The sequence below is a fragment of the Pelobates fuscus genome, chromosome 3 (assembly GCF_036172605.1).
Source record: "Pelobates fuscus isolate aPelFus1 chromosome 3, aPelFus1.pri, whole genome shotgun sequence".
NCBI lineage: Eukaryota > Metazoa > Chordata > Amphibia > Anura > Pelobatidae > Pelobates > Pelobates fuscus.
The window spans coordinates 70,006,499-70,078,587 of record NC_086319.1 but is presented as its reverse complement, the minus strand read 5'-3'; the positions used below and the strand labels follow the sequence as shown (position 1 = coordinate 70,078,587).

General features: G+C 40.9%; 1 protein-coding gene across 2 annotated transcripts; it reads left to right on the top strand.

Moving 5' to 3' along the window:
• The first annotated feature begins 17,340 nt into the window (after positions 1-17,340).
• NEDD1 (NEDD1 gamma-tubulin ring complex targeting factor) lies at positions 17,341-64,200 on the top strand. 2 transcript variants are annotated; one of them, XM_063447166.1, is made up of 15 exons: positions 17,341-17,466; positions 22,461-22,595; positions 38,937-39,031; positions 41,286-41,402; positions 41,547-41,687; positions 42,685-42,914; positions 44,536-44,734; positions 45,025-45,220; positions 49,679-49,810; positions 51,881-51,928; positions 54,122-54,321; positions 55,040-55,187; positions 57,291-57,450; positions 60,308-60,374; positions 63,188-64,200. In XM_063447166.1, the coding sequence occupies exons 1-15, from the start codon at positions 17,436-17,438 to the stop codon at positions 63,290-63,292; spliced, it is 2,004 nt and encodes a 667-aa protein (XP_063303236.1). In that variant the 5' UTR covers positions 17,341-17,435; the 3' UTR covers positions 63,293-64,200. The 2 variants fall into 2 exon arrangements, with proteins under 2 accessions (XP_063303236.1, XP_063303235.1); XM_063447165.1 differs by having other exon boundaries at positions 22,455-22,595.
• Positions 64,201-72,089: the final 7,889 nt, after the last annotated feature.

Genomic DNA, 72,089 nt, shown 5'->3' with positions numbered 1-72,089 from the left:
CTAATGATAAATTGTTCGTTGACATTCCCGAGAGACGGGATATTCTGTCACTTTATCACGATACTAAGACTGCTGGACATCCTGGTATTTCCAAAACAGTGTCAGCCGTTTCTCGGTATTTCTGGTGGGATACCTTACGTAAGGATGTTACTGACTATATAAGTGCTTGTACTACTTGTGCATGTATGAAAACCTCTCGTAGAGTTCCTTGTGGGCTGTTGCATCCGTTGCCCGTTCCCGAGAGACCTTGGTCTAATCTATCAATGGATTTTATTGTTGAATTACCCCCTTCGAATGGTAACACAGTCATCCTAATGATAGTAGATCGGTTTTCCAAAATGGCTCACTTTGTGTCTCTTCGCAAGTTGCCCACTTCCAAGGATTTGGCTCTTATCTTCGCTAGAGAAGTGTTTCGGTTACATGGTATTCCCTTATCTATTGTATCCGATAGGGGTAGCCAATTTATTTCCAGGTTCTGGAAAGCCTTTTGTTCGGAGATGGGTATTTCCCTCTCATTTTCTTCCGCTTACCATCCCCAGTCTAATGGAGCTGCTGAACGTGCCAACCAGTCTCTAGAGCAGTACCTCCGTTGTTTTGTGTCTCACCATCAGGACAATTGGTCTGACCTGCTTCCTTGGGCTGAATTTGCTCGGAATAATGCCACTCATGATTCTTCCGGCAAAAGCCCTTTTTACGTTGTCTATGGCCAGCATCCCGTTGTTCTTCCGGCTGCATTCTCCTCTCAGGGCATGCCAGTTCTGGATGAGCATTTGGCTGGTTTGCGTAATACTTGGGAGCAGGTTCACCGTTCTTTGGTGGACTCTGCTGCCCGCCAGAAGGCTCAGGCTGACAAGCATCGCAGAGCGGCTCCTTCCTATGTTGTGGGGGACAGGGTTTTGCTTTCCACACGGAATATTCGCCTCCGGGTGCCTTCTATGAAATTGGCTCCCCGCTTCATTGGTCCTTATCGCATTATACATAAGGTTAATCCCGTTTCTTATGCCTTGGGTCTGCCTAAGAATCTGCGTATACCCAATGTATTTCACACCTCTTTGTTGAAGCCTTACGTACACAACCGCTATACCCGGCATACTCCCCCTCCCCCTCCTGTCTCTGTGGAGGGTCATGAGGAGTTCGAAGTATCTGCTGTTATTGACTCTCGTTTTCTTAGGGGTCGGCTTCAGTACTTGGTACATTGGAAGGGTTATGGGCCTGAGGAGCGCAGTTGGATTTCTGCGGATGCTGTTCATGCTCCCCGCCTTGTACGTTCTTTCCATTCGCGTTTTCCTGCCAGGCCTGGTCCTGCCCGCCCGGAGGGCGTGTCCTCAGGGGGGGGTACTGTAGCGGTACTTACCTTATCCGGGGGCCGGACGCGGTCCTCTCTTCAAGCCGCGCGCGGTCCTGCGGCTGCACGAGCCGCGCGCGGCTCGTCCGACTGTTCTGACAGAAAGGCGGGCAGTGACCGCGAGAAGCGGTCACGTGTCCCGCCTGCAGCTAAGAGCGCGCCGCGAATCTCGGGCGCGCTCTTAAAGAGACAGTGGGAGCCTAAATTGCAAAAAGGCTCCCATTGGCTCCTGTCATGCCAATCACCCCATACACTTACCTGTTGGGGGAGTGGAAGTGACAGGAGCCAATCACATTAGTTTGAAGGCTACTTATACTTACCCTTTTCCCTTAGTTCCTTGCCCTATCGTGGTTTCTGCTACAGTTCCCTTTAGTGCTTGTTGTGTTCAGTTGTGTTTCTCCGTATTTGACCTTGGCTTTGTATTCTGACTTCGTTTTCGCTTTATCCTATTCTGTACTGTTTGCCGGCTTGCTGATTCCTGTGTACCAGTCCCCGGCTAGTTTTCGTTTACGCTGTCTCTTTGTGCCCTTGACCTCGGATCGTTCCTGACTCTGTCTTATCCTATTACGTCGAGTCCGGCCACTCTAAGGTCCGGTAGACGTATCTCTCCTCTGTACTGTCATCTGTTAGGGCTGGATCCTGCGTGTAGGGGTATATACTCGTTACACACAGCAGGCAAGTGCAGGGGCCCTTCTGGGGGTCCCCTTGGCGTGGGGGTCAGAGGGGGAGCGCGGTCCAGGTCGAAGGAGCGGGTGGAGAAGGGGGAGGGTAGGCGAGCTGCCCATGGGGAGCAGGTGTCGGGTGTAGGGGTCCCTGGAGGGGTACAGGATGCTGCGCAAGGGTCTCTTGGGGTGCAGAGGGGTCAGGCTTCAGGGGGAGAGGGTCTGGGGTTGCCTGGTAATTCCCAAAGGGTGCTGGGGGGGGGCCCTCTGGTCTGGTAGGTGCCGGGGGGGCATTGGGTGGTAAGGGTAAGGGGAAGGCCCCGAGGTCCGGTCGGTCGGGGGTAGCTGCCTCTGGGAGCGGTGTCCCACAGTCCGGGTCTGTAGGGGGCCCGGGGGCCGCTTCCCTAGTCTGGGTGGCGTGGGGGCGGGGGTAGGTCAGCTGATGTAGAGGAGGGGAGCACGGGAGGGGGGGTGGGCCCAGTTCGGAGTCTGGTAGTGTTAGCCCCTCGCCAGTTAGGGTCCAGAGGGCACGCAGAATCCATAAGAGATCCCGGCGCATGCGCTCAACTTCAGGCAGTTCAGCGGGGTCAGGGTCCCCTAGGCTGCATCGACGGGGGATGGCATCTAGGGGTGACGGTAGGAGCCGTAGTCCGCGGGGCAGGGCTCTCCGGGCCTTTGGGGCGCGACAGCGGGGTGACACCCGGCGGGAGGCTTTGGCAGTTGGCAGGCGCTCCCCAGTTCGGGACGGGAAGGTGGTGGGGGAACAGTACGCCTTGCCCAGGACTTCTTCTCCTCTTTCCAGGTCCCGGAGCCGTTCTTCGTCAGTGAATTCCAGGCACCAGGTGGGCTCCCTGGTTGGCGGGACGTCGGCGGATGTCGCTCATCCTGGACGGGCAGTGATGGACAGCGCAGCCCCGGGTATCCCCGGCTCAAGGGGCTTGGCTGGTGAGTCTACTGAATCGCTACAGTCCAGTGCTTTGGTGCAAACACTGCAATCACTACTCCACTCACTGGGAGCGGGGGGTGGTACACAAGGTAGCGTAGGGCAGGTGTGGGCACAAGGGCCGGTGGAAGCGGGGTCCGGTCTAGGGACCCCAGCGGCGGTTGCGGGCGGAGATGCCATGGTGGCGTCCAGCGTGGGGAGGCGGGGAGCGAACGGGCGGAGTTGATGGGTGGGGTGCCGGACGCGGCGAGGCAGCATGCGTATTTGTCATTCGCGGGCCCGCTGGGGGTGCACCTCAAGCAGGAGGTGAAAGACAAAATCTGGAAAGGGGAATTTTGCGAGATTTTCTCCCTTCTTCCCTTGGAGGACTTTCTTGACCTCAAGGATGAGGACAAGAAGGACGAGAAAAAGGATGAGGAGGAAAATGGCGGCGGTATCGCAAGATACCGAAGTCTTTTGGTAACTGGCTGAGGGCATTCTGTATCCTGGCCAGCGTGATCGGGGAGAAATCGCCGGGCTCCTGCTCGTCCCTGTTTTGCTACTTGGACGGCATATGGGAGGCATACCGCACCTATGGCAGATTGGCATGGTGGCGGTATGATGAGCAGTTCCGGCAGCGATTGGCGGCTAATCCGGGTATGAGGTGGGACCAAATGGACCTGCCTCTCTGGATGAAGCTCATGATGGCGCAGAAGGCGCAGCCCTTTCAGCACGCGGCTGGCGCTAAGGGTCAGTCCTCCTCGTCGGCCGCCTCGCAGAAGGGCTTATGCTGGCTCTTTAATGAGGGTCAGTGCAAGTGGGGCACAGCCTGCCGCTTTAAGCATGAGTGCTCGGGCTGCGGAGGGGCACACAGGCTCCAACGATGTTTCAAGAAGGGAAAGTCTGGGGGGGCAAGAGCCTCTGCCGCGGTTGGCGGTGGGGGGTCCCCCGCTACCCCGGGGGCTAACTCTGGTGAAGCTAGACGCGATGGAGCCCTGGCTAAGCCGTTACGGTAACAGGGCGGACGCGGAGCTGCTTCGGGCGGGGTTTGGGCAAGGGTTCGTTATTCCTTTTCGGGAGAGGGGCGGTACGGCTGTCAGGATCGGGACAGGGATCCAACACGCAGAGTACAAACAGTAGCCAGATACGTATACCGGACCTTAGAATGGCCGGACTAACGTAAGTAGTACAGTATAGAATGGTCAAAGACAAGCCGAGGGTAACAGAAGACAGGTAAGCGAGAGACAAGCCGAATCAAGGGTAACAGAGATAAGCAGAGTAAGGTAAACAAGCCGGGTCAAAACCAAAAGGGATAATAGAATACACAAGCACTGAGTGACTAGAACAAAATAGAACCACGACAGGGCAATGAGCTAATGAAAGAAGCTCTGTTAAATACCCTGTTCAGAGCAGTAACCACGCCTCCGAGGCGTCCTGATTGGTCCTGCAGCAATTGAGTGACAGGTCGTTCCGGAGGAGTGTCCTGATGACAACTTCCTGCCTAGATGCTGTAAAAGGCAGTCACTCCCTCGCGGCTGGCCTTGCATGACCGGATAGACCGTGGAGAAGGGAGCCATCAGGCCGTCTGGATGGAGGAACAGCTAAGTCTCTACCTCTTTCAGAGGTAGAGACCACAGGTACCCTGACAGTACCCCCCCTCTCAGATACGCCCACCGGGCGGAATACACCAGGGCGAGAAGGGAATCGAGAGTGAAACGCCCTGCGGAGACGGGGAGCATGCACCACCTCCTGAGGTACCCAACTTCTCTCCTCAGGACCATAACCCTTCCAATCGACCAGATATTGCAGTTTCCCCTGGGAGATTCGAGAATCAACGATGGAATTGACCTCATACTCCTCCTGACCCTCCACCTGAACTGAGCGGGGAGGGGCGATCGTGGAGGAGAACCTGTTACATATTAATGGTTTTAGCAAGGAAACATGAAATGAATTAGGAATGCGTAAGGCATTAGGCAACGCTAAACGATACGCAACTGGGTTAATTTGAGACAGTACCCTGTACGGTCCAATATATCGAGGAGCAAATTTCATGGACGGCACTTTTAACCGAATGTTTCTAGTACTTAACCATACTCTATCGCCTGGAACAAACACTGGTGCTGCCCTTCTACGTTTGTCAGCGTGTTTTTTAACCAGCGTAGAATTGTGCAGAAGGATTTGTCGAGTTCGATCCCACAACTTTCTTAACCCCTTAAGGACACATGACATGTCTGACACGTCATGATTCCATTTTATTCCAGAAGTTTGGTCCTTAAGGGGTTAAATTGGCAACATGAACATCCACCGACGGTATCCCTTGAGAAGAAGACTCCGAAGGAAGGATGGAAGGATGAAAGCCATAATTCAAGAAAAAAGGGCTAGAATGCGTAGAATCACAAATGAGATTGTTATGTGCAAACTCCGCCCAAGGAATCAAACCGACCCAATCGTCCTGGTGTTCTGAAACGAAACAACGTAAATATTGTTCAACTTTTTGGTTGGTGCGTTCAGCAGCTCCATTGGACTGAGGATGATAGGCAGAGGAGAAATTCAATTTGATGCCTAGTTGGAAGCAGAATGATCTCCAAAAACGGGAAACAAATTGGGAGCCTCTGTCAGAGACAATTTGGGAAGGTATCCCATGCAAACGGAAAATCTCCCTGGCGAATATCTCCGCTAACTCGGGCGAAGATGGGAGTTTAGGTAAGGGAATGAAGTGAGCCATTTTAGTAAATCTGTCTACCACAGTGAGGATGACAGTCTGCTTTTTAGAGATAGGCAAATCAACAATGAAGTCCATTGCCAGGCAGGACCAAGGCTTTTCAGGAACCTCTAAAGGGTGCAGAAATCCGCATGGAAGCGAATGGGGTAGCTTGGTCTTGGTACAAACTTCACATGCCCCGATTAATTCTTTAATATCCTTGCGTAAGTCAGGCCACCAAAAATCTTTAGAGACCAGCGCATAAGTCTTGCGGATGCCAGGATGCCCAGCCACCTTGCTGTTATGGAGACAGCGTAGCACCTCCAGTTGGAGAGCGGCAGGAACGAAGTGTCGATCCCCAGGGGTCTGTTTGGGTGCCAAATGCTGAAACTTCATGATCTCAGAAAGCAATGGAGAGTGAATCCTGAGATTCGTGTTCGCGATGATAACTTCTCCACTTGTAGGATACCAACATTTAAATCAATGGGTATGGTCTCACGAAAGATAACAGGGTCTAGTAGTGGTCTACCATCTATGGCCTCAATGGCCAAGGGTGTCTCCCTTAGCTGGGATGGGAAATTGTTTTTACTAGCAAAGGCTTGGTCGATAAAATTCTCAGCAGCACCGGAATCTATCAAAGCCATAGCCCTTACTACTTCCCTCCCGCAAGTTAAGGAAACTGGTAGCAGAAGCCTGTGATCTTTATAATTAGGAGTAGAGGACAATATAGAAACACCCAAGGCCTGTCCTCTAGAGAGACTTAGGTGCGAGCATTTCCCGGGCGGTTAGAACAGTTCGAGAGTAAATGACCCTTAGCTCCACAATACATACACAAACCCTCTCTTCTCCTGTACTGTCTTTCCTCCTCAGAGAGGCGGGTATACCCTATCTGCATAGGTTCAGGAAGCAAAGATACCGTGGAGTCAGGACTTGGAAAAGCGGGGGCTAACCTAAAAGAAGGTCTCCGGTTCCTCTCTCGAGTGTTCTGTCTCTCTCTTAAACGTTCATCTATACGAGAGATGAACGAAATTAAATCCTCTAAATTCTCGGGGAGTTCTCTGGTAGCAACCTCATCAAAGATTACTTCAGATAAGCCATTCAAAAATACATCCATATACGCCTGCTCATTCCACTTGACCTCTGACGCCAGAGACCTGAACTCTAGTGCATAATCCACCAGTGTTCGGTTCTCCTGTTTCAGACGCAACAGTAATCTGGCTGCATTAACCTTTCTACCTGGAGGGTCAAATGTTCTTCTAAAAGCAGCTACAAAGGCGTTATAGTTATAAACTAATGGGTTATCGTTCTCCCATAATGGGTTGGCCCATCTCAGAGCTTTCTCAATAAGTAGGGTGATAATAAATCCTACCTTTGCCCTATCTGTAGGATAAGAGCGAGGTTGCAATTCAAAGTGGATACTAATTTGGTTTAAGAAACCACGACACTTCTCAGGAGCCCCACCATAGCGTACTGGGGGGGTAATGCGAGAAGAAGCACCCACTGTGGCTACCTCTAGACCTGAACCGACAGGAGAAACAGGGATATTACGTATCTCCTCTGGTGGGTTATTGGCACGAGATAATAGAGCCTGTAGCGCAAGCGCCATCTGATCCATTCTGTGATCCATGGCCTCAAACCTAGGATCAGGAGAAGCCAGCTGACTGTTTGTACTTGCAGGATCCATTGGCCCTGTCATAATGTCAGGATCGGGACAGGGATCCAACACGCAGAGTACAAACAGTAGCCAGATACGTATACCGGACCTTAGAATGGCCGGACTAACGTAAGTAGTACAGTATAGAATGGTCAAAGACAAGCCGAGGTCGAGGGTAACAGAAGACAGGTAAGCGAGAGACAAGCCGAATCAAGGGTAACAGAGATAAGCAGAGTAAGGTAAACAAGCCGGGTCAAAACCAAAAGGGATAATAGAATACACAAGCACTGAGTGACTAGAACAAGCTAGAACCACGACAGGGCAATGAGCTAATGAAAGAAGCTCTGTTAAATACCCTGTTCAGAGCAGTAACCACACCTCCGAGGCGTCCTGATTGGTCCTGCAGCAATTGAGTGACAGGTCATTCCGGAGGAGTGTCCTGATGACAACTTCCTGCCTAGATGCTGTAAAAGGCAGTCACTCCCTCGCGGCCGGCCTTGCATGACCGGATAGACCGTGGAGAAGGGAGCCATTTCAGAGGTAGAGACCACAGGTACCCTGACAACGGCGTGCTTTCGTAATCTCAAGTCCGTGGCAGAGATTCCGGGGGTGGTTCGGGAGAAGCTGGGCAAGGAGGTGCGGTTAGGTAGGATGGCGGGACCGTTCTCGGCCCCGCCGCTGGAGGGCCTCAGGGTTTCCCCTCTCGGGGTGGTCCCCAAGAAGGAGGCAGGGAAGTTTCGGCTCATTCACCATCTTTCCTATCCCAAAGGGGAGTCGGTGAACGCAGACATCGATAGGGACTTGTGCTCGGTCTCTTATGCATCATTTGACCAGGCGTTCGAGCTGGTGAAGAGGGACGGGCGTGGTGCCTTGATGGCCAAGGTAGATGTCGAAGCCGCTTTTCGGTTGCTCCCGGTACACCCGGCATGTCACCACCTGTTGAAGGGGGCTACTTCGTGGATTTGTGCCTCCCCATGGGGTGTTCCATTTCGTGCTCTTACTTTGAGAAGTTTAGTTCATTTCTCGAATGGGTGTTACGGGTGGAGGCGGGAAATAGAGCGGTGGTGCACTACCTGGATGATTTTCTGTGTGTGGGGCCTGCCGGCTCTCCCGCGTGCCAGCACCTGTTGAGGACCATTCAATGGGTGGCGGGCCGATTTGGGGTGCCGCTGGCAGCGGACAAAACGGAAGGCCCGACCGAGTGCCTCAGTTTCTTGGGTCTGGAGATCGATTCAGTGCAGGGGGAATGTCGGCTGCCGCTGGCAAAACTGGAAGGGTTGTGCTGCGTGGTGGCCGAGGTGCGGCGGGCGCGGAAAGTAACCCTGCGCCGCCTGCAGTCGCTGATTGGCATGCTCAATTTCGCTTGTAGGGTGATACCCATGGGTAGGGTGTTTAGCGTCAGCTACCTCGTTCAAATACCCTGGCACATGGCGCGCGCGAAAGACCACATTCAGGGACATGCACAACAAAACAAAGCGACGCAGCAGTGTCACCACCGGCTTAGATGCCGCTGATTGGTTATTGACCGCATGCACCACGGACATGTTGTCCGAGAAGAAAACTACCTTCCGGTCCCTCAACCGGTCCCCCCACAGAGCCAATGCCACCACCAGCGGGAACAACTCTAGAAAAGCCAGGTTACGCATGAGGGGGCTCTGCCCCCATGCCTCCGGCCACTTCTCAGCACACCAGTTCCCGCTGAAGTAGGCCCCGAAGCCCACACTACCTGACGCGTCGGTGTACAGCTCCAGCTCAGCCGTCGACACGCCCCCTTGCCGAAAGAACACTGTCCCATTAAAGTCCCGTAAGAAGGTATCCCATACCCCCAAGTCCGCCCGTACGAAATGGTGAGGGGAACGAATCCCCGCGGTAGCCGCCGACAGGCTGCGGCTAAACTATTTCACTCTTTTCGGCAGCAGAGAGATCCTTTATCTTCCCCATATTGCATGAAAATGGTGCTCTGCTTAATAATGTGGAACACCCTCCTTTAGTAGTTTTTCCTTAAATTGGGCTCACCTGGCAATCTAATTATCGCAGGTGTCCGAGATTGTTTTCAGTGATCAAAAGAGCCCTGAGACACAATGCCATCCATCAGTTAAACTGAAAAACAAAATATTTAATCTTTGTAACACTTAAATAGAATTTGCATAATAATTTGGAATAGGGTGTAGGTAATGCATCTCATGAATAAGTAAAATAATAAGTAGTTGACTAATAAGTAAACCAGAAGAAAATTAAAATAAAACCAAACTTTTTAGCTGACATCAAACTAGTGTGCTAAAGCTGCCCATAATTGGCTTCAGGAAAGTCAGTGTCCTTATCTCAGCCAATTCCACAAGCATGCTTCAACCGAGGTCTGGATCGGCTTCCAGTTATAGATTGCTACATGGTTCTTCCCGTACCTCTCTTCTTCACTTAAAGGTCGCTCAGATCCCCATAGGTGATACTTACATATTTCAGCTTCTCTGCCTGAACCCAGGCCAGCACATGAGCCGGTGCCTTTTCACCACTTAGCCCCCCCCATCTTCAGAGGACGGGTTGATGTTGTGTGAGACCCCTACTCTGCAAGCAGTCCCACAGGGTACTGGATGGCTGATGGACATGACGACCATCTTGGCTCTCGGCACAGGAGGAGAGCAGTGTGCTGGGACATCGCTGGGGACACACTCTGTCACAGGCTGGGTAAGGTATGGGGTCCAGAATGCTGTGCATATAGCGTCAAAAGCTGCATTGCATCTTAATTCCCATTGAGACAGTGGATGCTCAGGTGGTGTGGTAGCCATCTTAGGTATGTCACCAGGCCTCTTCATGTCAGAGTAGCGAGGCGCTCAGGGTTTCAGCTGTATGCTTCGTACATGCTGGTAGCTCCAACCCGGGAGATTGGTAGTTTCTTTCTTTCACAGATTGCCCAGTTGCATAGGCCTCAAAATCTATTCCGGGCTGCATGTGGTTCGGAAGTGCTTTAAACTCTCAGAAAAGAACTGAGTGAACAAGGAGAGGTAAGTGTTCGCTGGAGTCCATTTTGAGGTTACAATCCAAGCAGAATGTTGAAATTTTAAGCTGTATGTGAGGAGCTTACTAAGAACACAGCCCCACCCCCTATTTTTATTTAGATTTTCTATATTTTTATTGTTATTTCAGAGAAAGGTTCTTTCTTTTACTTTTGCATTTTTATAGACATTTTTTCTTTCTGATAAATGTAGTTTATTTTTGTTACTAGTATTGTTTTCATTTTTGTGTTAACTTTGTTTTATTTTTTTATGTTGTTTTTATTTTTCGTTTTCTGTTTTATTTATTCAGCCCTTGATTTTTTTTATAGACTCATAGATTCAGAAAGACAAGCAGACAGATCGAATACGTTTGTGAGAGGTAGATGACAGAAATAAAACTGTCAAGCCGAGAGAGAAACAGGAAGACAGACAGTTGGCAAGAGATAGAAGTTAATTCTGATAGAGGTTGGTAGTCAGTTTGACAAAGATAGGAAAGTTCGCTTGAGAGAGAGAGAGTGCCAGACAAGCATTCATGAAATAAGAGAAAGCTATAAAGAGACACTGAGAAAAGCACACAAAATAGTGTTTAAAGAAATAAGAGAAGAGATCCAAAGAAATGACAATGAGACATTCAAGCTAACAGAAAAAGCAAGAGAGAGAATTACCCCTGATTTGTGAAGGATGCAGTCTCATGTTCACTTTCTTTCCCATAGAGGCAAAGCAAGGTTAAATAATATAATGTACATATAATATACAAGGGGGATGGACAGCACCTAAATGTTTGGGAACTTTAAACCAACTCCCCTCCTCCCCATGGCTAGGGGTCCCTAGCCACTCTCCTTCCAATAGAACATATCTGCCTACCCCCTAATAATAATGAGGGGGAGAAATGAACTCAGTTCCTGTTAAGAAAAAAAATTATTCTTCCCATTATGACTATTAAAATACATTTTTAAAATTAAATCTAAAAAAAAATGCAAAAGAAACGAAAAACATAGATCCATCTTTACCAACCGAGGGTTCTGCACAGACTGGGCCTGCAAGGTGGGGAAAGCCAAATAATGTATTTCCCACCCTATGCAATATCAGTCCCAACACACTGTTTGATTGGCTTACGAGCCAACCAATCGGAGTGCTCTGACTGAAATCACATAGCGTCAAAAACTTAACATGTTAAAGGGAAAATATAGTACCAGGAAAACAAATTCATTTTCCTGGCACTATAGCTTCCCCCTCTGTCAAGGTCCTCCCTCTCATGGTGCAGAAGGGGTTAATAACCCCTTCCCTCACTTACCTGGTTCCAGCGCCGATGCCCCTCTGCACTGGTTCAGCTCCGCCCATCAGAAATTCTGGGGCCCCTAACACAGCTCAAGGTCTGGGGCCCCGGGTGCCCGCCTCCAAGCCCCACCCACAGGAATACACACACAGACACACACACAGAAGGATACACAAATACTGAAACAGACATACACACATACAGGCATACTGACACACATATACTGAAACAGACACACATATACAGACACACACATGCCTAAGGAGATACAGATACACACACACACACACACACACACACACTGATGTACATACATACTTGCATACTGACACACACACATACATACTGACAAACATACATACACACATACATACTGATATATACATACATACAGGCCTACACACACACACACACATACATAGATATATACACGCATACATACTGACAGACATACATACATAGATAGATACACACATATATGCTGACAGATATATACATATACATACATACTGCAGGGCCAGATTAAGAGCCCAGTGGGCCTGGTTCTGACAATTATGATGGGGCCTAATAACAGAATCTTATCGACCAAAAACATTAAAAAAGTCATACCTCCCAAGCGTTGTGTATCTGATGGAGATGGTATTGGAGGGAAACTCATAGGATGCAGCTATGAGAAAACACACACTATATGCTAATCTCTTTCTAATATGCTTTCATCTTTCAAGTGAATCCATACCCCCTAACAGCAGTGTCCAGTGAAGCAGGAAGTCAATGGGCAGGGTAAAAGGGTAGGCAATATGCCACCAAACAGGATACTTGCCACAGAACAGGTTACTTGAAAATAATAACGAATGTCTGTAATTTCCAGGTAACAAAGGCAGGCTGGTAACAGTGGAAGGCTGGTTACAGAGGCAGGCTGGTTTGAAGTATAGGTAAGGGTGGAGCAGGTTATTGTTAGGAGCAGGTTTGCAGGTAAGTCTTAAGCAGGTTAACAGGAGCCAGGATATGAAGTCTTTCAATAAGAACATTAACTTCAATGTAAAGGCCTTAAACCAGAGACTACAGGGTTAACCAACGTTCTAACAATCATTGCTGAAAGTCTCTTGGAACTATGCAAAACTGTTTGTTTGTTTCTTTTTTAATTCTTTATTTTTGTAGTGCATATGAGGGTAACATACAGGCACATGGTACCCCAAAGGCAATCCACATGCATATTGCAAAACAAGAGTACATATCATAGAGAGCATTAGGGTATAATAGTACGGTGCACTTTTTTTTTTATATATATGGTCATGCTTAGATCATGCTGAGTAGGTATTGTTTAGATTGAGATTCTACGATACAACAAGAAGATATATAGGAAGATAGCTTTGCGTTAGAATCATATGGTTACATGCAGGTAATATGCTTAGTTTAGGTAAGTACATGCTTAGGTATGAACAACGTAATTAGGTATCAACGAAGTAATTTCACCTCTTACTCCCCTTAGCCACTCATGGATGCAGTAGGTAAGGGTCGAGAGATATACTGTTAACCCCTAGCCGCTGATAGTTATACAGAAATACACACAATACAGTAAGGCAGACATCATATCGTTATATTTACACTAGGGAGGGTAAGGGCTATTCAGGTCATGCTTAGAAGGTCCCTTTGTGTCTGGAAAATCCTGCCTTCTGTGGATTCATTTTGGTCTCCCTGTGGTCTGTTTTTTTGCTCGCGTTGCGGCTGCTGTGGGCTGGCTAGTCGTTGCTGCATGGGGTGCTGTGCGACATCCGATGTTCTGGGCTTGGACCCCGGGATTTCCAAGGGGTGATGTGGTGCAGAGTGAGGGCTGATATGTTCTGCCGGTCTGATGGTTGCAGGCTTGATGCGTTGTGCCCTGTTTCCCGCCGCTGGTTGCGGATCCCTCTCCTTACCGGAGCTGAGAGCCTGAGGAGGGTTCCATGCGGTAAGTGTCCCAGTAGGGCGCCCTTTTGCAGGTATGCGGTTGCAGTCCATGGGTGGTTGATCCTGCAGCGCTATGGGGCCATGTTGGCTGCGGCGGTTGTGGGGTGAGTCTCTCCCGCCAAGATCTTGAGGTTAATTGCGTGTTCTCCGCCATTTTAAGATCTGGCGGTACTGCAAGGCCACCAGTCCCATTCGTGGCGGTCCGGGTGGCAGGGTTTCAGGGTGAGGACCGGGATCACCCCCCCGGTCCAGGGGGGGGGGAACGGAGCCAGTTCCTCGAGGGCCCAGGTCCCCGGCTGGGTACCGTTCGGCGGGATAGCGGGGCAGCAGCCGTCCGCTCCGCTCACCGCTGGAGTAGGCCTCAAGTTCAGCCTCAAAGATTTCCCTCCCAGGGGACTACAACTCTGCAAGCTAGCCTCTCCCTGGGTCCCGGGCTCTGTGCCCATCGAGGGCCGCCGTTGCCGGTCGGTATATTTGGCCAAAACTGCATATTTATCGTTGAAAAGTTTAAGTTTTGCTGGAGCTGGTCTGTCTTGCGACCATCCAGCTCGGCGGTCCGGCCCCGCCCCCCAAACTTTCTTACTGCAATCAAGCTCCTGCATATCACCTGAGAAAAAGACTGAGACTGTCTTACCTTTCAGGAAAAGCAGGAAACAAGAGCCGTTAACAAAGGAAGAAATACAAAAGAGACTTCAGTTCCTGGCTCTAGATTTACCTTCAAACCTGCTCCTAACAATAACACAGACACTGGGAGACTAGGGGACACTGGGAGACATGGGGATACTGACACTCTAGGGACACTGGCAGGGAGGCATGGGGACACAGACATTTAGGGACACTGGGAGACATGGGGACACTAGAGACACTGAGAGATATGGGGACACAGACACTGGCAGAAATGGGGACACAGACATTTAGGGACACTGGGAGACATGGGGACACTGAGACACTAGGGACACAGACACTGGGGGACACTGGGAGCCATGGGGACAAAGAGACACTAGATTGTGGATTAGTGAGTAGAAAGAGGAAGGGAGGGATATGCTGTAACTTCCTATTCCTGCCTCTCTCCACACACAGTGACCCCTACTGGCTGCTGCTGGTATCGCAGAGTAATCTCTGTTTATACTGATAAAAATATCTGCATTTGTATGGCCGGTATTACTGCAATACAGGCACGGCCAGGCAGCCTCAAATACTGTCTGTGCTGGTAAAATACCAGTCAGATGGCAGACCTAAGAGTAGTGTGTAAAAAAAAAAAAAAAGTTTTTAAAAAAAAAAAAGTAAAAAAAAATGTTTTGTATTTTTTTTTTTTTAAATGGGCCTATTCCATGGGCCTGGGCCTGGAGCTGTAGCTCCATCAGCCCCTATGTTAATCCAGCCCTGACATACTGACATATACACACAGACATACATACATACGTACATACTGACATACACACATACTGACAAACTATTTTGTTTTGTTTTCTTTCGTGAGAAAGGAAGGAGATGTGATGTATGGGCAGTTGGGCTGTGTGTGAGTGTGTGAGTATGTGAGTGTATGTTTTGTGATGGGCATTGGGCAGTTGGGCTGTTGTTGGCTGTGAATGATGCACTTCCTTTCTTTTGGTTCTTTACTTCCTGTTCCTGTTGGCAGTTGGTGGAATGTTCGAGGGATTTGAAACCCTGTGTAACATGGCAGCAATATGAAGATGCTGTTATATATGTATTAATAAAGTGAGTACTTCGTTATACAGGAATTATTGGCTTATTTGTACAAAACATCACAGGCACAGTATCAATTATACAGTTCCATACATTTCTAACAAGTGGTTCTATATAAGCACTGTAACAGTTCTACATAAATGTTATGCAGTTGTTATGGAGTTGCTGTATGGTTCAGGTGTGTCAAGGGTCAAGTGTGACACGCCCTGTCTGCTTTCAGACCTTTCCAGATTGCTCCATCTCTTGTCATGTCACACAATGTGCCGTATTGGTGGATGTATTCCCAGTGGCGGTCCCTGCATCTAAGGTATGGTTCGGGATGTTATCATGTCTAGTGATATGGCAGAGACAGATAGACATATACAGGCAACAATGGTGTACAAAGCTACAGATGTACCCCAAAGTAATCCTATGCTCTCCCATTAAATTTTTTTTTTGTTTACATGTCATATAGGACTTTTATATGGTAATCCAACTGTACCTGGTGTGTGTCTATTGATGGCCGCTGTGGGTGGAAAGGGGGGGATAGGAAGAGCTGGGGTGAGAAGGCAAAGGGGGGTAGGGGATAATAGCGGTCATGTGCCCTCTGCCGGTGTGAGGCCTGGATCATCATTACATTGTTTTACATTGCCTGCATTAGTATAATGGTTGTTATGGTCTGGTTAATCTGAGTATCCCTATGCCTAGACTAGGAGCACCTTATAACTTCTCCAGGCTATATGCAGGTCTCTCCCGCCCTGGGTTTGCCTTTGGTAACACCCATAACCTGTGCTATGTTACGCCAAGCTCTCTATATCTCTATGGTAACTGAGGAAACTAGATTACTGTCTCTCCATGTTCTTATAACATGTGCCAAACATAAACAGTGAACATTAAACAGTGTTCCATAAACCTGCGGTGTTCCTACAGCCGTCAGGCTCTCTTCCATTCTGGGGAGAATCTGTGTGCTTGCCGACCTTCCTCTGGGCTCTCGTGGTTCCATGCCCCAGCTGCGTAGCAATTTAGCTCCTTCTTCAGGTGGGGCAATCACAGTCATATTGCCGTTTCTGTGGATCAGCAGCTTCACAGGGAATCCCCAGCGGTAGGGCAGGTGGTGTGATTGTAGTAGCGTCTTTTATCTGATAGTAAATCAACTGTACCAGTGTATCTCTGGGGGCCTCCGCCGGTAAGGACTTTGGCTTTTGGACCCGATGCACTCTGTCTATGAGGAGCATGTCTAGATCTGGTTGGAGGGCCCTGAGTAGGCCTGTGACATACGCCCGAAGGTCATCCGGCCCAATTTCTTCTGCGATGCCCCACAACTGGAGATTGTTTCTTCGCCCTCTATCCTCCATATCAGCGAGCGTCGAGTCATAGGATTCGAGTTGCGCCTTGAGGCTTTCCAACTGGAAGGCTAGGTCGTTGTGGGCCTCGGCATGATCGGCCATCTTTTCCTCCATAAAGGCTGTTCTGGCGCCCAGCTCGTGGATTTCGGATCTTATCTCCCGCAAGGTGGACTGCAGGGTTGACTGGATCTTCTCCAATAGGGCATCCATAATGGACTGTATCACCCCCTGAGTGATCGGCATGTCTGCTTCAATGGAGTATGGAGTTTTGGCTAGGTCGGAGTTGGCGCCATTTTGGCTTTCCTCCCGCTGAAGGGCCTGTTTGGATGTGCCCATTCGAACTTTTCGGTTTTGTTTGTTTGGCGGCGGTTCTTGTGTTGCGACATGGCTTTATCTCCATCTTTTATCTAAGTCGAGCATTTTCTTTGCTTATTTCAGCCGGCCATGAACGGAGTTAGTACCACATGTGTCTGCTCCCTTCAAGGTCCAGGACGCCCCCATTCTAATCTTTCTTAAGGAGTAAAATGTAAGATTTTAAAAGCTGCACCATCATGACAGATAGGCCTTTAATCATCCACTACCCCAATGCCTATCATGCAGTTGTGTTTTTTTATTTAATGTATTTATTGCATACATTAAATTAAGCGCTGTTTCTGATTGCTCTTCTATCATTTCTGTGTTCAGCATCCTATTAAAGTAAATGGACCAGTCATGTACAAAGCAGCAGTATTTATCAACCATGCGCTATTTCCACTGGTTTGGTCCGCCCGCTGACCCGTACTGAGTCCGCTGCTCGTGCCCGCCTCTTTTACCGTGAACGCGCACGCGCCTTTGCGTGCTGTTTCGGCAACTGTTAGAGAGGGAGTTGTATGACGTCACCCGTGTTCCCCGGGCTAGAAGAAGTACATGGGGGAAGGGCAGAGAGTGCGGCTGCAAGGTGAGAGTTTACTCCGCACCGCTCTATGTGACGGAGAGCACCCCCGAGCTGGGGGAGAACTGTGTGTGCGCAATATGGCGGGAGGTTCAAATAGTTCGATAAACATTCCAGGAGACACTGTCACTATATACCGGATCCATCCAACCAGGGCACCTTATAGGGGGGAGAAGGGATAGAGGGATAGCCATTACACTGTATGGGGGGGAATAGCCATTACACTGTATGGGGGGGGAATAGCCATTACACTGTATTGGGGGGGAATAGCCATTACACTGTATGGGGGGGAATAGCCATTACACTGTATGGGGGGGAATAGCCATTACACTGTATGGGGGGGAATAGCCATTACACTGTATGGGGGAGAATAGCCATTACACTGTATGGGGGGGAATAGCCATTACACTGTATGGGGGGGAATAGCCATTACACTGTATGGGGGGGAATAGCCATTACACTGTATGGGGGGGAATAGCCATTACACTGTATGGGGGGGAATAGCCATTACACTGTATGGGGGGGAATAGCCATTACACTGTATGGGGGGGAATAGCCATTACACTGTATGGGGGGGAATAGCCATTACACTGTATGGGGGGGGAATAGCCATTACACTGTATGGGGGGGAATAGCCATTACACTGTATGGGGGGGAATAGCCATTACACTGTATGGGGGGGGGGGGGGGGGAATAGCCATTACACTGTATGGGGGGGGGGGGGAATAGCCATTACACTGTATGGGGGGGGAATAGCCATTACACTGTATGGGGGGGGAATAGCCATTACACTGTATGGGGGGGGAATAGCCATTACACTGTATGGGGGGGAATAGCCATTACACTGTATGGGGGGGGGGGGGGAATAGCCATTACACTGTATGGGGGGGGGAATAGCCATTACACTGTATGGGGGGGGGGGGGGAATAGCCATTACACTGTATGGGGGGGGGGGGGAATAGCCATTACACTGTATGGGGGGGGGGGGAATAGCCATTACACTGTATGGGGGGGGGAATAGCCATTACACTGTATGGGGGGGGGGGATAGCCATTACACTGTATGGGGGGGGGGGGGATAGCCATTACACTGTATGGGGGGGGGGGGGTTGGGGGTAGCTATTACACTGTATGGAGGGATAGCCATTACACTGTGCGGAGGGATAGCCATTACACTGTGCATGGAGGGAGCAAGGGATAGATAGCAATTACACCAAGCATGTCAAAGTCTAGCATGGGTCACATAAACAAGTTTCATAGAAACATAGGTTTATTTTGAAAAGTACAGTGTATATAAAACAAAAAAAACAGCACCCTCTCTACTAAATCCCAGTCTCCCCCTCGTATACTAAATCCCAGTACCCCCTCTAGCCAACAAGCGGACTCCATTCACATTGCCGCTGCCAGTATGAGACTCCAGAGCCTGGGCTCTGGTATACCCCAAATGGCGCCTTGTGCCAAATCTGATCCTACCACTACTTCTTAAAACCCTGTGAAAGGTCGAGCATGTCGGAATGTGACGTGGCTTTGTGTGCCTCCATGCACCTCCAGGTATTCCACTGTCCAGTTGCAGCCAATGCAACACTGACCGACACTCTCATAGATGCACCATCTGTTGATTGGCAGGTTGTCTCTGCATGTTTACGTTAAAAATTGAGGCAGTGGTAATTACATTTTGGGTTCTAGTGGAAATTTAGAGCCCTAAATGAAAACTGTGTAGTTAAAATAAGCTTTAGTATTTATTATTATTATTACTACCATTATTACAAGTAATTCATGGGGGAAAAAATTCTAAACAATAAATATTTTAAAGTTTCCTTCAGAAGCTATAGGTAGATCTCCACCAAACTTGTATAGAGCACTAGGAGAAAAAGTATCGCTTTTGAGGCTGCAGTAGGGCTTAAAAACAAACAAACAAAAAAAGCCTGGCACCCAAAAATATGTCCTGGGCGTTAGGTGATGGGATTCCACTTCTCTGTGCTTAAAATAACACTTTGGTGAACTGTAGTGGTTATGTTGTCAGAGGTGTAAGTAGTCAGACCGCTTTCTAACCACTCTATGCTGATAATGCCAGCAGGGGGACTAACTGTAATGATAGGTAGTCCCCCTGCTGGCTGGAAATCAAATTAAAATAAGTTAAACAAGTGTAAAAAAAAAAAAAATCTCTCTCTCTCTCTCTCTCTCTCTCTCTCTCTCTCTCTCTCTCTCTCTCTCTCTCTCTCTCTCTCTCTCTCTCTCTCTCTCTCTCTCTCTCTCTCTCTCTCTATATATATATATATATATATATATATATATATATATATAATCTAAGTATATATATATATATACACATATACACACACACATACACTGTCTAGGTGTATTTTAATATTAATATATATATATATATTAATATCAAATTATACGTAGACTGATACTGATTAAATATATATATAATTATTGATATATATATATATATATATATATATAAAATATGTAAATACGTAAAAAAATAAAATTAAAAAATTAAAAATAAAATATAAAAAAATATATAGATCTAACTGTATTGTGATATTAATATATATATATATATATATATATTTTTATATCAAAATACACGTAGAACGAAATATATATCTATATACATAAATATACACGTATATATCACTATATATATATATATATATATATATATATATATATATATACACACATATATTAATTCTACACATATATTTATGTAATATTTTTACATAATTAGGTATCCTAATTAATTACAATTAGCGGACCTGCCTGACCACCCATGCCGAAAGCATAGGGAATTTAATTTGCTAGCACTATATTTAACCCTATAACTTTCCAAGAAACCATAAAACCTGTTCATGGGGGGTACTGTTTTACTCGGGAGACTTCGCTGAACACAAATATTAGTGTTTCAAAACAGTAAAATGTATTACAACGATGATATCACCAGTAAAAGTGTTTTTTTGCATTTTTCACGGACGATATTATTGCTGCAATACTTTTTACTGTTTTGAAACACAAATATTTGTGTTCAGCGAAGTCTCCCGAGTACAACAGTACCCCTCATGTACAGGTTTTATGGTGTTTTCAAAAATTACAGCGTCAAATATAAGGCTTGTGTTTCATTTTTTTCACATTAAAATTCGCCAGATTGCTTACGTTGCCTTTATGACCCTATGGTAGCCCAAGAATGAAAATTACCCCTATGATGGCATACTATTTGCAATAGTAGACAACCCAAGGTATTGCAAATGGGGTATGTCCAGTCTTTTTTAGTAGCCACTTAGTCACAAACACTGGCCAAAATTGGCGTTTTTTTGCATTTTTCACACACAAACAAATACTAATGCTAACTTTGGCCAGTGTTTGTGACCAAATGGCTACTAAAAAAGACTGGACATACCCCATTTGCAATACCTTGGGTTGTCTACTATTGCAAATGGTATGCCATTATGGGTGTAAATTTATTTCCTGGGCTACTATACAGTCTCAAAGGCAACGTAACCAATCTGGCGAATTTCAATTTCAAATGTAACACGCTATATTTGACCCTGTAACTTCCCAAAACACCATAAAACCTGTACATAGGGGTTACTGTTTTACACCTGAGACTTTGCTGATTACAAATATGTGTATTTTATTGCAGTAAAAGCAAACAGTATTATGACATTGACAGTTAAAATGTCATGTAGAACTAAAAAAATTAAAATAAATCTTATTTTCTCCCATTTTATTAATATTAAATTATGTTTCATAGCTAAATATTTGATATTAAATGAAAGCCCTGTTTCCCCTGAATAAAATGATATATAATAAGGGGGGGTGCATTTAATATGAAAGAGCTGAATTACGGTTGGACAGACATATAGCGCAAATGCCAGGTTTTGTTTACATTTTGTTTCGTTCACAACGTGTACATTTGGCTCCGTCCTTAAGGGGTTAATGTAGTGGTTTTGATGCAGGAGCAGGCTATTTGTAAACACTGCCATTCCCCATAGATTTATTCTAATAACGCATCATTATCTTTGAGAAGATGCTTATAGGTGCAAATTGCTAATGCATCTCAATAGGCTTTTATTTACATTGGATAGAAGACTAACATTAGAAATATGGTTTGTGTTATTAACGTTGGCATTTCCCTTTAACATTTAATAAAAACCCTGTCGGTGTGTATCTGAATTTACACCCCACAATTGCTCTTTATAAATAACATTCCCATATGCTCCTCCTTGTACAAAGAATTGTCATTGCCTGTTAAAGGACCACTCTAGGCACCCAGACCACTTCAGCTTAATGAAGTGGTCTGGGTGCCAGGTCCAGCTAGGGTTAACTAATTGTTTTATAAACATAGCAGTTTCAGAGAAACTGCTATGTTTATCAATTAGTTAAGCCTTCCCCTATTTCCTCTAGTGGCTGTCTCACTGACAGCCGCTAGAGGCGCTTGCGTGATTCTCACTGTGAAAATCACAGTGAGAGCACGCAAGCGTCCATAGGAAAGCATTATGAATGCTTTCCTATGTGACCGGCTGAATGCGCGCGCAGCTCTTGCCTCGCGTGCGCATTCAGCCGACGGGGAGGAACGGAGGCGGAGAGGAGGAGGAGAGCTCCCCGCCCAGCGCTGGAAAAAGGTAAGTTTTAACCCTTTTCCCCTTTCCAGAGCCGGGCGGGAGGGGGTCCCTGAGGGTGGGGGCACTCTAGTGCCAGGAAAACGAGTATACTTTCCTGGCACTAGAGTGGTCCTTTAATTCCAATTCCATGGGATTAAAAATGGAAAGGCATAAGGGGTATTCACAATATGGATATTTCTTTGTTTACAGATATATTTTTTCATATGGACATTTAAAGTTTTTTACGCAGATATATCTGGAAGAGATGTTCTTTATTTACTGAATGTCTAAACAGTCTAACCCCAATAGGTATCTCAAAAGTCATGTTAATGTGGCTCATTGTGTTTTTTTTTTACTTTTTTTTTTTTCTTCCCTTTGTTTCTAGGTGTAGCCATGGACAGTATCAGATTTGCTTCAGCTGGAGATGATGTTAAAATATGGGACTCCTCATCCCTGACTGTTGTAGAACAGTTCAATCCACACAGTGCATCACATCCTGTATCATCTTTGTGCTGGAGCAGTAAGAGTATCCTTCAATGTGTGCATAATTCAGATTTCCTTTCAAGACTGCTTTTGTGGACTTGATGAATAGGTCTTACTCTCCATTCAAGGTTCAGTTTTACATACCAGCCAAGTTTTACATACCAGCCAACATAATATTGTTATTTCTCATCAAAGATAGAGGATGTTTTATTTGTTTTCCATTCAGGAAAGATCTTTATATTTTTACATTAGGCAACCTTGCAAGGCAGAAATGAAAGGGATTGGTAAAAAGCATACTTTCAGTCTACATTTTTTTTTTTTCTATTTTTGTGAGCAATGTGAACAAAGTAGAAAAAAATACACTTGTCTTTTAACCCCTTAAGGACACATGACATGTGTGACATGTCATGATTCCCTTTTATTCCAGAAGTTTGGTCCTTAAGGGGTTAAAGAGATATTCTACCCACTCTGATAGTGTAAACCTTTTACAGATTGCATTCAAAGGAATTCTGTGTCCCTGGACACATTTGCCTATTAGCACAGTAACTTCTGAAAATCTTTAGATTCAACTCTACTTGGAGATGTCACAAGGAGTAGTTTGAGAGTCTCCCTGCCTGTTTGGGTAATTGCATGGTATAGCCAACCTTCTCCTAATAGACGTCTTGATAGCTTTCTCTGAAGAAGCTGTGGTCACGTGCATGTTTGCTTCTTGCAATCACTTTTTATGTCAATGGAGCTATATGTAAACTAATAGCATCTGCAATCCAATCTCAGCAGCACTGTCCTTTGTTTTTGTTTTTTTCATGAATGGAACTGCAGTCAACTGATGAACTTCATTCTATACCAACCCCTGCTGAGCAGGTACATGGTACTTTATACAGCCAGTCAGACTATAAGCACAGCAAGTGCAATAAGTCCCAGTTGCCATGAAAACAACCTTTTAGGCTACAACTGTTTTTCAGTTGTGCTGTGGTAGTCCCAGGCTCACATTATTGATTACCTATACAAATGTGTGACGGTCAGCAACTGTGCTTCATTTTAAAGTAAGGTATAAAATGGCATTTATAGTTTATATGTAAATTATGTTAAAACCATTTAACATGCGCTTTATTTTCTCTTCCCTACGACAAAAGATACTGGCTGTTTTTTAAAGGGTTACTCTAAGCACCATGACCAGTGATCTGTAGCAGTCATAATGCTTAGTATCTGTATGTGCAATGTTTTACTATGAAACTCTGCACATACAAATTTAACCTATTTGCTGCTGGAGGTGTGACATTACCTCCGTCACGGTCATTGGGATGTCATTAGCTACCTCGGAACAAGATGACATCATTCCTCTACTGCTGTAGGGGGTGGCATCTCCCAGAGGCTTGACTCGGTGAGGACTTAATGATTGCTATGATGCCATTTGTTATGTTGCCAGTATGCTATTCATGTTGACTACAGACTTGTTTAGGGCTGCAAATTACAAAGTTTTGTATCTTTGTATGTGCAGCATTTGCACCGTCCATTCAAAGTGTTGAAGTGGTCATGGTACTTGTAGTGACCCTTTAAGGTCAGATCGCACTGCCCAACATAGGTTCATGCAATAATATTACAATTAGTTTTAATAGTTGGAAGTAAAATAGATGGGAATTTACATCAGACTTTGTTGCGATATCTGGTAGATTATACAAATTCACAAGCTTTTACTACATTGGGCCTAGGGTGCTTTTAGCACCTTTCACTTGTCTTAATTTCACTCAAAAACTCCTTGCTGGAACATGTCAGAATAACTGGATATGCAGAAAATTGGTTTCAGGACACGCATCTAGCACCAAAACCCATACACTTTCAAACTAAGACTAAAGAAAGAAAAATTGGCTAATGGATAGGACTCACATTATGTGCAGTGAGATTCCTGCATTAATGAGTCATTGATGGAAAGAGAGTCAATTTATATTAGGGCAATGGAACATTTCTGCTCAGTGAACAAATTTGTTTCCTTTTAGCTGGTCTCTCGTGCAGACTAAGAAAACAATTACAAATCAGAAAGTGATGCTTTATTCACCCTGTGCAATAAACGTTGCAAGCCAGCTCTGGTCAGTCCATCAAGATAGGAAAGTAATTGGTGTATTTGGCAGGGTGATGCTTGATTTATTTTATCAGCCTTTCAGTTCAATTACTACATCTTCCCACTTGCAATAAAGAAAATGACTAATGGCAATCACCCTCTCTGAGAGAAAGTAGCCAGACCTTGTTACCAGGGTCAGAATGGTTTGGAATTACCTTGCAAGCTGGGTAGGGGTTCTAAGGATACTAGATAAGATAGATCGTCATCACCTGTGCTTAAAAATATGCTTATAACATTTGTAGATGTTCAAATGTAGGTTTACCTTTCAGATGATTGTGATTAAAAATAACTGCTGAAGTTTGTATGGTTTTTTTTATCATTGAGGAAATTAAATATGTAGAATTACGGTAGGTGGGGTATCAGAACGGATCTGTCATCTCATATTTACCTTTCTAAAATCTATTCCTCTTCTCTTCCTCTATCTTAATTTTTCCTTTCTTATCTTCTTCTCAATAAATACATAAGACAAAGTAGGTCCCCACGTTGTCTCATGTATTTGTCCTATGCTTCATAATACTTGAAAAAGGGTGGAGCTTAACCCCTTAAGGACACATGACATGCCTGACATGTCATGATTCCCTTTTATTCCAAAAGTTTGGTCCTTAAGGGGTTAAAGTGGCATTGTCACTCCATACTGAACTTTGACTGTGTTTCATCTTATCTTCCTCTTTCTCAATCGAATCTTTTTTTTTTTTTTAACACACAAGACAAAGTATGGTTAGTTTCTTTTCTTCTTGACGTATTTAAAAACATGACAAATCTTCGATTTTCTTGATGGCAGTATAAGCATATTAGATAGAGACACACATTATACTTATTTATTTCTTTTATTTCCTCAGCAGCAAAGAAAGAATTGTATTTAATAATAAATTAAAAACAATAACCCTAGCAAAAGGGTTAATGATCATATCGCAGTAGGCAATAAGGACATCCCGCAGTACATATCCACCCATGTAACCCATAGCTACTCCTCTTTCTGTCCAGTTTGTGCTGTATTTTACATGTGTTATTGCCAACAACTGCTTTATATTGCTGTTTTTGCATAGTCTGTATTTCCCTTTTATCTTGATAGTTACATTAAAATTTCTTTGTGTTCTGCACATTGTCATTCTTATTTGTCCTTGCCTTTGTAAAATTAATGGGTTGGTTGTAACCCAATTTTGTGTTGATTTTTATTGTGCTTTTCTCGCATGGCCTTATTTTGAGCCATTTTGCCAGACCTGCAGGAACAATCACATTGACTAGCGTATGTGTGTTCCGCGGTAGCCATTTTTTGGGTGGTCAATTTTGATGTTCTTCTAGCTTTGCTTGTGACACGTGGGCATCCTGATTGGCTGCTCTTGTTGCTGGTCAGCTTGCCTGTGTTTCCCTCCAGACATTCCAGAGGGATCACTTGGTAAGCTAGCCCATGCTTCATACCATCTGTGCTATTTGGTTAACTGTAGTGAGTGCCTTGAGTACTACCTTTTTTTTTTTTCTTAAGTCTATTCACTTGTGGACTAGTTAAAGGAACATTCCACTACCCACATGAGCAAAAAAATAGATTTCAGTGTTCATTTGGGATATATCTTAAAACCGTTTGCAAAAGGACTGATATGAGGGGAGTAGAGCTTGCCTGACACATCCTTTAGCTCGGGGGAGCTAGCAGAAGCAAGAAGAAACCTCCCTGGCTAGTTGATGGTGTTTCATTAATTATTTAAAATAGTGCTGATTTCTAATAGTAAACAGCACTTTTACAAACTGGTTTTATTGTGGTACACTCCTCACCCATAAAGCTTTGAGTGTGGAGTGGTCCTTTAAAATTGTTTACTTCTGCTTTCTGCCCATTACCTGATATTGCTCTTTCTACTGGGGCTGTACTTGGGCTATATATTTATAATATTGACTGTTTTTTTTTGCATGCTATATTATGCAATCATTTTCTGGGGTCCCTTTCCTCTCTGAGTATGATATTGAAAAGGCCATATAGGAGCAAATTAATTCTGAAGAATTCCATTCACTCCTTGACACCACAATGACCAAATCGGTCACACGTGCCATGGGAGGGACATCAAATAATCTCACTCAATTAATCATGCAGTTTTCAGATAGATGCCGGGCACGTACTTTTAAAAAAAAAAATAAAAAAATTATTATAACTTTTTTTTTTTTTACTTTTTAAATAAATTCTTTATTTCGAAGATCTTGTTTTACGGGGAAGGGGTACAGAAAGCAGAATCTGGGGGTAAAAGTATATAGCGCATACATCACGTACGTAGTGTCATTGTGACATTTATACAGATTGTACAAGTATACGGGTATTTCATCAGTGGTTTCAACATATTTTAACCTATGTACATGTTGGTAAAATTACTACATTATTGAGGTTGTCTTCCTTTTTTTATGGTATTATAATAGGTGGGGAGGGAATACAGAAAGAAGGCACAATGGGGAATCCTGTATACCACTTTGACTTTTGTTGGCAATTCTTGTACAGGGGTTAATCAATACCGGTAAGTTACAGGCTTCATAACCCTTTGTGACCCTGGTGTTAAGATCTGTAGCTATTGTGATGGCATCACTGTAGGCTGTGGTGCCTCAGTGTGTACATTGTCATTCGTTGCTGTGTTGTGAGAGGGGGTTAGGAGGAGGGTGTTTGTCTCGTTCTGATTCCGCCTGGTAGGCCTCTCTGTGCAAGCCAGGGGGTAGCAAGGTGCCCCCTCCTGCATGTGCAGCGTACGAGATGCGTACTGGGCCTTCAACTATGTCATGGAGTTTACGGCCATAAGGTGTGATGGGTGCTTCCCTTGAAACATTGGGGGAGTAGATGGGGAGGGTGACGGGGGGGACGTTCTCTTTTCAGATTAGTGTTCTGGCTGGCCATTTGCCCCAATGTTCATTGGGAATCTAAGTTCCACTTTGACTAGGATTGCATTACAGGATGTAAAATGTTCACCTCTCTTCTTTCCCATCCATAGCAGACTTTGGCAATCGTGTGGAGCCAGAGTTTGCTCCCTTATGGTAAATATTCGTTCAACTCACATTTCTTCCCTATCAAAAGTGGGTGGGAGATATTGACTTCATATGCCCGGATCCTGCAAAGTATTCAAGACTATCGGTTACATTTTTTACGCTCCTCAGTTCAGACCACCTTTCCGCACAGGATCGCCTTCTTGGCAAAAGAAGAGTCTTTAGTGTCTGCAGAGATTCTAGCCTTAAAGGAAAAAGGCCCCATCATACTGGTGTCACCTTCTACTCAGTTGCTTGAGCAACTACTTCTTGGTCACCAAGAAGGGAGGAGGAATATATCCAGTGATAAATCTACGTTCTCTGAATGCATTTGGGAAATACCATTTCAAAATGGAGGGTATTCATTATGGTTCAGGACACAGAGTTTCTTCTTCATCATAATCTATCATATCCATCCATCATCTCTCCTCCACATTTAATTTTTGGGTTTCAATATCCGTTCCATCCAAGGGATAAAGAGCATTAGGAAGGATATCCATCATGTTATCTCTTTCCCCATAATCACTCTTCAGCTTGCCAGAACAATAAGACGCTTGTGGTAAATGGTCTCCATTAGAGAAGTTCCTTCATATCAATTGTCTCAAACTCCTAGTGGGTTCATTTGTACAGCAAAGTTTCCTGGGAGCTACAACCAATTGCTCTAGCCTGTTACTACTGGACAACATGTCTGTGGTCTGATATATATAAATAACCTGGGAGGTACAAAATCACTGGTTCTGGTGGACATTGCTAAGAAATTCTGGCAGATCTGTGTGTATCTCAATATATCTGTTCAAGCAGAGTAAATCCCTGGTCTGACCAATACCGAGGCGGATTGGAACTCCAGGCACCTGGGGTATGCCATCGATTTGCGCCTGTACTGCATCATCGTCCTTTGATTGCAGTTACTTTAGGGATTTCTAGACAAAGACCTTTTTCCATCTCGCTTGAACTAGCAATATTCAACCTTCTACACCTGTATACCGGACCCAGAGGCCCTGACATCAGATGCTTTCATACAACCACGGCCAGTCGCCCGCCATTATGTCTTTCCACCTTTTTTCCCCTCATAGCTTGCACTCTACTTCATCTGAGACTCTATCGAACCTCTCTGATCATCGTATCTCTAATATGGACTGCTCAACCATGGTTTCCGACACTCATGGAGTTGTCATTTGACATTCCAAGATTACTGTCTTTCTTTTGACCATTTCTTGGACTCCGGCGGGTACTCAAATCCCCTTCTAGTTTAGGGACATCTCCGACTTCTAGGTTGGCTCCTCTCCGGTTTGCTTCGGATGTTCCACAGTCAACTATTGTCAGAAACTTGGGCTCTGGGAACAAGACAATCCTACCACCATGCCTGAAATTTGTGTCTCTGCATGGAACAACACATGGATTCTGCTCCTGTGAAATAGTTTCTTACAAATCTTTTTGACCATGGTCTGGCTTAATGTGTGATCAATCTGTATCAGTCTGCAATTTTGTCGTTTTCTCAGAGGCATCCGGTATGCTTGACCACCTCAACCAAGATACTGGCCACTTAGGGAAGTGTTTCTACTTCATCTTTTTAAATCTTGTCCAGGTAATATGACCACTCGACTAGTCATGCTCTTCTGCCTGATAACCTGCAAGCGTGTTTTAGACGTCTGAGCTTTGGATATTGATGCACGTTCTTATCCACGCAAAGTTTATTTTAATATCATTAGATGGGCTAAGACTGCAATTAAATCTATATTCTTTCCTTGTTTTCCTGTCAAATTGAAGTTATGCCCTGTCTTATGGCGTAGGGATCTCAGACTGATGAATTTTGAAATCCTGCTCACCCAGTTGTTCCTGGCTTTACGGAGTCCTCATCGCCACTACAGTCATCATCAAGGGTCACCTTGGCATGTTGGGTGTGATGGAAATATGACATCCCCTGGGGTTGATACTTCAGTGTTTGGAGCACACCCAATGGGTTGCCGACTGGAAGTACCTTTGAAAGCTGCTGACTGATCTTATGAATCTACCTTTAGGGAGTACTATTTTCATTAATTTCTGCATTTTACTTCTTTTGTTTCACAGCTTTGAACTAGCCTATATGAGACTCTGTGTCTTCTATTATAATAATTAGACTTTACTACTAACATCATGCAAAATTATGATTTTATTAAAGGACCACTCTAGTGCCAGGAAAACATACTCGTTTTCCTGGCACTAGAGTGCCCTGAGGGTGCCCCCACCCTCAGGGACCCCCTCCCGCCCGGCTCTGGAAAGGGGTAAGGGGTTAAAACTTACCCTTTTCCAGCGGTGGGCGGGGAGCTCTCCTCCTCCGATCCTCCTCTTCTCCTCCCCGTCGGCTGAATGCGCACACGCGGCAAGAGCTGCGCGCGCATTCAGCCGGTCACGTAGGAAAGCATTCATAATGCTTTCCTATGGACGCTTGCGTGCTCTCACTGTGATTTTCACAGTGAGAATCACGCAAGCGCCTCTAGCGGCTGTCAGTGAGACAGCCACTAGAGGAATAGGGGGAAGGCTTAACCCATTCACAAACATAGCAGTTTCTCTGAAACTGCTATGTTTATGAAAAAAATGGGTTAACCCTAGAAGGACCTGGCACCCAGACCACTTCATTAAGCTGAAGTGGTCTGGGTGCCTAGAGTGGTCCTTTAAAGACACAGAGGCAAGTATTACTGCAGCCTGATTTTATTTTATGCCCCATTGGTTGTTACACTTTTTGTTTTACAATGTGTTTATGTATTTCGACTTGTACATGAGTCAAAGTAATTCTAAAATAGCTTTGCTATACTTATGATTACTTTAGGCGTTGTCAAATATTTTATGTCATTGATGCTTATGATTAATGTGATTTGTGGTCTTATTTCTACATCTCTGTTCCTATTTCACTACATATTTTTTTTCTTTTGTTTCAGCTTGTGGTCCCATTTCTGATATGCATAGTCCTGTTTTCTCCAACTGAATAAATTACTTTGATCTCCAGATTTTCTTCGTAGGACTTCATCCTTGGTCTTTACTGGCGATTGTTATTGATAGTAAAGGGATCCTATAGTGCCAGGAAAACAAAGCCAGGGCGCAGGGTCAGTTCACGCCTGCGCTCCTCCCCCCCCCCCCCCCCGGCAGGGGAGACCTAATGCACATACGCAGCAATGGAAAATCTGACGCTGTTCACATGCAGAGCGTGAGGACGTCTAGTGTCAGATAACAGATAAAAAGATAAGTCCATTTGGATTCAGGAAAGCGCCCCCCCAGTGACTGTCTGGTAGATTTGCAGAATTGCAAATTGCAGCTCTAAGTGCAATAGTGACACAGCACCCAGACAACTTCAATGAGCTGAAGTGGTCTGGGTGCCTACAGTGTCCCTTTAATGTTTGCATGGTTATTTTGTTGTGTTTTTTTGGTAGCATTATCAAGAATGAGATGTGGCTTAGGTTAGCATGGGTGGATATGCCTACTGTGGTATTATGGTTAACCCTTGCTAGGGTTATTGATTTAAAAAAAAAAAAAAAAAATTTCTTATTACTTATATACAATTCTTTGCTGCTGAGGAAATAAAAGAGAAATAAGCATAATATTTGGTTCTGTATCTTTAGTAAAATCCTGTGTTTGTCACTTGAATAGTAAAATCTTGTAATTCTATCATCTAGGACCGCAACATCAACTGAATGTAAACTTGACAGAAAAAAATAGATGGATGCATGTTCAGTCACCTTTTTCAAATAACTAAAAGAACCTTTTAGTCAAAAACCTCTTCTTAATGGTGTTTTATTAATTACACACTAAATAGCTGCCCTCCATTTAAAGCTGGATTAATAACACCCTGAAGAAAAGCCAGCTCCAACATCTCAGATTATTCAGGCAACCTGGAAAAGTGGCCCTTTCTAACCACTTGGACAACCCTGGAAAGTGGCTCCTGCTTGACAAACTCCACCTTGGAACCCCTCCAAGGAAAGTGAAGAGTATTTTCAAACACTTTACTATGGCACCTGGATGTGTATTGATGAGCATGGGTAATTTTTATGTAGAGCATGGGCATCTATTGGCATGCAGGGGTCACTTCCCCCACCTATTAGTGAACAGGGGCCAAGGGCTCCAGGAAGGGCTACCTTCCTGGGATTCCTGATCGTTTCTTTGCCAGCAGGAAACACATCCCTTCGGGGGTTCCCAGGTGGTTATCGGCAAGTAAGCAGACACTTTCTGAGGATGCCTGTGTGAAGGACTTTTATGCAATTGCCTATATGCTTCAGTTTTAATTATCTCCCTGCTATTTTAAGGTCTATATTGTTCGATTCCAAATGTCAAGAATGAATGTATTTTAAAGTGTTTTATGTCTTTTTGTAACCATGTGGTTAATGGAGTCTGCCTCTAGCCCTGGATAATTGAATTACTTTCCCCTTTGTCTCCAGGATAGAGGCCTCTATAAAATCTGCTTAAGCCAGATTTAGCCATGCTTACAGGGGTTTTAAAAGATACTTTACTAACTTTTGAACCCCTGGTCTGATTCATGCCATTTTTTATATGTTGTTCCCCTGAATGGATTGATTGTGAATATGTAATTTTTATGTGAATGTGATGTATGGTTTTATAGTTATGAATGTTAGGTAAAAAGTATGTTAAACTGTAAATGTTCTGGCCAGCAGATAATTGAGCTATGTATATTGCTAAAACTCAATTATCTAGCCTGGCCCAGAGGAGGAGTTTTGTGTTGCATAAATTGTGAGTTCTGTGTGCCAGTAAATCAGTCTTGTTCCAGCATTAAGTTTTGGCTCATGTGTGGATTATTCGGCGATTCCAGGGATATTTCTACTTGTGGAATATTGGGTGATTTTACTTTTATGGGAAGAAGGGAATGCTTGACGGGGATATTTTCTACTACCGTCACAGCCTGTATGTATAGCAAAGCAGGGGACACTTTCTGGGCATTCTGCAGTGGCTAATGTTGAGAAGGGGCCACTGACCCAGGTTGTCTGTGTGCCTGTTTCTCAGGCAAATGGTTTTTTTTTTTTTTTTTTTTAATTCTTTATTTTAGTTGTGCAGAAGGTCACAAGATATAAACAGACGCCACAATAGCGTGTTGCAAGCGTCACGAATAATAGACAGTGGCATAGAAGTTCGCACATTTTTTAAAGTTAAGTAAAATAGCAGGGTCACATGCTTATCAAACATATCCAAAATATGTGTAGTGTGTCTGCATCGCTTAATAATGATAATTTGCTTAACAAGATTAAGTAACAGGCTTATAGGATTAAAATGATATGTCTAGAACAGGAAAACAGGATTACAAATCGCTCAAGTTATATCGCTGGTTGCCACAGTGAGACATTTGCTATATAACACTAGTTGTCAACCTAACACTTATAAAGGGTGTCACCAGAACCTGTTGTATATATATATGAGATCTTAAGATGGTTGCCAATATAAAACACCTTAGGAGATGTCCTGAGAGAGGGGGGGGGGCACCAAAACAAGTGAGAATAAACGAAGATCTTTCGCTAAAGTATCATACAATCATTGCAGTAGGGCATAATAAAAACATTTGCACATTTTTGATTTTATAAAACGATAATAAGCGGTGATAAGGCAATAGCATGGATTAAGCATGTGAACATCCCACGTAGTGGGTTAATCGCTGCTGCAGGTGCCATCTCTGTCTGGAGCTGTAATGTATATGTCCCATAGAGGTGCCTAGTCGCGGAGAGCAGGTGCTAAGAGATTGTGTGTAATAGTTAGCGTGTGCAGCATAAGACAAGTGTGACTATTCGGTAGGGCAATATATGTTGTGAGCGTATAAATTGTAGAATGTATTCTGGCATATTTAGGTGCGTGTCTGACTGCAGTGTTTGGGTATGTTGTTCCTGGTTGCTGCTTCGTCGCCCACCCCCCCATGGCTACCCAAGGCCAGGGTGGGGGGGGGGGGGGGAAGGAGCCCTATGTATTCCCAAGCGTGTTTGAGCGTGCGTTGGGGCAGGGGAGGTGCCGGTGTGTGCGCTCGTGTTAGTAAGTTGGAGAGCAGCAATAAAAACGATATTGGAAACAACTATAAAACAATAATAAAACATTAATCAGATCATCTGTGAGGCAGTAGATCATATTGCCACGGTGCCTTGGTTGAGTGTCATACAGTCCCGTTCAGTGCGGACTACATTTGGAGGGTCCCCAGGGCCTTCTCAAGTGCCCGTTTCTCCAGAGGGGACCTGTCTAGGTCGTCGTGGTACAAATGTTTTGGTGCGCTCTGGGTCCCATCTGTGTTGCTGGGTTGGGTTCTCATGGGGTGCCGGTCCAGGTATGGCATCTTGGGGTATTCCTAGGGCGTGCTGCAGGTCTCTTGCACTTTGAAGCGAGTGGACCACATATTTATTCTCGCCCTTCAGGACCAGGAGCGATCGATCAAGGCGCCATCTGTACTTAATGTCCCTTTGCCTGAGGAGGGCAGTGAAGGGTTTTAGCGACCCCCGCCATGCTAGCGTGCCGCCCGTTAAGTCAGCGAAGAAAGTTAAGGAGTGTCCTTCGAATGTGACCTGGGTTCTATTTTTAAGTGCTGCCTGGAGTGTGGCCTTGTCTTTGCGTTGTTGGAAGCGGACTATAAGGTCACGGGTTGCGGCGGTCGGGGCTCTAGCTGCTTTCGGAACCCTGAATATGGATTCGATGAGGATGGCTTTGGATTGTTTCGGCGTGAGAATCTCCGACAGGAGTCTGCGGACATAATGCGGCAGCTCCTCAGCCGGTATATCTTCCGGCAGCCCCCGTACCTTTATGTTGTTAGCTCTGCGCTCTTCTTCCACGGCGGCGAACCGTCGGTCGTAGTCCTCGTTTTTGCGCTGGAGGTTGGTGATCTCCGCCTGCATTGCGGTGATGTGCGCATCTCGCGCCGCAGAGGCGTCTTCCAGGGTTCCCAGCCTTCCAGTTATGCCCTGTAGCTCAGTGCGTAGGGCCGCCATGTCCGCCTGTAGCGTGGTCTGGAGGCCTGCCAGCAGGGTTTTTAGCACTGATGTGGTCACCGGAGCATTGTCCGGGTCTGGAAGTGCAGTCCCCGATTTAGGTAGGCGTGTGGTAATTGGCAGGTCGTCTTCCTGGTAGAAGTCGTCCGAGTAGTCAGAGTATGTGTCAGCGTGGTCGGCCATTTTGGGCCCTGCTGCCTCTCGGGCCTGTCTCCACATGGCCCCAATGTCTTGGCTCTGTCTCGGCTGGTCGGGTTTCGCTTTTTTTGTTTTACGCCCCATGTCGGTTCTGCCGTCTCCTGCTGTCACTTGGGGTAAGTTAGGGGTGATTTTGTGGGCTGTAGTTGCCAACGATTTGCTATTTTCGTGGGAGCTTCAGCCCCATGCGACTTCTCCGCTTCGTGGCTCGGCTCCGCCCCCAGTATTTAAAACCCGGCAAATGGCTTTTAAGTCTGAAAAAGAAGAGAACCTGTGAGAAGCGTGCACAAACAACTATTTGCCTGTATACCAGTTCAGCAAAAGGTTTTTGCATAGGCGTGTTTTAAAGTTAAAATAACTACTTTCCTTAGTAAAAGCTTTTTGCCTGAAATTACTATTTACTTACACACATTTCTATAATCCTGAGGGAATGCAGTGACTGGTTCTTGCTAAATTGTGCTTAAGTATTCTTATTCAAAATAATCAACGTTTCACTCCACCAAAATGTACACTCGTCAGGATAGCACACAATATACAAGCATCCGTTTAAATATCCTGGTCAACCAAAGCCATGAGACCGTCTCTCCACCATAATTACCATAGATACGACAACAGAATGCCATGAAGCACAAGTGGAACGCATTCAGGCAATATATAGAAAAAGAAGCAGAGGGCTTGCTTATATGTGCTTTATCGACAGGGGGATGAGCATGAATTGAAATGTATGTTGTCAGACTTAAAGGGATTCTCCAGTGCCAGGAAAACAAACCTGTTTTTCTGGCACTAGAGGATCCTGGAGTGCCCTATCCCATGTCGCTGAAGGGGTTAAAACCTCTTTAAGACACTTACCTGAATCCAGTACCGATGTCCCTCTGTGCTGGGTCAGGCTCTGTCGACGGAAACTAATGCTCATCAAGAGCAGTGTTACCACATTACACCTCCCTATAGGAAAGCATTATTCAATGCTTTACTATGGGGATTCTGGCGACGCTGGAGGTCCTCATGCCTAGTGTGAGGACGTCCAGCGTCGTTTAGACTACCAAAAGTTGTCTAAGAAGCCGGTAGTCCCTCTAGTGGCTCTCTGGTAGACAGCCACTAGAGGAGTAATTAACCCTGCAATGTAAATATGCAGTTTATAAAAACTGCAATAATTACACTTGCAGGGTTAAAGGACCACTCTAGTGCCAGGAAAGCATACTCGTTTTCCTGGCACTAGAGTGCCCTGAGGGTGCCCCCACCCTCAGGGACCCCCTCCCGCCCGGCTCTGGAAAGGGGTTAAATCTTACCTTTTTCCAGCGCTGGGCGGAGAGATCTCCTCCTGCTCTCCTCCTCCGATCCTCCTATTCTCCTCCCCGTCGGCTGAATGCGCACGCGCGGCAAGAGCTGCGCGCGCATTCAGCCGGTCACATAGGAAAGCATTCATAATGCTTTCCTATGGACGCTGGCGTGCTCTCACTGTGAAAATCACAGTGAGAAGCACGCAAGCGCCTCTAGTGGCTGTCAATGAGACAGCCACTAGAGGACATAGGGGGAAGGCTTAACCCATTCATAAACATAGCAGTTTCTCTGAAACTGCTATGTTTATGAAAAAATGGGTTAACCCTAGAAGGACCTGGCACCCAGACCACCTCATTAAGCTGAAGTGGTCCGGGTGCCTAGAGTGGTCCTTTAAGGGTGATGGGAGTTGGGACCTAAAACACTTCAATGAGCTGAAGTGGTCTGGTTGCCTGCAGTGTCCCTTTTAAATGCTTTAAATACCACAGTTCGGTTTACTTATAAAATTAGCATAGACTACATTGATTTCTTGGATCTGCACATTACCCAAATTGATGGGCACTTTGCATTCAGCTTATAATCAAACCTAATTGGCTGTAAGGAAGGAAGCTTACTGGTTCTTTAAGTTACACTGTGGCTCCAAAAGGCCTTAATGAGAGACATTCCCTTTATTGTTCCTTACCCCAAAGATGAAATATCTATTTATTTGTTAACATCCTTGAATATGTATAGTATACCTTATATTAGCGATTGTGCTTGATTAAATTAACATGTATAGACTTTGAAATGGTGTATCTCTTGTGGTACTAACCAGCCTTTGCAACAATGTTATATGTTTTGTTGGCACTTATTGCTACATGGTGCTTTTGGATCTCACTTGTGCTTACTTGAGTTCACAGTTTAGTATGGGTGGTTAATACATAGATCTGTTATGCATACTTGTTTTTCTGTTTCACATTCTGTATATTACCTGCGTTCCACTTGCACTTCATGGTATTTGGTAGTGGTTTCTATAGCAATAGGGGTGGAGTGCCTTTTTCACTTTAGCTTTGTTTGCCCGGGATATTTAAATGGATGTTTTTGTATATTGTTTGTTATCCTGATGAAAGTTCAGTTTACTGGACTGAAAGTTGATTTTCTGAATAAAGAATACATACACAATATATAATATAATTAATATATTTCACAGTGGCCATCAGAAGTTAGGGCTGGCTTATCAGGGTGTTAATGCAGTTTTAAATGAAGGGTGGCCATTTAGTAAGTACTTTATAAAGTTAAAACCATTAATTAGAGGCTTTTGACTAAACATGTATTTATTTTTTGTTATTTGGAAAAAGGGTGATTTGAATATGCATCGACCTATTTTCTTCTGTCTAGTCTACATCCCGTTAATTGAATGCCTTATTCCATCTAAATATGTCTCTAGCATGTAAACTCATTGAGCAGGGCCCTCAACCCTTCTGTTCCTGTGCGTCCATTTGTCTGGTTACAATTACGTGTCTGTTATTCCACCCATTGTACAGCGCTACGGAATTTGCTGGCACTATATAAATAATAAAATATGTGGTAGACACAGTAATTTCAAGCAAAAAGCTTTTACCTGGACAAATGGTTGACCTTTTTAAAACACAATTTGCCTAGGCAAAAGACTTACTAAATTTCTGGTTCTTTTATATTTGGAGTAGGAAAACCCCTCCCTAGTTGTCACTCACCCAGGGTGGTTTTCTTTCTATTCCATTCAGTCAACAGAGCTAACCGAAGCACAGGTGATCTAAGCTAGACTACATCTGCCTTTCCCCCTTTGCAATGAGCTGTACTACAGCTCATTGAAAATCATAGGAACGCCATGATCCACGTATATGTGCTTCTTGGTTAGAAGTCTCTGGTGTTTTCCATTGCACAGACAGTCTGTCAGGGAAAGAATGGAGGGCTTGTAAAGACTGCAGACAGGAAGAGTACAGCTTTTTCAAGTTGTATTTTCATATACATAAAAAAAAAATGCATGTTTTGTTCGAGGGTATATCTAAAAAAAATAAAAAATCAGTGCGGTGTTCCTTTTAAGAACCAATGCACACTGTTTACAAAGAAAGAATTGAGTACAATGGTGAGAATCTATGAAGCAGTAAACAGGTTATCACTGCCCATAAGATAAGCTACTGTGGATATGTGGCTATGAAACTTGTAATTCCTTCCTTTAACAGAAGTCATGATAAATACATTCTTGTCTTATGACATGCTGTACGCATTGTTTCATGCGCCTCCATTTTTTTAAAGTATATTTTACATCAAACCGCTTTCAGTTATTAAGTCTCTTCTGATCACATGGATAGATGGGGGGGAGGTGGGAGGGTGCTGCATTTAGTGGGATTTTATTCTCGTGTGGACAAAGATTGAGTTCATGGCAATTATAGGCGTTCCCAAAGTATGGCTGGAGTTTTCTTTTGTTAACTGATGTCACTCACATTACCTTTTACAATTATAATGAACATAAGCAGTGTGGTGGTTAGATTAAACACGGATTCTCCAAATTCTTTGAATATCCTTTGTAGTAGTATTCAGAGAGAGGACAGGCTGAATTCTGATGATGCAACACTATTGAAGCCTTTTGCTTTGAACTCCAATCAAAGTGAAATGTTAACATCAGAAGTACTGAGGCAAACTCAAGTTTAGCAAATTTGATTTTATTTTTAGTTAAATCCATTTTAGAGATTCGCTAACCTGCTGCTAGCTATCTACTTTTTATTTTTTGCCATGAACCTGATGCTGACCTTTGTTGATAGAAATCTTGGGTAATGCTAACATTCACACTTGGCACTCTCTGTAGAATATTTCACAAATTATATTGCATGGTCCGTAACTACAAGTTCAGATCATTTTCTGGTCACGGCTTCGGGCAGTGGTGATAAAATAGTTATTTCAAGCTGCAAGTCAAAACCTGTTCCCCTTTTGGAGCTCACAGAAGGGGTAAGTAGTGTTTTTTTTCTTCATGGTCATTAAAAATGTACCACTGTTCTTTATATGGCAAATAACCTAATTCCCTAACCTGCCTTGTCTAAAATTTGGTTCCCATTTAGTTATTATAAAAGGAATACAGAGGAAGCACAGATTATTTTATGACCGATTTTATATGACTGAAATTCCTTTTGCCCTTAAAAGAGGCAGTGCCTGCACCATAACTTCACCTAAATCCTAGTTATAGTGGTTGTGGGGCATTAGTCTATGGACAGTATCCCCTGTTCTTATTAAACAATTTCCAAGAATATTCACATAATCTGAGGCTTTCCTGCCACCTAAAGCATGGCCCCTCCTCTAATAAAATGTGGAATTTAAACTTCTGAAGTATTCTTCTTACCTTGGATGACATAGTCTGCAAGTTGGCTAACAGAGTTGTTGGCTATTGCTCTTTGCCCATCAGTCCATGGTTGTAAGAAGAGTGCAGAAATTATGTCCTGCTTCACCCAAGCTGCTAAAGAGATACTGTGCTTTAGGTAGCCACTTTGCAATGCCCAAAGACGGTCTGCGCCAGTAACACTGCAATGAGTCGTGGGAGATGGAGTCCACAACATCTGGAGTGCCTCTTTTAACAAAACTGCTTTGCATTGCATTTGTGCTGGCATTCTTGGGGAAAAATAGGACTTGAATAATTGTACAAGAGACCATCCAGAGGCCCACATGTGAGGGCCTCTAAAGTTTTAGTTTACAGAGTTCAAGCTTCAGGGTTGCCAGTAAAAATGCCTTATTTCAGCTATTCTAGAGCTCATATATTGTATTGTAGGACATGCGCTATATTTCGTTTTATTACATGTTTGCTAAATCTGTAAGTCAAGATGAAAAAAGTCTTAGTGGTGTGTTAAACTTTTACTCAACCCCATACCTACATGTAATGGAAAACATATTTGCCCTGTGTTTTTTTTTTCTTCTGTCTGTTGCACATTAATTCCCTTCCAGCATTGATGTTTTGTTTGACACTGATAGGTCTGTTCCTTTAGTGTTTACAAAGCCTAGAATATTATGGTTTATGTTGTATTTCTCATTGGAAGACTAACCGCAAAAATGTGTTAAGTGAGGTCTAGAAATAACTGTGACCAGTTTAGAATGTTGGATTTCTGTTCATCTAACCATATAGTTGGAACCATTGCCATGAGTTATTGTTAACTGTTGTGGAAATCCAAAAATATTCCACTTTTTTTTTTTATGTCATATGACAGATTGCTTGGGGTAGTGAGGGTTCAAAACAAACTGTATATTAAAACCATTTCTAGACATTTGTTGTTGACCCTCTTTTACATCTATAGTTTGTGTAGATTGATGAGCTAAACGAACTTTGTTAAATTTTTTAAATTAAATACAGTATCCGTGGATAGGCAGCCCCTGGTATAGACAAAAAGGGGGGTTCATATAGAAGCCACCCCTTTTGGGGAAATGCCAGCTTACACTTTATGGAAATATATTTACACAATATAGCAAAATTAGGGCATCTATAGCCATAGAATATCTGGGAATCTTCTGTGTTGAGGTTCTGTTTTTTCCGCCAGGTTATAGTGCCCCGTTTATTAATTAAACTTTAAATTCTGGAGACATGTCAAGGGAATTGCACTGTTTGGGGGGGAAATATCAAAGATGGAAAAGGGCTTAGTTTCAGTTTTTCAGTTTCAGCATTTTTTTTAGCCCAATACATGCAATTCCCTTTTCAAATTTCCGTGATTCAACAAACCCCTGTTATTTGTTGGTTTCCATTAAAGATTCTTTATAGTCCTCACCACTGCAAAATGAAATAAACTTTAATCTGTAAATTTATTATGAATTGTAAAAAGTTTTGCTAAATCGGTCAAATAGTCATTGTTTTTTTTATCAAGTGCACACACCAAGAAATGGCTCATTTAATTTAGTTTTCTTTTAACTTTATCTGTGAGACAGTCTGTGTGAATGAGATTAGTTTATTAGTAGTTACATCATTCTTGTTAGTTTTTTTTTTTGGTCCATAACTCATTGTTTAGTTCAATGCATAAAAAAAATACATTTCAGACTGGTTAACATAGGATTGCAATGTGCTTCAGCTGTTCCTACTCTTCTTACTTATTATATGCAGTATTTTGTTTAGACTCTTAAGTATGTTAGCCACATACTACATTATCAACGTGTTGCCTTGACATCCGTAGGCATTTTAGTGTGATATCGCTTTTTTACATTATGATCACCTATATCTTTTCCCTTATAGAAACAGCAGACCTGTGTAAATTTAAATTCAAGTTCTCAGTATGTAGTCAGTGGTGGTCTCGATAGCACTGTGAACATATGGGATTTGAAATCTAAAAGACTTCATCGATCGTTAAAGGTAAGGTCTTGCGGTTACAAAATCTCAAATATCCCTGAGTAGCCTGAAGGTGGTGAATCATCTCACACCAGATTGAGAAGCCAGGATGTATTTGAGTGGAAATGTATTTGTTTCTGAGTTCTTATTTCAGCTGATCTCTTCCAGGATCACAGGGATGAAGTAACGTGTGTTACATTTAATGGGAATGACTGCTATGTGGCCTCAGGCTCTTTGAGTGGAGAAATCATATTGCATAATGTAACTACCAATTTATCCTGCACACCGTTTGGTCATGGAAGCAGCCAGGTACTGACTGTACTCAATTTAAATATATTCCTTTTTTTTTGTGTGTTTGCAGTTCAAATTAATACATATTTTGGGGTTTTAAAGTAAGAAATCAAAGTATATATTTTCACATTCTTTATATGATTTTAGACGCATTCGTTGCTACTGAAATTAAATTGTCACAGACTTCATGCGTCATGCAATTTTTTTTTTATTTTTTTTTTGTAGTCTGTAAACAACCACAGGTCAATAGAATCTGTAAATCAAGATTATGCTTTAAATCATGCACCTAAGAAGGAAAACAGCTCTTACAGTGATTATACTGTAGAACACTATTATCATCCATGGAACATCTTAAAGGATTTATTTGATGAATACAGAGTTTAATGCAAATTCAAAAAGTTTAGTGCTGAAATAAGTTTAAAAAAAAAAAAAAAAAAAGAGTATATGACCTGTTGAAAAAGTAACTGCCCCCTGATTTCAGTGCTTCTGTTATAAAGCATTTGATGTGCGCATCGCGGCATTTATTGCCCATGTACATTAAGTCCACAGTGCTTCTCTTTGAGATGTGTTTGGACAAAATCATGTTGACATCAGAGGTGCTGCAATGAAGAGGCGTTTATTTGTATTTTTTTTTACATTTTTTATGTAACTCTTTAATTATCTACGTGTTGCCTTGAGATCTGTAGAAAAAAAAAATTGTAATTTTTTAAAGGGCTGTCCTGCAACCTAAAAGACCACTCTAAATATTTGTGCATACAAAAACGTGAAAGTGAAAAATCCCAAAGTATACTTCTCTCACAGACTCTGGAACAACATTTTGGTTCATATATATATAAGTTTCCCCCTTCTTTAATAAAATCTGAATTCCTGACTTTGTGCACAACCCTTTCTTCTCTTCCCTCTTACTATTTGAGGCAAAACTATTTTTTTGGGGTATTATAATGTTCCTTTAATGATGTATCTGTGACTTGCTGAACACATTTGTTTCACTGATAAGTGTTTCCTGTTTGTCTAGCCTATTCGCCATGTGAAGTATTCATTTATAAAGAAGTTTCTGCTGGGTGCAGTCTCAGACAGTGGTAGTGTAACTCTTTGGGATGTGAATACTCAGAGTCCGTATCACATGTTTGATGGTGCTCACAAGGCCCCAGCCTCAGGAATATGTTTTTCCCCGGTGAATGAGTTGCTGCTTGTCACCATAGGACTGGATAAAAGAATTATTTGTTATGATATATCCAGCAAAAAGTAAGTGTCTTTTTTATTTTTTTATTTTAGAAGAGGTTTAAAGTACAGTTTACAGTTGAGAACAAGTGTTCTGTCCTAATACCAAGTTTCATTGAAGTGTTGTATGTTCTGTATTAAAAGGGGAATAAACGGTAATTTAAATTACACAATGCTGATCTCTACCTGCTTATACTTACAGCAGGAGTTGTTGAGCAGTAAATATAGTAAGCTGGATATCAAATGTGGACGTCATATACATTTGGTGCTGCTGTTGGTCTAACTAATACAAACTGAGAACTACTGAACCTTTTCTATGAAGCTTTATTTCAGGTTACAGGACATAAACCATGTTTACATATACAAGGTACACAAGTGAATATCTGTTCTAGTCCGTTGTGCCTTAAATATGGAACTAAATTTCCTTGTGTCACATGAACCATTTGTTTGCTGTTTCTGTACAAAACGACTTTCAAGAGTCATTGAATGAGGTACAAGTACGGTACATGATAGTCTGTAAATATCCTAAATAAATTGAATCTATCTAAGATCACCTGTTATAATTTATTTATTTTTCCTCCAATTATTTTCTTTCTTTTCTTCATCCACGCTCCCTTCCACTAAATATTGTTTCTTCTGGCACTTGACAGGGCACAGGGTATTGCTAAAATGATTGCAAAGAAAAACAAAAAAAAATGACTGAGAAAAATACACTGCATTTATTAAAAATACAGCTTAATATGCCTTTCTTTCTTTAATTGTCCAGGTTATACACTAAAGTGAGAATTCAAGGTGAATTACACATTTAAGGTCAAAGTAGCCAAACTGAATATTTTAAGAAACCATGATCTTGTGCTTTAAAGAGACAACGTTTACATTGTTTTTTTTAATCAAAACAAAGTTATGATGCCAAGAGAACCCCGGATGTCTGCTTACATCAAGGACTAAACTGTTCATGAGCAGTATAACCACAAAGTCTTGAAGTCGGCTCTGCCCAGCTAATTCTGTTGCAGTCCGAGAATTAAGTCAGGAAACCTCAGACTGTGATCCACTTATAGAATGAGTGTGTCAGTTGACCTACCTACTCATTGGTGATTTGTCACATTACTTGTATAGCATTATACACTAAGGTTGTCCTAGTTTATCAGGCAGAGCTTTTTTTCTGACTATCACACTAGCAGAGCCAGCATGTAAAATCTGTTTTACATTCAAAATGAGAGCACAAATATGACTTTGGCTCCAAGTGCATATTTTGTATAGATTTAACCTTGGGATACATGCACTGGAGGCATGTTAGTACCCAAAGACTCAAAGCACCATAACTACAGTGAGCTATAGCAATTGTGATGCTTAGAGTTCACTTGTACTAAAACCTCTTCTGAAAAGGTGGTTTAGATAGGACTTCAGAATTCTGTTTTTGTTCATGGTTTCATTTTAAAATTCTGACCAAGCCTAGTTAGAATTGATCTTATCTACTTTACCAGTCCCTACCACTTAATTTATGTAAAGTTTGTTGTCCTCACAGAAGTTGTTGATGCTGTTTCTGCTTTTTAGTGAATTTTTCTTAATGTTTTGCATTGTTTGCGTGGAAGTGTGTTTTTTTTTTTTCAGTAGTGGTGATCTTGCTTGTTTTGTTTACATTAAGGATTCTGCAGTCAGTTGTGGCCGAATCACCTCTTACTGCATTAGATTACATGCATGATGGAATAACACTTGCTGTTGGCTCGTCTCGTGGGAAAATCTACCTGTATGATTTAAGAATGTTAAGCTCACCTGTGAAGACAGTCAGTGCTCACAAAACATCCGTGCAATGCATTCAGTTTCAACACAGCAATAGTTACAAGGTGAGATAAAGGACATCCTTTTAAATGGATAAACAAAATGCTTTGTTGGTTTTCAGCGCATGTATCTGTTATATCATTTTATTTAAGTCTGAGCTTGAAATGGTAAACTTATTAACTGCCGTGGTCCTAAGAGGATCAAAAGATGATCTTTATGGGGTTAAAAGTATCTTGTTTTTCATGTCTGTATGCTATAATCTGATTAATGCATCTTTGTCAAATTATAATGCAAAGTGCAGTCTGTGATGTTTTTTATATTTATTTTTATGTGTTTATGTATTTCCTACACACAGAGTAGTAAAGGTTCTTCAAGTAAATCATCTTTGATCTCTTCTTCTATGAATAAGAAACCTTCCACCAAGTCAGGATCTATTGTCGGAGGAACACATAGTGCAAACGTAATCAAAGATTTGCCATCGCCAATGTCTTCAGCATTAGCTCAGCCAGCACTGGATAGCAGAGGAATTGAGCAAAGTGAAGACATTTTGGGTATAAGGTTTTGTTTACTTGTATTATATATTAATGTGTTGTGCATTGAGGAGGGCTGAACGTTAAGTTGGAAAGTGAAAATGTTTCTTTAGAAATCTATTTGTCAGGATACGATTTCTTCAATGTTTCAATTCTTCTTTTAATGTGTGAAATTTCTAAATTGCTAATGTTTACCCTTAGTTTATAAAAAGAAAAATATCCGCTCTGAATTGTAAAGAAAAGTTATTCATATATTCTGGACTCACATGCCTTAATCCGTAGCATCTATTTTTGGAACTCAGAAGTTAGTGTTGTCCACATATATCCATTATGAAATAATTTCTGTGCCAGACACCATTATAATAGGCGGCATTATAATTCTCGGTTTCTTTTTTTAATTGGCATTTAGTGTTCATCCTTTATATGTGAATTGAAACACTAAAATAAGACTGGTTTCTAAATGTTTTGCTGTATTTAGTATGATTTTAATTTTGTTATTGACAATTACATTGTCTAGCTGCCCGCTAAGTACATACAATGCAGGATGTAATAAACAGTATGCAGTACTCGTTCACTAAATTAAGTTTCACATAGTGCCATGCAAATAGCTAGTATTATGTTGTATTTACACTCCTTATCAGTAGATTGGGGTTTTTGCTATGATTTAAAAACATATTTCAATATCCATCTCACAAAAGTTCAAGTTTCTTTTTGCATCCTCTAGGCTAATTTGTACTACCTATTTCTTTACTTATTTTTTTTAAATGATTATAACTGGTAGAGGTAGTAATATTAGTATTCCTTTTGGATGGATGATGCGTTAAATCAATACATCAAGCACCATTACAATTACAACTGCCCTGAGGAAAGTCTGGTGGCGTAGGAAGGGTACTCATTGGATGGAAGTGCTCAGTTGACACTCAGAAAGTGAGTTGGCCCTGCACGAAAGGGCTTACCTCAGTTGAGCCAATGTAACTTCTTGCAGGATCTTCCACCTCTATGGGAGTAGGTGACTGGCACCTGGGGGACCCCAGGTAAGTTACAAAGTGGTTTGATTACTTACCCTGGACTGTAGTTCTTATGGTGCTTGAAGGCTTTCTTTTAAAATAAAAAAATCTACCTAAATGAATCCTAACTGTAGCAAATTACAGACCTATGATCTTTGTCTGTTGCTCCTAGTCTACGGCTGATTTTACTGAAGTACTCCTATTACTTTCTGTAGAGGGATTCTGGAGTATGAGCCTAGACAGAGTATGTGATTCTCTCTGTATGACAAAATTAGAGCATATACTTCATAATTCACCCAAATTATTTTAAATTGACTAAATAAATTTGGTCCAAATGCGACGAATGACAAGGATAGACTGCTATCACTTTAGGGTTTATTGAGACGTGAGAGAAATGGTTGGGATGGGATTCTAAATAGTGTTGTTGGTTTTTTTTTTTACCTAGACAAAGCATGGAATCATAAACATGCTGGATGATTATTGTATTCAGCTCTAAATGGCAAAGCTGAAAATGAATTGTAGTTAACTAGGAGCCGGTGATCACTATTTTTAAAGTCCCTATCAATTTTTATTTATTTATTTATTGGTTTTCCTTTTTTTTGTTGTCTGCCTATAACGGACTGCCTTCTGTTTTGGGGGTACATTTGATTGGCAACTGAAGTAAAGCCTTGCTTTACGCTCCACCCACTATCAAGTTTTGTCGGCTTGACTGCTATACTTAAGAAAAGTAGTCCTTACTATTCTTTATGTATTTTATGTAATGTTGCATGCTAAGGGCAAAATGTGATTCAGACATAGGGAATCAGATAGAAACAGATTAGATGAATGTTTTTTTTTTATTTATTTTTTTTTTTTTTGGGTGACCGATCCACTGTAAAGGGACACCATAGTCACCAGAACGACGACAGCTTAATGTAGTTGTTATGGTGAGTAAAGTCAGTCCCTGCAGGCCTTTTAATGTAAACACTGCCTTTTCAGAGAATTACAGCCTAGGGACAATTCAAATGTCCACTAGAGGTGATTCCAGGGTCAATGCGGGAGACGCTGAAGTTTCCCAGTAGAGATGCATTGATTCAATGCATCTCTATGAGGGAATGCCGATTGGCCAGGTTGGCGTTTGGCACTGCCCCCACCCCGCTTCCTTGACTGGGATCAACAGAATTGACTATCTCAGCCAAACTAATGCTTTGCTTTAGTAAAGACATATAGGGGGACGACCACTTAATGGTGGTTTAGAACTATACTGTCAACAATACACCTTTTTTGTTCCTGACGAGATAGTGTCCCTTTAAGTATTCTTCTAAGCCGCAACTATTTTTATCCTAAAGGAGCAGCAAAATAACTACATTTTATATGAAAAATTACTGGTTTACATTCACAGTGATTTTCTGATCAACTTCTTATTGTCTGCGTACAGTACTTTGGAAGGCTTTGTGTTATTTTGTGCTTTTATGTAGAAACCTACATATATGATCGGAGAGTGCTTTACTTGAGTTACAACTATATATTTAAAGCGGCACTGTCATGCCGAACTTACCTTTCCTCAATCTCTTCCTCCCTCTCTCAGGATCTGTTCTCCGTTTCTTCCTGTCTGCTATAGTTTTCTTTAAAATCATAAGACAAAGTAGGCACTCTTTGCCTTATGGAGGATTCCTCCGCTTGACCAGCTCTGACCAGCGGAGGAGCAAAGTGTGCTTAATTTCCGCTGGTCAGAGCAATTTTCCCATGATCCTTACCTTTCCTCCCTGTTCCCACGATGCTTCCTGTCATTTTTAGACGAAACTGCCGAATTGCGTTCTAACTGAATGAGAACAGTATGTTCGTTTGTTTTAGAACGCAATTCGGCACTTTGTTCGGATCGCAATTTCATTCGAATGAATGAAACTCCGATCCTATTCGTGCCGTGGCTGCATCTTGCAGCCGCTTAGTAGATAACTCCCTAATTCCTACGGTATCAGGGAGCTATCTACTAAAAGGCTGAAAGATCTAAATTGGTCTTTCAGCCAAATTTACTAATACTAAGTAAAGATTACTTAGTATTAGTAAATAATATGGCCCTACTCGCTATACTGCAGGTAGGGGCATGTCTATTAAACAGTGAGCAGCCTGTGGCGGGGGACCTACTCTTCTCCCCCCCCCCCCCCAACCCCTGGGCAGCAGGTGGGGGCCATAATGATAATGAAGGGGGGGGGGGGCTACTGTCCTCCCCCCCCACCCCTGGGCGGCGGGTGGGGGCCATAATGATGATGAAGGGGGGGGCCTACTGTCCTCCGTCCTCCCCCCGGAACCCACCCCTGGGCGGCGGGTGGGGGCCATAAAGATAACGAGGGGGGGACCTACTGTCCTCCAACTCTCCGGCCCCCGTCGAACTATAAATAAAATAAAATAAACCTGAGCGCAATAAAAAGCCTTACCCCGCCCTGCAATTAGGCTAAGAACACTCTGATTGGTGGGTTTAAGCCAATCAGAGTGCTCTTTGTCATTTTACACAGCGTGGGAAAATTCCAAATAACTTTCCCACGCTGTGTAAAATGACATAGAGCACTCTGATTGGCTTAAACCCACCAATCAGAGTGTTCTTAGCCTAATTGCAGGGCGGGGTAAGGCTTTATATGCCCTGCCCCGCCCTGCGGAGCTCAGTCTGCGCGTTGCCCTCCATGGGTGAAGATGGATTATTTTTTTTTGCGCTCGGGTTATTTCTTTTTCATCTGGTCCCCCCCCCTCCTTCATTGTCATTATTGCCCCCACCCGCCGCCCAGAGGTGGGGGCGGGAGAGGGGGAGGACAGTAGGTCTCCCCTCATTATCTTTATGGCCCCCACCCTCCGCCCAGGTTTGGGGCCGGGGGGGGGGGGGAGATGGGATGACAGTAGGTCCCCCCCCTCATTATCATTATGGCCCCCACCCGCCGCGCAGGGGCGGGGGCCGGATAGTAGGGATTTTATTTTACAGTGAGCAGCCACTGGCTGCTCACTGTTTAGTAGACATGCCCCTACTCGCGTTTTAGGGGTTAAAAAAACAAACAAAAAACCGGGATTCGGCATGACAGTGCCGCTTTAACATGGTCTGTTTTACTCTTTTTTTTTTTAAAACAACAATGGACTGGATTTTCTTACCTTACAGCTTAATAAATGGTTTTTAATAATAGACAGTTACAATTCTATGCATGCCTAATGCATTCAGACTCTAGCCTTTGAAGTGATTTTCACATAATGTTCTTCTCTGTTGATTTATATACCGATAATGTACATTTTAGCTTCTGCTGTGGTTTGCTGTTCTCTTTATTGAGCATTGTGGTATAAAGTAAGAAGGTTTGTGTGTGTTCTGCCATTGTCATTTTCATTTTGGATAAGAAGATATTTACTAAATAATTATCTTTAAATTGCACTAGCATACGCAGATCTATTTTGTTTAAAGTGAAGTTACATTTTTTTATTTTTTTATTTTACATTTTCTTTTTTAATATCTATATAGGTATACCACATAGTTCCAGTCTTGATGTAATCCCATCAAAAGAAAATGTTTACAACAAAAGTTCTGAATTAAAATCCATGGATTCGTTTGGAAGAAGTAGCTTAGGTGACATATTCTCTCCTGTGAAGGATGGTACGTTACTAAATATTTGTAACTTATTAAAGGGAACTCCCATCATTTAGATTACTTATATTCATATTGACCCCTTAAATATTAACTAGCTTAATTTTTTCTTTCTTTCTTTCTTCCTTTTTTATTTATGGCAGTGCTTACTGGGCATTTCAGCACTTCCTGCATCCAGAACCTAAATTGGAATTTTAAATTTTGCAACCAGTGGCATAATTAATTTGTCACGCATCACCCGTGTGAAAAATGAATGTGTTGATGATCTGATGGTCCTGAGTTTATTAACTATACCTCTGCAAAATGATGTTCCTATTATATTATAGCAGTTCATTGCGTGGCTTGATTGTTTTGCTAATAATTACTGTGTGTGATTTTGCTGCTGTGCTGATACCTTTACAGGACTAACCGGGTGTTTAACTTGCGTGCTATCTCCAGGGAGTGGCATTCCACCTTAAGAATAAAGGAATTCCGTTTGCGTTTCGTGTCGGCTGTCAAACTGATGCCAGCATTTTATTTATTTTACTTTGTCAATGGTGTGAGGGAATGAGAGCCAGCTTATTTACATTTACATTACACTCGGTAAATATATAGAGAGAGAAATTCTGAGCTCTCACCTCTTCTGTTTACATTTATATTGAGCCACATAGCATTCCACTTCACAATGTTTACAATTAAAGTGGAAAAAAGTAGAATAATTGGGGACACCAGCCCGATAGCTCAACTCCACACTTTGCTGGACCACATCCTCATTTATGGACCCACGGTGGAAGATTCACGCTCACTTTTTTGCTGTATTGCACCTTATTGTTAATGTAGGTTTTGAATGTAGGTGAAGCAGACAGAGCCTCACCTTGCTACTGATAAGGAATTTGAAGTAAACCATTGAGATCCTTCCTTCTAAGGAAGCTGCAGGATCCAGGCTGTATCCATGACTTACAAATAATAGTACTTTTCGAAGCTTACGGCAATATTAAGAGGCAAACGTTTTACTAAAAGTTATAATCTGGAGTGCCATATAATAAGATTCAAATGGACTATGGAAAGTACCTAATGTACATGTCCACAGACCTAGCAATCGTAAACACAAATGGAACCAGGAGCTATCCAAAACAGTTGGGTTTATTTACTAATTTTCAGATTGTAGTGAATTGTAGGCCAAAGTAGCCAATATGTGACTGAAGTCATCGATTTCAACCAGAATTTTACAGTTCAGTGCAGTAATTGTAAACCCCTAAGAAAATCTATGCATTATTGCCATGTATATCAGATCACACTAAGCTGGGTCTTATAGTAGATATACAAGTAGAACATATATGCATACGTACATACAAAACCAAATAGTGAGATACATTCCTAGATGAAACTTAAAGGGACACTTTAGCTACTCACCCTTTTCCCTCGCCGGGCTCCCTTTCCTTTCCTCCCCTGCCGACGTCAGCATCCTTTTTTTCAATGCTTTCCTATAGACGCTCTGCGTGATTGAGGCATAATATGCCTCAATCTTTTCCGATGCACCTCTAGTGGCTGTCTGGAAGACAGCCACTAGAGGCTGGCTTAACCCCAGTTGTAAACATAGCAGTTTCTCAGAAACTGCTATGTTTACATCAGGCAGGGTTAACCCTAGAGGGACCTGACACCCAGACCACTTCATTGAGCTGAAGTGGTCTGGGTGACTATAGTGTCCTTTTAACTATATTAAAATATATATTTTTTTTTTTTCAGGACTTTCTTTGTGTTTTCCCACATAGCAGTGTTATGTTTTGGGGGATCTCGTTGCTTTCCTCCCCCTATAGTACAATCCTGGCATCATTAAAGCTGCTTAGCAATATAATTGTTTTAAATTGCCAGGATTTTTTTTTTTTTTTTTTTTTTGTGCAGTGTGTGTATGTAGTAGCCTTGTTTTTTTGTTTGATTTTTTTTTTTCTCTTAATTTTGATGTATGTGACTAGAGAAGGAATAGCACTGTGTGAATACATATGCAAATATTGTGATAGAGAACATAACTTAAATCTCAAAGAATTATACTGATACTGAAATAGCGAAGTCCTTAAGTGTTGTTTTTTTTTTTTTTTACAGATGCACTTCATCTTAAAGGAGCTGAGGACTTTGTCTTTAAAGGAAACGGTATGCATCCTCATATTTGTAGGACCTTACTAGGGTTCCCTATTTCAAACATCACAAAAATATATTTAATTGGAAAATGTAAATGTGCATCATTCACAGTCCTATTGTGTTTGTAAGGGATTGGGTGAAATCAGATAGATGTGGTGTTTATTCATACTGGAATTATTCAACCTACTTATTGTGACTTGCATTACTATATATAATCATTTGAATATGTGCTGCAGAGAGAATATATGCTTGAAGGGGGAAAAGTCATAGAAGAAGTATATACCAACATTGTCCCACTTTATAGGAATTGTTTGTCATTAAGAAACATGAGACATGGTTTATTGGCTTCTATCCAGTTAAAGAGACATTTCAGCCAACAACGCACACTTGGTTATTTTTTGTTTTTCTTTCTTCCTTCTTTCTCAATCTTACTTCTAATTAGGTTTTCTCTATAATCCAATTAGTTCTGTTCATACCTTCCATGTTACAGTTTTTCTGTATTTGCTCCAAAAATACTGCTGTTTAGAATGTCATGACTTCCTGGTTCCTGGGAGCTGTAGTTAAGCTGTAGAATGCTAAAAGCTGAACTAAAACCCCAGAAGCCCTTGCAGCATCCATAAACCACTGCTTATGGGATAGTTATAGAAAGTATGAAATGTGTTTGTCAGTTCCTGGTTTAGGGAGAGTTCATGGCATATCCCGTATAGTTTGGAGTTTTGCAGGAAATCTAGGATTGATTGTTTTTTTTTTTTTAAATATACTTTGAATGCACCCTTTCTGTAATGAATAATAAAAAAAAAATCCATAGTCATCCTGTAGTGTTCCTTTATATATATATATCTCACGTGAAAGAATCTAATTGTTTTGTTCATGTAGAAGGAAGGTTATATACCAACAATTGAATGGAAAGCGTTTTTTTGTTTTTTTTTTTTAGTATTATTTGTCATGTGGAGCTTTGCAGGTAGTGGTTTTTCAGGAGTGTTGTCTGGTCTCTCATCCAGCTATTAGATTTTTTTTTATATAATTTTTTTTTAAATCTCAGCAGTATGTTTCCATTCACAATAAAAAGCTGTTAATATCGGCTGCAGCATTATGATAAATAATGACTTGATACTGCAGCTAAGGAGGGAGATTTTATGGGGGAGGAAATATTTAGTAGCCTTACTGTTTCTAAGCAGCTCTGGATATTTCTGTCTTCTCTTTATGCTCAGTAGGAATCTTTACAAACAGAAGTAATGTCAGAGAGGTGTAAAGGTGGGAGGTAGAACCAATTATTTTATCCTCTTACTTTTATAAATGTACAGGCACGCAAAAACAATCTTAAATTCTTGTTCCTGGAGTTTGTAACCACATTATTTTTCATTGCTTTAGTTTGGCATTTAGTGAATGTGCTGGATCTTGTATGTTGTATGAATTGGCCTCAGAAGCACAGTTATAATGTATGCATGTTCAATGGAGTGCAGCCCTCTTGGCTTTATATATTATCAAGATATTGAACCAGTAAGCGTACTTTAAGCTTTCACCAATTTCCAAGGATGGGACTTGTGTTATCCAGCTTATACTGGTATTGGTACTAATTTTATTGTCCTTTGAAGAAAGATATTCCTTTAATCGATCTCTCTTAAAAGTGAACATAACACAAAATTAAATTCCTCTATGTTTAATAAACATATTAATTGTAGCTTAAACATCTACAATCTATTCCACTGAAACCTAATTTAAGATGCATGCCTTTTCTGTGTTGGGGGAGTAAAAGCATCATGTCACAGAGAGGGTGGGGGGCACAATATTGCGGCAGTTTTATTTTTATTTTGCAAACTGCCAAAACTCCGTTGAAGATTGGAGCTACATTTGGGAATATAGGTTTTAAGACCAAAAAAGGTCTCATCGATTTTTATCAGTAAAATATAATTGGATTTCTAAAATGTAATGGAAGACAAGGAACGTTTGGAGAATGAAATTGTTTCGATGCTGTTCGAACACTGAATTGTAGTCAGAAAATGGTCTATTGAAAATGGAAAATTATAGGTTTTGGATGCTGCAAAAATGTATTAGGCATTTGGGGTACACAAGTTTCTTTGTAAAACCATTTTAAGGTTTGTTCCCTACTTCAGATTCATTTGTGTATGTGTTATGGTACTATTTACTTACCTTACAGCAGATGTGGTGATGATTTTTGTTTTGTGTGTTTTGAATCCTCTATAGATCTTGATTATCATGCCCAATTCAATTCTATGCCTTCAAGAAGAAATCCTGTTGGAGCCAACTCTCAAGGTATACATTCATCCCCATTGCATCTAATAATTGGAAGTCCAATTAAAGAAGAAGACGAAAGTCCAGAGACAGAGCTGAAAACAACAAAGCCATATTTTTCAAAATCAGATGTGAAAGAAGGTGCCTGGCAGGTAAATAACACTTTTTTTTTTTTTTTTTGTGTGGCTATTTTAATCTTCCCTCCCCAGAATTAATGGAACACTCCAAACAAACACAGGTACTTCATCTTTAAATAAAAATCAGCACTTTTTTGTACACCCCAAGTTACCCTAAGGCAGCCAGTCCTGCTACTTCCTAAACTTAATAGGCACTCTATTGCTCAGAACTCCTGTCATAAAAATACTTCTCAGCAATTGGGAAGCCTGTGATTGGACAGCCACAGAACGTCTGTGCTGGGGAAGATGGGTACAGCTTGAGGTCGCTGCAGACACAAGATCTCATCCAAAGAAAGCATGCCAAAAAAGTGTACATATTTATTTTGGGGGTATATCTTAAATAGCTTGTATTTTTGTTGCTGGTGTTTATATTTCATTTTTATTTTTTTTAAGTGTTCCTTTAATCTCTGATTTTAAAAATATAGTTTTGTAAAAAAACATTGCTGGTGCACCAAAATCTGTTGCATCAATCTGTTGGTAGAATTGGGTTCCACGCTGTTGAATTGTTATTTGGACTGAGCATATTTTTAGTCAGTTGTATATGTTTTGTTGGGGTTTGCATACTTTCTGAAATTCTTGTGATAGGACTAGGCTTTTTTATTTTGACTGGAATTGTTGTTGGGGATAGGGTTGGAGTGTATTAAGATATATTGATGACCTGTTTCTTAGTGACTTTTTCTTGTCACTCTAAAAGCAATCGAAAATACAGACTGCAGAGCTGATTAACCTCAATACTTCACCTGTTCCTCTATCTCGGACTCCAGATGCAATGGAAAGAACAGGGAAGCAAACTATGTCTCAGTTAAAACCTGATTTTCCTCCAAATGGCACCAAGGTGGCAAGTAAGTAGTTTAGTTTTCATAAGGTTGGTGAAGATTTCTGTTGCCATTTATCTCCACTCCACTTTCTGAAAGATTTCTATCAATACATAGTAACGGTTTAGGTTTAAAACCGTATTTTTCATGGACTATATGTTTAACTATATATAATATTTTCAATAAAAAAAAAATCAATATTTCTATTACACGATACGTGTACTGGCTGATAACTAACATTCTTAAAAAGTACATTTTAAATTGAAATATAATTATTTGCATTAAGATGGCAGTGTTATAATACTGTCCTTATTAGATGTTCTCTAACTAGCATGGAACAGACTTAACACATTCTCTGTTTCCACTGTGCCAATGCACAAAAATAATTTTAAGAACTCTTATGAAGATTGAATAAAGCCTTTGTAAGGCCATTGATGAGCTCAGAATTATAAATCCTTCCTTCAAATCACACATCTGTGAAATTAGTGATTAATGCCTTCAGAATGAAAATCTGCTTGATTGTTACCAGTAGTGCATGTTTCACCATCAGTTATTCTTGGAAAATTACTGGAATCGGAGTCTAATGAGAAACATTGATTAAAAAGAAACCGTTAAGAGTGAGATCCAGTACGTTTCATGATCCACAGTTCGTAGAAATATGCATGTACATTTGTGTGTTTCAGCAATGGAATTCTGTTTTATGGACTGGATCACACTTTTTAAAATGCTGTTTACCTTTTTTGTATTTGAATAAGAGCACACGCATTCAACATGTTAATTTCCTCTGTTACACGTGGAAGCCAGTGGCATGGCCTGTGGTTGCTCCCATAGGGACCATTGGTAATCTTAAAGTAAAAGTCAAGCACGACCAGTATGTTTGTCTTAATATATTTCATTGGCTGGGCATTCCATTAGGATTTCTGCTACCTTGATACTATTTTATGAATTTATTTTTCTACAAAAGGTTAACTACACCTGATAGACTTACAATCTATGAACTTTGTCACTTCTGTAGGTTTTGAGTTTGACTTGTTCGCTTTATCTTCCTGTTATCTTCACCAGTTATAAAACCGTTTAGGGGAGATTGTGTGTCGTGGGATGCATTTTCATCTTAGGACTAGACACTAAAAAGTACAGATTACCCTAACCACTACAAATACTTATCTCGTATTTAACTAATATGTATGTGTGACAAATAAAATTAAATGTAGAATTCCACAACTATTTATTCTGCAACTTGACATCTCTATCTTTGCTCCCTGCCAGTTATGGTCATTTGTTCTGTGCTTTGCACCTGCCAACCAGCATAGAAAAAACATTACAGAAAACAGGAGAAATTAAAAAAGGTTTTTATTCTCCCTCATTCGCAATTGTTTCCGCTTTCCTTTGCCTTGTCTTAAAGGGACACTATAGCCAGCCATATCACTCCAACTCGTTGAAGTGGTGTGGGTGCAGTGCGCCTGTTTCCTTAACACTGCAATGTGAAACAGAGGCGCTTCCTGAAGCTCTTGCATGAGGATGTCCAGCGTCTTTAAAATCCCAATAGGAAAGCATTGATTAAATACTTTCCAATGGGGAAACCCTAATTCGTGCACGGCACTTGCAGGGCACGCAAAATAAGATTTCCACCATTGCCGTGACAGATAGGAGGACACTGGGCCAGTGCTGAGAGATCATGGCACTGCAATCAGGTAAGTAATTTAATGAGAGGGGGGAAAATAATTAACTCAATTTATAAGTTTTTTTTAATTTATTTATTTTTAAATTCAATTATGTAAAGTCCAGAGGAGTGACAGATCCTCTATAAACTGTGTCTAACCATTTTAAATGGTTTGACAAAAAAATGTATCTCTCCCAACAATCTAAAGCTTGGCCCTCTCTGACATGGCATAATGCAAAACATTAGCATTAAGCATGCTACGTAAAACATTGGTGTGCTTAAAGACCCATTAGCCTCATAACCCCCTACAATGAGCTGTACTGGCAGTGCTGCTTAGAGCTTTCAAAAAAATATGCTAGTTTTATGTGATAATTAAGTATATTTCTCTATTATAATTGGGCATATATATATATATATAAAACAAAATAGTTTGAGACATTTATGTGGCACACTGATTTCTCTGTTTCTAGCTCCCTACAAGGTACCTGCATCCATCAGCACAGAGGTTGCAAATTCATTGTCAGAAAAAATAGCAGATTCCCTCACCAGCGACCGAAGTGGAGCTCCGTTAACATCTGTTCAGATTAACTTCATCAAGAATATGATTGAAGAAACACTTGATGATTTCCGGTAATCTTATTTATTTTGCACTATAAAAAGGGTGAGGGTAGGGCACAATTTTTGTGCTTTTTAAATTCATGAAAGTAACCATAGGATTGAACTACTCATGCCAAATCACAAATGTATGTAGTATGGCTACTTAAGACTTGACAAAAGAAAAAAAGGATATGTTCTAGTTATTAATGTTTCATTCTACCCTAGGCCTTTCTTGGGACCTATTGTTTTGTCCATCATTCTGGTGAATGACATTACATTTTTTTACAGGTCTAAAATTTGTTGAAATATAGAAACTTTTTATTGCATTAATATGTGTGTATAAATATATTTGATACAGATATATTGAAAGCAAACTTCAGTATAAAAAAAAATAAAAAAAAATTAGGAAGCTGCTCAATTTCTATAGTTTACAAGTCTTTTAGAAAGGGAATTACATGGAATATTTTGTCTTGCTGTTGAAACAACTAGTTTACCGTCTGAATCTGCAAATATTGCATTATCTTGTTCGGAATGACCTGAAAAACCCTTACTATAACTTGACACGACAGTCTACCAGATGGGTTTGTGTCTGGAAGTTCTACACAAGAAAAGCATCAGACAGTGGAGATCTGTGACCCTTTCCATCCTTGTGCAGTGTGATAGGACTCGGGGGGGGGGGGGGGGGTCTTCTTAGCAAATAGAATTCTCGGCAGCTGTTGAGTCTGAAAGCCTGTGAACCACATGTGTAAATCTACAGAGCTAGGCACCTCAAGAGACCATTATCTCAAAATAAAATCGCTTGTCAATATTGTGACTTAAATATACGGTGCTTTAATACCCGGTGAGTCAGATGTTAACTCATCGTTAAAATTGTAACCATATTATAATTTAACTAAAATCTAATACACAAATATATTTTGTAATTTATTTCCTTTGCAATGATGCTCTGCTCTCTGGCAAGTAATATTCTGCAGCAGTATATTAAATAATAAAACAAAGCAAAAATCGAAGGAACAAAAAAAAAAAATTTGATGTCCTCCTAGGAGTTAAAATACTGTATTCTATCAAATATAGTTTATTGTCTGGATGTAATATCCCATTTATATTTAAATGCAGGAGGCTTAGAAAGCAGCCAGCCATCTCAAAATAGTCACGTAGGTTATTGATCCTCCACGCTATGGTTAATGGATCAAAAAGAAGAATGAAAACTCTTTGACAAGTGTGGCTTAAACTTATGTCAATCATTTAAAGTACTGTCTGAATTGCTTATTATTCTAGAAATATTTTGTTACCAATATTCTGAATATCAATGATATTCCTAAGTTTTTTTTATTTTTTTATTTTTTAAATGTACATGGTCAAAAATGGCAAAAAACAGGTCGTGCTAAGCAAATGATTCCCAATCTGTTTTTTGGACCAAGTCACACAATATTTTTTTTATATATGTTTTTTTTTTTTTAGGCAAACCTACTAGTTTTTCTTTTTACTCTCATCAGCAACCTAGAAACCAAATTTAATGCATACCTTACTATAGAGAGATGCATTCTTCTAGCCAAATTAACCTATTCCTTTTAATTGGTTGCCAGATGGGAATCCCAATTGTAATGCTGAAATACATAAAAAAAAAATAAAAAACACACTTAAGGACTGCATTCACCTATTGTAGCCCTGAAATAATTGTTTGTTAAACACTTCGAGGTGGCATGAGGCACAATGATTGAAAATCACTGTTCTACACAAAGTAACCACCATACCTAATTCTACTAGTTATGTTTCCTAGAGTCTGTGGGTGTGTCCACCAGTTGAATGCAGACCATTTAGAAGTGATTTGATGAAAAGCAGATGTTTTTTTTTTTTAAATCTGTATTATGTCACTGTAAATATTATAATCTATAAATATCACAAGATTGATCTATGCAATGTGTATAAACACTTCTAAAACAATGTAGTGTGAAATCAAATGAAGTAAGTGTTAAAATTCTTCACTAAAACATACAAAGAATATTTTTCATGTACCAATGTAATACAATTTATTTACATAAGGGAAAATATCAAATGAAGCAAATTATAGGGCAACACTGTTGCACTGAACAAAGCTGCCTTCTATATATATATGTATATATATATATATGTATATATATTGAACTTACAAGAATGTATTGCATTATGGAAGAGCACCGAGAGATTTGAATGGCTGAAAACCGCCCTCTCTGGAGTTTCTGGTTCCTCCCGTCCTACAGAATGGAATAAAAGATTTGCAGTTTTCGGTATTCCTTATGCAATGTGGAGCTTGTATACACCGAACCTCGTTGCTTGTGTTTTGTGTAGTCGCAGTTAGAATTCAGCAGCATTAGCCCTTCCTAAAATGCCGACCAGTTTCGTTATAGAAAGATTTATTATGTGGGATGTAACCTAAAGGTATTTAACCAAACAGTGGGATTAAAGGGACACTGCAGGACCAAAACAACATATAAATGAAGTTATGGTGTGAGGATGCCCCTGGAGGCACTAGAATGGTTTAGCCCCAAAGTTGACTTTTCAGATTCAGTAAATGTGGAGTGCGGTCAGGCAGAGATGCCGCTGATTGGATGAGAGAAGACCCATTTACTAAACTGGCTTGGAAAGAAACATCTAGATGAAGTTGTTTTGGTGCCTTGAGTGTCCCTTTAAGTCGATTAGCACAACTTTATTTCTCAAGACCAGCTAATTATTTTTCTTTTCTTTTCTCTTTGAAAATATGTCTTAGAACAAAGGTTTCTTGTGGAGCTGTTGTATTTAAATATTTATGTATTATTTTTGCATGTTTTCATTTTTATTATTGTATTGTGTAATTCTGAATTTTTACATCCATCTCCAGTAAACCATACATTACCTATTCTTTATCTTTTAGGGAAGCGTGTCACAGAGATATAGTGAATTTGCAAGTGGAAATGATAAAACAGTTTCATATGCAGTCGGTATGTATCAAAGCATGTTATGTGAGCCACCTATTATAAACTATTATAATAAAAGAAACTGACAGATTTTTAAAGGATTTCCATCACATGAAAATCGCTTTAAGTGCACACATTCAAAATTAGATTCATATTGGTTTAGTAAAGTTTGCTGTAATTGCCATTAGACTGGGTTTTTTTGTGAGGAGGTGGCCATCCTGGAATTGCGTTGTTTTAGTTTTAAGATCCACTTCAAACTCTAATTGAGCTTCTCAGAGATACTCATGTGCAACACAGTAAAGTAAAAAAGCACAAGCAAAACATATTTTTTTTAAAAATAGAATTCTGTCGTGTTCTTCCAAATTAAGCTACTATTGGCCTTCCCCGAAAAAAGACAAGTATTATTGGAAACCATTCAAATGATGGCTGAAATATGGGAAATGTTTCCAACAGTTTAACCGATGTCGTAACAAGGCTCTGCATTTCTAAACCTGTTTGCAAATAATTATTGATTAAGACAAAATAACACTTCAATTCAGCATTTTGTTTTTAAATAAATCAAAATACAGCCGATACATTAAAAAAATGTAATACAATTTAGCGACACAATCTACGGGCAGAATGTAAAGCACTTTCAATTGCACAAAGAAGTGATTTGATTGCAGAGGCCCTTTAATTCCAAAATAACGATATGGTTCCTTAAATCAGGATTAATGCCTGACTGACCCAATACAGTGTGCTGTATGTTACTCATTATAAACCTTGGGTTTGCAGCTGAACCTTTGCTATATTAAATAAAGTTTGACTGACAGTACACTACTACGTAAAATGGAAATTATTGTTCCGACAACTATGTGACCCAAAACGGTCTTTCTGTTTTGTTTGACTGTATTGAAAATAACAAAAGACTTTAAATATATATATATTTTTTTTGTGTTCAAATGGAAACAACTATATTGTGTTAATCTGTAGAAATATTTCAATATTAAATGTGCTGGTGGAAGCAACACTCTAAAGACATGCTGCTTCAGCATTTTTAGGGGGAAAGAATTGTCGCAATAAAACTTAATATGTGCATAGCTGTGAAATAAAGTTATTAAGGAAGTGTAAAACTCGCCTTATAAGTTTCTTATAGGCGTTTCAGCTAATATTATTTTAATGGCTTACACTGCTGAACGGAAGGTTCATTTCACAGTGTGTAATAAAACAGGGATGTTAAGTTTAAAAAAATAAAAACAACCAAAAACAATCGTGGTGCAATGCAGGAGTTGTAAAGACAGTTGTTCTGTTCTATGGCAATCTCAAAAACGCCCTACTAAACATGAAAACTTTTATTGATTATTTGATTATTTTCTGTTCCAATGTAAAATATATATTGTATATATAATTTTTAAAAAAAATTATTTTAGCACTAGTAATCACTTGAGGTTTGATGATCTTTTTGTACATACGTCATTTACTTATGGGTTACTTGTTCCCACTTATACTGGTTTACTTACTGTATAACTTCTGGGAAAAAAAGGAATAAATAATTGTTAAAAAAAATAAATAGAGGGTCACACAAAAAAACAAGGTCTTCTTATTTCTGCAATACAGTATTTAAACATGAACCAGAAGCCCATCTAAAAAAGAATGTGAGGAGGTTGTCAGATTTTATTATCTTGAGCTGTTACGTTGCAGGCAGAAAATTGTTCTTCATTGTTTTGGGAAAGCAGCCCTCCCATGACACCGCATTTATTCACTGGTTTTAAAACTTTCATTGTAATCGTTTCTTGTGTCTGCTGCTCCGCACATAATATAAATTATTGCCATAAATATTACCTGCCGTTTTATGTTCTCATGTACCAGGTAGTTTTCTGATTTGACAGAAGGGAAAGGTAAAATAGTTTTTCCTCTGGAAGTATGCATGCATGGTCAGTGTTGGTTATCAGCAAGGTTACGGGCGGACAGTGAAATTCTTACTGCCAGTGCACAGGGAGCCTTACATTTATATAAGAGAACCAAAGGAGGGGATAGGTTCTCTTTATGTTCTGTGTACGAATCCGTCAACTTTATAATCTAGGACAGAGTATGCATGCTGGTCATATATTTTTTTTTTTTTTTAGTTTAGTTTAGTGTGATAACCATCATTTTAAACAAAGACACTCTTCAGTTTTCAGTGTTCCTAGGGAACCTTAGTAAGCCAAATGAGCCAAATACAGAGCGGCAAGACATATAACATTAGCTACGCCAGTCATAGCTCTATAGGAACATCCAATGAAAGTGCTCACTTCAGAAATAGACCAGAATCTGCACTAGTAGCAGCTCGGGTAATAACAAGACCGTAACGGGCTGAATCAGGAAATATGAGCTGTCCACAGGACTTTCAGTCAAATGAGTCTGTTTTCTTTTAGTCCATTCTAAATGCTGAAATTGTTAGCTTGAAATGGTAGAAATGTATGTAAGAGAGAAAAAAAAACAAACAAAAAAAAAACCCTATCACAGTTTTCTATTAAACATGACTGCTCAGGATAAAAAAAAATATATATATATATATATATATATTTAATCAATGCATAATACAAATTCACCGCTAAATGCATTTAAAAAAACAAAACTTGCTTGTGTTAAAAGTTTAAATACAATGATTAATAGCTCCTTAAATATTCCTCTTGATGCTAATTTGTTCCTGCATGATCTATTTTCATGTCCTAATTATTAATTGTGCGCATTTTTTTTCTCCATGGCATAAAGTAATTATTATGCATTTATTTATTATTTTTTAACTCCTGTGCATTTTTAATTACTGATACATTTCTAAACTTCTGCTTCCCCCTCCCCCACCCCTTTCTATTCAGAGTGAAATACACATGTTACTTGAACGCTATTCTGTCAACGAAAGTTTGGTCGCTGAAATTGAAACACTACGGGAGGAGAACAAAAAATTACGTGCTAACTTTTAGGAGGATACTTTGTGTAATTTTGACTGTTTCATGCTATATGGACGGAGTATTTTTTTTCCCCCTGAATATCTCATCATAACTTTATTATAAAGCTTTGAGTCTCTGAATATGGAGCATTGCACTACTTGGCAAGGGAACATTCTCTTTCCCTTTCTGCCATGCAAAGGTTAAACATGCCTCTATCGCTCTGAAATGTTTTTTTTATTAATAAAGCAACAGTGTCATCTGTTTTATGCAATCATACTTAAAGTATCTTAAATTTTACTTAAATGACACCAGCAGCAGCAAGCTTCCAAAATAATTCACAGCAGGATGACATTCATTGACACTGAATCTAAAAAAAAAAAAAAAAAATGCAGTTATCAAGTGCATTTATATGTAGTGTTTTCCTATTCTGCCTGTTCTAGCACTTAATGTTTTGTATTTTTACTTTATGGTGATTATCTACGCCTGGGACAAAGTTCTAAAGGTTGATCAACATGGCACAAGTATTCCATTGGTTTAAATGATGATGGCTTTGTTTATTGAAGAACTTTTTCTCCAGAACGACTGCTAACCCATATCCTCCAGTACCAAGCAATCCATATATTTGTAGCACACGTGTATACAATTTCGGAACTGCAGTTCATTCTGAAAAAATATTTTGGGAAGCTTTATTTGTATACCCAAGTGCCTCAGAATAATTTTTTGAATTTTTTTTTTTTTTTTTTTTTTAAGTAAAGGGACTTTTTCAATCTTGAGTTGACATACAGGTTTTTTAAAAGAAGTATTTTCATTAGTTTAAGAGCATATATAGAAAGAATGAATCCTTTTAATATGAATCCTTGCATACGTGTGTATAGTTTTAAATATAAATTGTATTTATTTAGAAAAATAAAGTATGGATCTAATGATATCAAGGAGTTATCAAATTTTTGAATGCTTTATTTTCCTATTTTCTAACAGAATTTACATAGCATATTTTTTTTCACTGAGATATTTGTACATTTTATTGTATAACTTCTATTTGTTGTTTTTCTTGGTTTTGGCTTGTTAACTAAAAATTGTCAGCAAAGTACATTTCTTACTTGTTCTGGTGCGTTGTTTTCCTTTTTAATTAACCCAAATCTCTTATTTTCTAATCTGATACGGAAAGTAATTTTATTGAAATGGTAAATATAAATGCCATTTTAATCCTCTTCAGCGCTACATCAATATTATGTAATAAGCGACGAAACGGTACTATGGCTAAGTCTGATTGATGTCTAGTGAAGCATGATAACAAAAATTAAAAAGGTGTACCTAGAGAATCACAGCCCTTTTTATATTCGTGATATTAAATCATTGGTGGATTTAATGACCTTGAATTTTATTAAAATGCTTTTATATTAAGTCATGGTGATTTTGCAGTTGTACCTTTTAAACGTTTGTGTGCTAGTTACTTTTACACCCAATTTATCTATAATTTGTAATCTTTCTACATTGTATGTGGAAAAAAAGATAAAAATGATGTGTGTGTGTTCTCCATGGTTGCCATTCAAGACCAAAATTTGAGCAAATGCATACATATTTTCATATTTAAGCTTAATTATCCTGGAGTTCAGTGTTTGTTTACCCTGCCAAAACCATTTTGAGTTTTTCTGCTGTCACGGCTATCATTATACACAGTTGTGCTAAAAAGTTTGCATACCCTTGGAGAATTGGTAATATATGTACCATTTTTAAAGAAAACAAGGGTGAGCAGCCAAAACACATTTCATTTATTTCTTATGGGATTCATATTCAACTGTAGGTTATAACAGAATGGCACAATCCTAAAACAAAACATGGTAACAAAGGAAAAATTAACCCCTTAAGGACCGGACTGTTTTTGCGATGTTGTACATTTGCGACCAGGCATCTTTTTACACTTTTGTGGTGTTTGTGTTTAGCTGTAATTTTCCGCTCTCTCATTTACTGTTCCCATACAAATTATATATTGTTTTTTTCAGGACAAAAGGGGCTTTCTTTACATACCATTATTTATATAATCTCATGTAATTTAATTTTAAAAAAATGAAAAAATATGATGAAAAATTGAAAAAAATACATGTTTTTTTTTTACTTTTATGTGAAAAATCTTTTACTCGTCTACAAAAGCGAATGGGAAAAAAAAACTGCTAAATAGATTCAAAATGTTGTCCTGAGTTTAAAAATACCCAGTGTTTTAACATGCTTTGCATGTTATAGGGCTATAAGTACAAGTAGGATATAGCGGTTTCAAAACATACATTTTTAAAATGTATCAATAGTGACATTGTAACACTTCTGTCATAAATCGCTGAATAACACCCCACATGTACATATTTTTTTTAAAGTAGACAACCCAGGGTATTCAATATGGGGTATGTCCAGACTTTTTTAGTAGCCACTTAGTCGCAAACACTGGCCAAAGTTAGCGTACATATTTACCAGTATATACACCTCCCCAATGTGATCACAGCAAAAATTTTTGTAATATTACCAATATAGGACCAATATGGGACTGGACTGTAATGCAAACAGCGTGGAGCTGGACTTGGGTATAAACTACAATAGAAAAACAATAAAAAACAACAACATAGTGTAAACTGTATAATAAAAAATGTGTAGTAGGTAAGTATGTGACTCTCACTCACATTCTCCAGAGCCGTACCAGGCTCTGTAAAACAGGCTCAGGGGTGCCAGTACTGGCTAACGATCCAGGTGATCCAGATAGATGCGACTCCAGAATTTGGATGCAAAATATATTTATTGTATAAAATTTTTTAAAAAGGTATAGGCACTAATGGGCACTATGGGGGTGGAACCCAAAACAGACAATAGTATATATAACAAAATTGGAGTTCCACTTACCCCTATCTTTTAGCAGCCCAGAGTGTCAAAAATACACATAAAATAACAAATGTAAATATGCAGAAGATTGAAGCAGACGCGTTTCGGCTAACAGCCTTCCTCCAGTGCTTGTCTTCATGTTCTGTTGGGTCTTCTTTTATAAGTCCTATCTGTCCCATTCACCTGGATTCAATTTCGTACCGGCGTCGCGTCACTTCCGGTTTCGCGGGTGACGTCACTTCCGGTTTTTCGGCCGGCTGGAACGCACGCTGAAACGCGGCGTTCAAGATGTTGGTTGCTCTTAATTGTTATACTTAAGTCCCCATAGCAACCTTGACCTCCATATTTGCAGGATATCATAACAAAATGAGAAAAATGAAAATTAAAACGATGATCTATAAATGGCTTACACATTGCAGATATTATATTAGCTGACATCAATCTCTTTATGTTTAAAAGTAGAGCAATGTATTCTTAGAAGAGCTATTTAATTACATACATTAAACAATGCTATGTGTGACCTCAGAGACTTTACATTTAGATAGCAATTAAACAGAAAGCCAGTATAGCCTTCTAAACCTGATAATTCAAATAAAAAAGATTAAATAAATTCTAAAAAAATATATATAAAAAATATGTATGTATGAATTTTATAAAAAATGTATAAACTCAAAATCTAAATTTAACCCCTTTGGGGATAGGGTATTAACATCAAAAATCCACTTGCCCTCTATCTTTGCTAGCTCTTTGACATTGTTATCACCCCTCCAATTTTTAAATTTCTTGAAGATGACAGTATATGACAGTAATGAAGAATCACCGCCATGTTTCTCAGTGAAGTGTGCTGATACACTATGTTTCATATACCCCCTCTGGATATTGCCCACATGTTCCGCAACCCTGGTTTTAAATGCTCTGGTGGTCATCCCAATGTATTGCAGACCACATGGGCACCAGAGGAGGTATATGACATTAGTGGAGTTGCATGTTAAAACCTGATGGATTTTAAATATTCGATTAGTAGAGTGGGAAGTGAATTCTGTCTGTTTTTGTTTGCTAAATATTGTTTTCTTACAAGCTGAGCAGGACTTGCATGGATAAAAACCCTTTTCCAGTCCAAAGAGGTTTTTTCCTTCCCCTTTGTCCCTAATGAAGCTTGTAGTTAGATGTTGCTTTAGGTTTTTAGCCCCTCTATAGATAATACGTGGCTTGTCACCAACAATTTCCTTCAGATTCGGATCTGATTTTAGGATCCGCCAATGTTTGTTGATAATATGCTTAATTTGCTTGGCATCTTCGCTATAATTTAAAATAATTGGTACTTGGTCTGCACCCTTCCTCCCCTCCCTAGACATCTTTTTCTTCAGAGTCTTATTTCGGTCCATCTTTTTAATAGAATTAATACAACTATCCAATTCCTTGGCGTCATATTTCTTCTCTACAAACCTGTCTCTCAGGCAGACTGCCTGTTCCTCAAACACTTCAGTATCACTACAATTCCTGAACAGCCTAAGAAACTGGCCCTTAGGGATACTTCGTAGCCAGGATTCATAGTGACAGCTGGACATTTCTATGTACCCATTTACGTCGACCTTCTTAAAGAAAGTCTTGGTTTTAATGGCTTCATTGTCCACATAGATATTTAAGTCCAGGAAGTTGATATTGGATGTACTGTACTCGCTTGTCAATTTAATGTCTGGATGTTGAAGGTTTAAGAATTCTAGGAATGGCTGCAGTGATTCTGCATCACCGCGCCAAATAAAAAAGATGTCGTCTATAAAACGACGATAAAGGACCAGGTTACGCGCCCAGCTACCTTCCTCCGTTAGGAACGGGTTCTCCCAATGCGCCATAAATAAATTGGCGTAGCTGGGCGCGAACCTGGTCCCCATCGCCGTCCCCTTAAGCTGCAAAAAAAACTTGTGATCAAACCAAAAATAATTATTGCAGAGGATAAGTCTAATTCCATCTAGGATAAAGTCCACCTGTAATTCCTTCAATTCGCTATGATTTTTAAGGAAATACTCGACTGCTACGCAGCCGGACAAGTGTGGTATACTCGTATACAGACTTGAAACGTCACAAGTCACCAATAGCATATTGCTATCCCATTTGATCTTTTCCAGGGAGTCCAACAGTGACATAGAGTCACGTAAATAGGATGGTTGTACAACCACCAAGGGTTGTAATTGCTTGTCTATATATTCTGACAAGTTACTCAGAAGTGACCCCACCCCTGACACTATGGGCCTGCCAGGCGGATTGTCCTCACTTTTATGTATCTTTGGCAGGGTGTAAAATACCGGGGTCCTACCTATGGTAGAGTCCAAGTATTGGAACTCATCCCTATTTAGGATTCCCAGTACCTTACCCCTGGGCAGGGGTAAGGTACTGGGAATCCTAAATAGGGATGAGTTCCAATACTTGGACTCTACCATAGGTAGGACCCCGGTATTTTACACCCTGCCAAAGATACATAAAAGTGAGGACAATCCGCCTGGCAGGCCCATAGTGTCAGGGGTGGGGTCACTTCTGAGTAACTTGTCAGAATATATAGACAAGCAATTACAACCCTTGGTGGTTGTACAACCATCCTATTTACGTGACTCTATGTCACTGTTGGACTCCCTGGAAAAGATCAAATGGGATAGCAATATGCTATTGGTGACTTGTGACGTTTCAAGTCTGTATACGAGTATACCACACTTGTCCGGCTGCGTAGCAGTCGAGTATTTCCTTAAAAATCATAGCGAATTGAAGGAATTACAGGTGGACTTTATCCTAGATGGAATTAGACTTATCCTCTGCAATAATTATTTTTGGTTTGATCACAAGTTTTTTTTGCAGCTTAAGGGGACGGCGATGGGGACCAGGTTCGCGCCCAGCTACGCCAATTTATTTATGGCGCATTGGGAGAACCCGTTCCTAACGGAGGAAGGTAGCTGGGCGCGTAACCTGGTCCTTTATCGTCGTTTTATAGACGACATCTTTTTTATTTGGCGCGGTGATGCAGAATCACTGCAGCCATTCCTAGAATTCTTAAACCTTCAACATCCAGACATTAAATTGACAAGCGAGTACAGTACATCCAATATCAACTTCCTGGACTTAAATATCTATGTGGACAATGAAGCCATTAAAACCAAGACTTTCTTTAAGAAGGTCGACGTAAATGGGTACATAGAAATGTCCAGCTGTCACTATGAATCCTGGCTACGAAGTATCCCTAAGGGCCAGTTTCTTAGGCTGTTCAGGAATTGTAGTGATACTGAAGTGTTTGAGGAACAGGCAGTCTGCCTGAGAGACAGGTTTGTAGAGAAGAAATATGACGCCAAGGAATTGGATAGTTGTATTAATTCTATTAAAAAGATGGACCGAAATAAGACTCTGAAGAAAAAGATGTCTAGGGAGGGGAGGAAGGGTGCAGACCAAGTACCAATTATTTTAAATTATAGCGAAGATGCCAAGCAAATTAAGCATATTATCAACAAACATTGGCGGATCCTAAAATCAGATCCGAATCTGAAGGAAATTGTTGGTGACAAGCCACGTATTATCTATAGAGGGGCTAAAAACCTAAAGCAACATCTAACTACAAGCTTCATTAGGGACAAAGGGGAAGGAAAAAACCTCTTTGGACTGGAAAAGGGTTTTTATCCATGCAAGTCCTGCTCAGCTTGTAAGAAAACAATATTTAGCAAACAAAAACAGACAGAATTCACTTCCCACTCTACTAATCGAATATTTAAAATCCATCAGGTTTTAACATGCAACTCCACTAATGTCATATACCTCCTCTGGTGCCCATGTGGTCTGCAATACATTGGGATGACCACCAGAGCATTTAAAACCAGGGTTGCGGAACATGTGGGCAATATCCAGAGGGGGTATATGAAACATAGTGTATCAGCACACTTCACTGAGAAACATGGCGGTGATTCTTCATTACTGTCATATACTGTCATCTTCAAGAAATTTAAAAATTGGAGGGGTGATAACAATGTCAAAGAGCTAGCAAAGATAGAGGGCAAGTGGATTTTTGATGTTAATACCCTATCCCCAAAGGGGTTAAATTTAGATTTTGAGTTTATACATTTTTTATAAAATTCATACATACATATTTTTTATATATATTTTTTTAGAATTTATTTAATCTTTTTTATTTGAATTATCAGGTTTAGAAGGCTATACTGGCTTTCTGTTTAATTGCTATCTAAATGTAAAGTCTCTGAGGTCACACATAGCATTGTTTAATGTATGTAATTAAATAGCTCTTCTAAGAATACATTGCTCTACTTTTAAACATAAAGAGATTGATGTCAGCTAATATAATATCTGCAATGTGTAAGCCATTTATAGATCATCGTTTTAATTTTCATTTTTCTCATTTTGTTATGATATCCTGCAAATATGGAGGTCAAGGTTGCTATGGGGACTTAAGTATAACAATTAAGAGCAACCAACATCTTGAACGCCGCGTTTCAGCGTGCGTTCCAGCCGGCCGAAAAACCGGAAGTGACGTCACCCGCGAAACCGGAAGTGACGCGACGCCGGTACGAAATTGAATCCAGGTGAATGGGACAGATAGGACTTATAAAAGAAGACCCAACAGAACATGAAGACAAGCACTGGAGGAAGGCTGTTAGCCGAAACGCGTCTGCTTCAATCTTCTGCATATTTACATTTGTTATTTTATGTGTATTTTTGACACTCTGGGCTGCTAAAAGATAGGGGTAAGTGGAACTCCAATTTTGTTATATATACTATTGTCTGTTTTGGGTTCCACCCCCATAGTGCCCATTAGTGCCTATACCTTTTTAAAAAATTTTATACAATAAATATATTTTGCATCCAAATTCTGGAGTCGCATCTATCTGGATCACCTGGATCGTTAGCCAGTACTGGCACCCCTGAGCCTGTTTTACAGAGCCTGGTACGGCTCTGGAGAATGTGAGTGAGAGTCACATACTTACCTACTACACATTTTTTATTATACAGTTTACACTATGTTGTTGTTTTTTATTGTTTTTCTATTGTAGTTTATACCCAAGTCCAGCTCCACGCTGTTTGCATTACAGTCCAGTCCCATATTGGTCCTATATTGGTAATATTACAAAAAAATTTTTGCTGTGATCACATTGGGGAGGTGTATATACTGGTAAATGTTTCTTTTTGTCTTATGTAAATTTAGTGCATTGGGGAAGCACTAGGTTACCGGTTACACCATTTATTGTATATCTTTATTATATACAGAACTGTCAAAATTTCAGTGAAGCGCCTACGCACTATTTTCTGTTGGTTATTAGCGTACATATTTGTTTGTGTGTGAAAAAAGTAAAAAACTAAATTGAACGCTAATTTTGGCCAGTGTTTGTGACTAAGTGGTTACTAAAAAAGACTGGACATACCCCATTTGCAATACATTGGGTTGTCTTCTTTTGCAAATGGTATGCCATCATGGGGGTAATTCTTATTCCTGGGCTACCATACGCTCTCAAAGGCAACGTAACCAACCTGGCCATTTTCAATGTAAAAATATTTGACCCTGTAACTTTCAAAAACGCTATAAAACCTGTACATGGGGGGTACTGTTATACTCAGGAGACTTTGCTGAACACAAATATTAGTGATTCAAAACTGGAAAATGTATCACAACAATTATATCAGTAAAAGTGCTGTTTGTGTGTGAAAAATGCAAAAAAGGTCACTCTCACTAACAATATCATCGCTGTGATATGTTTTACTGTTTTGAATCCCTAATATTTGTATTCAGCGAAGTCTCCCGAGTAAAACAGTACCCCCCATGTACAGGTTTTAGGGTGTCGTAGAACGTTACAGGGTAAAATACAGTGATGGCAAATTCAATTCTCTGGACTTTCGGCCTGGGTTGGCAGGCAGGTCCCTTAAATTGCAATTAATAAAATAACGTAATTATGTAAAAATATTACATAAATACGCATGTAGA

Coding starts and splice junctions, on each gene's coding strand:
- NEDD1 (XM_063447165.1), top strand. CDS start 17,436: ATGGGGGAAGGGCAGAGAGTGCGGCTGCAAG. Junction 41,688..42,684: donor TTGGTCATGGAAGCAGCCAG/GTACTGACTGTA, acceptor CTGTTTGTCTAG/CCTATTCGCCATGTGAAGTA. Junction 55,188..57,290: donor AAATGGCACCAAGGTGGCAA/GTAAGTAGTTTA, acceptor CTCTGTTTCTAG/CTCCCTACAAGGTACCTGCA.